The sequence below is a fragment of the Coregonus clupeaformis genome, unplaced genomic scaffold (genome assembly GCF_020615455.1).
Source record: "Coregonus clupeaformis isolate EN_2021a unplaced genomic scaffold, ASM2061545v1 scaf2494, whole genome shotgun sequence".
Classification (NCBI taxonomy): domain Eukaryota; kingdom Metazoa; phylum Chordata; class Actinopteri; order Salmoniformes; family Salmonidae; genus Coregonus; species Coregonus clupeaformis.
The window spans coordinates 3,640-74,489 of record NW_025535948.1 but is presented as its reverse complement, the minus strand read 5'-3'; the positions used below and the strand labels follow the sequence as shown (position 1 = coordinate 74,489).

Sequence of the window (70,850 nt, the reverse complement as noted above, 5' to 3'; positions counted from 1 at the left end):
ACGGATAGAGTTACGGCAAAATCTACAGTTGTTTGTGACTTTGTTTGTGACTGGTCTTGCCTGGCTGCTGTCGGGAGAGGTTGTGTTTTTCTCTAGCTGGAGGTAAGCAGGAGGTAAGCTTCTCATATGGTGTTGAGTAAAGCTTAACCATGTATTAGATCGTAGGTAGGTAGTTAGTTGTAGTTAGGTATTGTATTTATCATAGGTTAGTATTGTTGTTATTGTAGGTTTCCGTAGGTAATTGTAGGTTAGTATCGAAGCACGAGGCTAGCTAGCTAGCGGGTAGCTACTGGTAACGATTAGCAACGGTGGAGAGCTGTTTCCAATGTTAATGTGCTGCTACCCAACGTTTAATTTTTGCTGCGTTATGCGTTATGAAAGGAACTAGACACGGACATGAATTATCTGTTTAGTGTGCTAACACACTCTTGGCAGTTTGTTGTAACCAAGTATTGGTGCTAAATTGTGTGTTAATGGATGCTAGCTTGCTAGTTAGCTACGGCGTCATAGCTAGGTATCGTGGGTTGCTGTGGGTAGTTACTGCAGGTTTAGTGTGCTAACACACTCTTGGCAGTTTGTTGTAACCAAGTATTGGTGCTAAATTGTGTGTTAATGGATGCTAGCTTGCTAGTTAGCTACGAGCGTCACAGCTAGGTATCGTGGGTTGTTGTGGGTAGTTACTGCAGGTTGGCAGTGTCTTCGGCCGTGCCGGCTGTAGCACGAAGCGAGCTAACTAGCCGTTTTTCGAACAGAGTCAGAGTCAACACAGTAGCCATTGTGTGCCGGGTGTAGCACGAAGCTAGCTAGCTAGCCGTTCTTCAAACAAAGTCAACACAGTGGCCAATGCTAGCTACCCAACACGACCAGCTAACTGTACTGTAGTAGCTAAATACAATATACTTGTCCTAGCTAGCCAACGTTGAATCATTGCTGCGTCATGAAAGGAACTTGACACAGACACGAATGATCTGTTTAGTGTGTTATCACACTATTGGTGGTTTGTTGTGACCAAGTGTTTGTGCTAAACTGTGTGTTACTGGATGCTAGCATGCTAGTTAGCTAGTTAACACACTAGTGGTGGTTTGTTGTGACCAAGTGTTGGTGCTAAACTGTGTGTTAAACTGTGTGTTATTGGATGCTAGCATGCTAGTTAGCTATGGTGTCATAGTTAGCTAGCTGAATAAAGTGGGTTGAGTCTATTCCTTTAAACATTGAACCGCTGTGGTTCACAACAATTCTGATTTCTAAAGGTGGAAGTTGGGAGAGTTTTTGTTCCGGGTGGTTCAGTGAAACAATTTTAGTTTCTGAGGTAGAAGTTTTTGGTGAGGGAGGCCCTGCTCTCTCCTCTCCCAGATGCTTAGCTCATTTCATTCCGATCTCCTCTGCATTTTTGTAGCCATTTGCTACAGCCTGTCAACTATGCCTCTGCCTATCCCTGTTCTCTCCTCTCTGCACAGGCTACACAAACGCACCACACCGCCGCGGCTGCTGCCTCTCTAACCTGGTGGTCCCTGCACGCACCCCCTCACCTGGAGTTCCAGGTCGCAGGCAGCCTCTGGAACTGCCGTTCTGCTGCCAACAAAGCTGACTTCATCCCAGCCTATGCCAACCTCCAGTCCCTCGACTTCCTGGCGCTGACGGAAACATGGATCACCACTGAAAACATTGCTACTCCTACTGCTCTCTCCTCGTCTGACCATGTGTTCTCGCATACCCCGAGAGCATCTGGTCAGAGGGGTGGTGGTACAGGAATCCTCATCTCTCCCAAGTGGAAATTCTCAATTTTTCCCCTAACCCATCTGTCTATCTCCTCATTTGAATTCCATGCTGTCACAGTCACTAGCCCATTTAAGCTTAATATCCTTGTCATCTATCGCCCTCCAGGTTCCCTTGGAGAGTTCATCAATGAGCTTGACGCCTTGATAAGTTCCTTTCCTGAGGATGGCTCACCCCCTCACAGTTTTGGGGGATTTCAACCTCCCTATGTCCACATTTGACTCATTTCTCTCTGCCTCCTTCTTTCCACTCCTCTCCTCTTTTGACCTCACCCTCTCACCGTCCCCCTACTCACAAGGCAGGCAATACGCTTTGACCTCATCTTCACTAGATGCTGCTCCTCTACTAATCTCACTGCAACTCCCCTCCATGTCTCCGACCACTACTTTGTTTCCTTTTCTCTCTCGCTCTCCTCCCACACTACTCACTCTGCCCCTACACAGATGGTAATGCGCCGCCGCAACCTTCGCTCTCTCTCTCCCACTACTCTCTCCTCTTCCATCCTATCATCTCTTCCCCTCTGCTCAATCCTTCTCCCTCCAATCTCCTGATTCTGCCTCCTCAACCCTCCTCTCCTCCCTTTCTGCATCCTTTGACTCTCTGTGTCCCCTATCCTCCCGGCCGGCTCGGTCCTCCCCCTCCAGCTCCGTGGCTTGATGACTCACTGCGAGCTCACAGAACAGAGCTCCGGGCAGCGGAGCGGAAATGGAAGAAAACTAAACTCCCCTGCCGACCTGGCATCTTTTCACTCCCTCCTCTCTACATTTTCTTCATCTGTTTCTGCTGCTAAGGCCACCTTCTACCACTCTAAATTCCAAGCATCTGCCTCTAACCCTAGGAAGCTCTTTGCCACATTTTCCTCCCTCCTGAATCCTCCCCCCTCCTCTCTCTCTGTGGATGACTTCGTCAACCACTTTGAAAAGAAGGTTGACGACATCCGATCCTCGTTTGTTAAGTCTAATGACACTGCTGGTCCTGCTCACACTGCCCTACCCTATGCTTTGACTTCTTTCTCCCCTCTCTCTCCAGATAAAATCCTGCGACTTGTGACTGCAGGCCGCCCAACAACCTGCCCGCTTGACCCCATCCCCTCCTCCCTTCTCCAGACCATCTCCGGTGACCTTCTCCCCTACCTCACCTCGCTGATCAACTCATCCTTGACCGCTGGCCATGTCCCTTCCGTCTTCAAGAGAGCGAGAGTTGCTCCCCCTTCTCAAAAAAACCAACACTCGACCCCACTGATGTCAACAACTACAGACCAGTATCCCTTCTTTCTTTTCTTTCCAAAACTATTGAGCGTGCCGTCTTTAGCCAACTCTCTTGCTATCTCTCTCAGAATGACCTTCTTGATCCAAACCAATCAGGTTTCAGGACTGGTCATTCAACTGAGACTGCTCTTCTCTGTGTCACGGAGACTCTCCGCACTGCTAAAGCTAACTCTCTCTCCTCTGCTCTTGTCCTTCTAGACCTGTCTGCTGCCTTTGACACTGTGAACCATCAGATCCTCCTCTCCACCCTCTCCGAGCTGGGCATCTCCCGCGGCTCACTCCTGGATTGCGTCCTACCTGACCGGTCGCTCCTACCAAGTGGCGTGGCGAGAAGCTGTCTCCGCACCACGTGCTCCACCACTGGTGTCCCCCAAGGCTCAGTTCTAGGCCCTCTCCTTTCTCCCTATACACCAAGTCACTTGGCTCTGTCATATCCTCACATGGTCTCTCCTATCATTGCTACGCTGACGATACACAACTAATCTTCTCCTTTCCCCCTTCTGATAACCAGGTGGCGAATCGCATCTCTGCATGTCTGGCAGACATATCAGTATGGATGACGGATCACCACCTCAAGCTGAACCCTGGCAAGACGGAGCTGCTCTTCCTCCCGGGGAAGGACTGCCCGTTCCATGATCTCGCCATCACGGTTGACAACTCCGCTGTGTCCTCCTCCCAGAGTGCGAAGAGCCTAGGCGTGACCCTGGACAACACCCTGTCGTTCTCCGCCAACATCAAGGCGGTGACCCGCTCCTGCAGGTTCATGCTCTACAACATTCGGAGAGTACGACCCTGCCTTACACAGGAAGCGGCACAGGTCCTAATCCAGGCACTTGTCATCTCCCGTCTGGACTACTGCAACTCGCTGTTGGCTGGCCTCCCTGCCTGTGCCATTAAACCCCTACAACTCATCCAGAATGCCGCAGCCCGTCTGGTGTTCAACCTTCCCAAGTTCTCTCACGTCACCCCCTCCTCCGCACACTCCACTGGCTTCCAGTTGAAGCTCGCATCCGCTACAAGACCATGGTGCTTGCCTATGGAGCAGTGAGGGGAACGGCACCTCTGTACCTTCAGGCTCTGATCAGTCCCTACACCCAAACGAGGGCATTGCGCTCATCCACCTCTGGCCTGCTGGCTCCCTTCCTTTGCGGAAGCATAGTTCCCGCTCAGCCCAGTCAAAACTGTTCGCTGCCCTGGCACCCCAATGGTGGAACAAGCTCCCTCACGACGCCAGGACAGCGGAGTCACTCACCACCTTCCGGAGACATTTGAAACCCCACCTCTTTAAGGAATACCTGGGATAGGATAAAGGAATCCTTCTACCCCCCCAATTGTAAAGTGGTTATCCCACTGGCTATAGGGTGAACGCACCAATTTGTGAGTCGCTCTGGCTAAGAGCGTCTGCTAAATGACGTTAATGTGCCCTTGAGCAAGGCACTTAACCCTAATTGCTCCTGTAAGTCGCTCTGGATAAGAGCGTCTGCTAAATGACTAAAATGTAAATGTAAATGTAAAATGTAAATGTTTTGACTTTACTAATATTCTATTTCTCACACATGCTATTTTAATTCCTTCTGGTGTACTTTTTGTATTTGTTTAACCCGGATTATTTGTTGACTGTTCTATAATCTCTTATAGGTTACATCCCTTAGGAGTACTTTTAATAGTTACTTCTATTTCAACACTGGGTAGTTTCTTTTGGTAATGGCCTATTACCGTGAATCGTTACGGACCCACCAACAGGTTGACTAGTCCCCCATAATTATCTCCTACTCTACGGAGGAGTCTATCCTCACAATGTAATCTTGATAATTCCTGACAGTCCCATACATTTCACTTAAAATGGCTACGCATTGATCAATTTGCTACTTTTCAATATTTTAGCAAGTTCTCAAATCAATTTCACCAAGTAATGAATAAAGACTACTGACCTTATCCTTGCAGCCGAGATTCAATGTAGGTTTGGATTCCGTCACCGTCTCTGTCATTAATCAGGTGTCCTCTGGCCTGTCTTAACCCTTAATGTCAAAGGGCAGGACTATCTATTTACGAATGTATCATTCGCCCGTCAACGGTTTTCAGAGTTACCTGGAATGACAGAGGCAGGTATTGGAATCCGGCTCGAAGGACCAAGCTGTTAAGTGAATTATTTAACAAACTATTTCAGTGTCTCTGTGTGTCTCCCAAAAGGTTTTTTGGGATTTAAGTAAAGGACAGAGTCCCGGTCTGCATAGTCAGAGATTTATTCATTGAGAATTCTGCCATCACAATTTCAGAGTCCATCTTTTATACTCATACGTCATACAAAAATCCCTTCTCTCTATAGGCAGGCTGTAGTTTTCCACTTTAAAACTGCTCTCCTGACCATCAGTTCACATATACACACACACACACACACATACACACACACATGCATACACACATACATACACACACACACATGCACACACACACACACACATGCATTCCTTAGTTATTGCCGTCCTCACAATATCCTGCATACTCCTTAAAAAGCCTAGCAGTTTCTCTCCTCCCTACACTCACACATTCTAACACATTTCACACAGTTTCAGGGTGTAATAATTAGTTATTAATAATTAATCTATCAATAATACTACCAAAGTTGTCTTTGAACATAGTTGAGCCTAATATAACCATTACAAATTATCTGTCATTTTGAGAAATAGTGCTCACGCGATATGTCACTTTGCAATAGAAACTTTCTCTATTTGAAAAATATCATTTTCTATATAATTCTATATATTTGTGCTTATGAATTTACCATGTTAAATATGACTGTATTTCTTTATTTGTTACAAGTTAGCTCACAGAATTAAGGGTTTTCAAGCCTTGCGAAACTTTTTTTCCCTTCACAAACCATGACCTCTGACGACCGGACAAAACCAAAGCATAATTGGCAGCGGGGGGGATCCATTCATAAAATTTGGAATTGAGTAGTACTGTGTAGAAAGCCAGTACCTATGGTGGTTAAATCATTTCCCATCCATCAAATTTATCGTAGTATACAGTGCTATGAAAAAGTATTTGCCCCCTTTCTAATTTTCTCTACTTTTGCATATTTGTGATACTGAATGTTATCAGATCTTCAACCAAAACCTAATATTAGATCAAGGGAACATAAGTGAACAAATAACACAGCAATTACATATTTATTTCATTTATTCCAGGTCCTGAGGCAGCAAAGCATCCCCAAACCATCACACCACCACCACCATGCTTGACCTTTGGTATGTTGTTCTTACTGTGGAATGCAGAGTTTGGTTTTCGCCAGGCATTACTGGAACCATGTCGTCCAAAAAGTTATACTTTTGAATCATCTGTCCATAGAACGTTCTTCCAAGAGTCTTGATGATCATCCAGGTGCTTTTTGGCAAACTTGAGTCAACTTTTTGGACGAGATGGGTACCATTATGCCTGGCAAAAACCAAACACTGCATTCCACAGTAAGAACATCATACCAAAGGTCAAGCATGGTGGTGGTGGTGTGATGGTTTGGGGATGCTTTGCTGCCTCAGGACCTGGACGACTTGCCTTAATAGAAGGAACCATGAATTCTGCTCTGTATCAGAGAATTCTACAGGAGAATGTCAGACCATCCGTCTGTGAGCTGAAGCTGAAGCGCAGCTGGGTCATGCAGCAAGGCAATGATCCAAAACACACAATCAAGTCTACATGAAAATTGCTAAAAAGCAACAAATTGGAAGTCCAGACCTAATCCCAATTGAAATGCTGTGGCAGGACTTGAAACGAGCAGTTCATGCTTGAAAACCCACACGTCACTGAGTTAAAGCAGTTCTGCATGGAAGAGTGGGCCAAAATTCCTCCACAGCGACGTGAGAGACTGATCAACAACTACAGGAAGCATTTGGTTGGAGTCATTGCAGCTAAATGTGGCACAACCAGTTATTGAGTGTAAGGGGGCAATTACTTTTTCACACAGGGGAATTGGGTGTTGCATAACTTTGTTTATGAAATAAATGAAATAATTATGTAATTGTTGTGTTATTTGTTCACTTATGTTCCCTTTATCTAATATTGGGTTTTGGTTGAAGATCTGATAACATTCAGTATCACAAATATGCAAAAGTAGAGAAAATTAGAAAGGGGGCAAATACTTTTTCATAGCACTGTATTATTGGTGGGGTCATGACCCCCCTGTCACGGATTCTACCGAGGCTGCTCCTCCTCCTTGCTCGGGCAGGCTTCGGCGTTCGTCGTCCCCGGAGTACTAGCTACTGCCGATCGATGTTTTCGGTGTTTGTCTTGTGTTGTCTAGTTTTATACACCTGTTGCTTATTAGTGTTGATTGTGTAGCATATAAGTTCCCTTGTTTTACGTTTGGCCTTTGTGTGTTATTGTGTATTGTCTCGTTGATGTTCGGCATAGCTATTTCACCTCATTACGCACAGGGTGTTTTTCCCCTCCAGTGTTTTGGAGACTTTTGTTTGTGCGTTTGCATTCAGTAAAGTAGTCATCCTGATTCTCTGTGTCCTGCGTCTGACTTCACTTGCCGCATACACATCACCCTTTTGACAGAATAACACACCACCCATGGAGTCAGCAGGACCAGCGGTGGTAACGGAGTCTCTAGAGGAGCGCGTCAGCAGCCAGGACGCCATGATCCGAAGACTCGGCACCGCCATGCAGGATGTGATGGACACTTTGAGCCGATGGGAAAGAGGAGGTTTGCCCACACCTCCTCCTACAGTACCACCACCATCGGCCAGACCCATCGTTCCATCTCCGGAGTCCAGTGGGATTCGGCTCTCGCTCCCGAGGGCATATGATGGCACCGCAGCCGGGTGTCAGGGTTTCCTACTTCAAGTAGAACTCTACCTGGCAACCATTCACCCGGCGCCCTCGGGATACGAGAGCGTTTCCCGCCCTCATCTCCTGTCTATCCGGCAAGGCATTGGAGTGGGCCAATGCCGAATGGAGGGGAATAGACGCCGCCACCATCAGTTATGCGGAGTTCTCCCGCCGCTTCAGGGCGGTTTTCGATCATCCCCAGAGGGGAAAGCGGCGGGGAGCGTCTGTTCCACCTCCGACAGGGGGAAGAGGAGCGCGCAAGAGTTCGCCCTGGATTTCCGGACTCTGGCGGCTAATGCGGGGTGGAATGAGAGGGCCCTCATCGACCACTATCGGTGCAGCCTACGGGAGGACGTTCGCCGAGAGTTGGCCTGCAGGGACACCAACCTGAGCTATGATCAGTTGGTGGACATGTCGATCCGTCTGGATACCCTGCTGGCTACCCGCGGACGTCCGGAGTTGGGGCCGTCCATTCCATCCCCCAGCACCTCCGAGCCGAGCCCTATGGAGCTCGGGGGTGCTGGTGCTAGAGAGAGGAGGAGAGAGACCCGGAGAGAGGCCGTCCTCTGCACCAACTGTGGCCGTAGAGGACACACTGCGGTTCAGTGCTGGGGAGGGTCTCCTGGGGATCGAGGCAACAGGTCACGCACTGATGAGTCATTTCAGGTGAGTAGGCGCCCAACTCACCCAGAGCTCTCTGTTGTCCACTTGTGTATTCAAGTTGAATTTCCCCAGGTTTCATCTCATTCCCAGCATAAGGCGCTAGTCGATTAAGGCGCAGCTGGGAATTTTATTGATCGTAATTTCTGTGATAAGTTAGGGATTCCCCTCCTACCAGTAGATGTGCCTTTCCCTATCCATGCCCTAGACTGCCGTCCTTTGGGGTCAGGATTAATTAGGGAGGTCACGGCGCCACTAAAGGTGAAGACGCAGGGGGGTCATGAGGAAATCATACAGTTGTATCTGATCGACTCTCCTGCGTTTCCCGTGGTGCTGGTGCTGGGGCTTCCTTGGTTAATATCTCATGACCCCAACATTTCGTGGCAACAGAGGGCTCTCAGGGAGTGGTCTGATCAGTGTGTCGGGCGGTGTATAGGTGTTTCCGTAGGGGCGACCACGGTGGAAAGTCCGAACCAAATGCCCGCACTGCACATTCCTCCTGAGTATAATGATTTGGCACTCGTCTTCAGTAAGAAGAGGGCGACACAATTACCACCTCATAGACAGGGGGATTGTGCGATAGACCTCCAGGCAGGTGCTGCACTTCCGCGTAGTCATGTGTATCCTCTGTCTCAAGAGGAGACGGCGGCTATGGAGACATACATCGCCGAATCTCTGGGACAGGGATACATACGGCCCTCCACTTCTCCTGCGTCCTCAAGTTTCTTTTTTGTGAAGAAGAAGGATGGAGGTTTGCGCCCGTGTATTGATTACCGTAGTCTCAATCAGATGACTGTTAAATACAGTTATCCTCTCCCTCTGATTGCGAGTATGACGGAGTCATTACACGGAGTGCGCTTCTTCACAAAATTGGATCTCAGGAGCGCTTACAACCTGGTGCGCATTAGGGAGGGAGATGAATGGAAAACAGCATTTAGTACCACCTCGGGTCACTATGAGTATCTCGTCATGCCATACGGGTTAATGAATGCTCCTTCAGTCTTCCAATCATTTGTGGACGAGATTTTCCGGGATTTGCATGGGCAGGGTGTAGTGGTGTATATTGACGACATTCTAGTATACTCTGCTACACGAGCCGAGCATGTGGCCCTGGTGCGTCGAGTGTTGGGTAGGCTGTTGGAGCATGACTTGTATGTGAAGGCTGAGAAATGCCTGTTTTTCCAGGAGTCCATCTCCTTTCTGGGCCATCGGTTGTTCGCGTCAGGGGTGGAGATGGAGATTGACCGCGTTTCAGCCGTGCGTAATTGGCAGACTCCTACCACGGTTAAGGAGGTGCAGCGGTTTTGGGTTTTGCCAATTACTACCGGAGGTTTATCCGGGGTTTTGGACAGGTAGCAGCTCCCATCACCTCCCTGCTAAAGGGGGGCCCGGTGCGTTTGCAGTGGTCGGCTGAGGCGGACAGAGCGTTTAGACAACTGAAGAACCTGTTCACCTCGGTTCCGGTGCTGGCACATCCGGACCCCTCTTTGGCGTTCCAAGTGGAGGTGGATGCGTCAGAGGCGGGTATTGGGGCTGTACTGTCTCAACGCTCGGGCACGCCTCCTAGACTCCGGCCCTGTGCTTTTTACTCTAAGAAGCTCAGCCCGGCGGAACGTAATTACGACGTGGGGGACAGGGAGCTGCTAGCTGTGGTCCAAGTCCTAAAGGTGTGGAGGCATTGGCTTGAGGGGGCTCAACACCCTTTTCTCATTCTGACTGACCATCGTAACCTGGAGTACATCCGGGCAGCTAGGAGACTGAACCCTCGTCAGGCTAGGTGGGCCATGTTTCTGGCCCGGTTTGTCTTTAAGCTCACCTATATACCAGGGTCACAGAACGTTAAGGCAGACGCCCTGTCCCGGCGATATGACACAGAGGAGAGGTCCATTGAGCCCACTCCCATACTTCCGGAGTCTTGTCTGGTGGCACCGGTGGTGTGGGAGGTCGATGCAGAGATCGAGCGGGCGTTACGTACCGACCCTACTCCTCCAGAGTGTCCGGAGGGGCGGAAGTACGTGCCGCTCGAGATTCGTGATCGACTAATTTATTGGGCTCACACGTCACCCTCCTCTGGTCATCCTGGTATTGGCAGGACAGTGCACTGCCTTAGTGAAAAGTACTGGTGGCCAACATTGGCAAAGGACGTGAGGGTTTATGTCTCCTCCTGCTCGGTGTGCGCTCAGTGTAAGGCGCCTAGACACCTGCCCAGGGGGAAGTTACAACCCCTACCCGTTCCACAACGGCCGTGGTCTCACCTATCGGTAGACTTTGTCACGGACCTTCCCCCCTCCCAGGGGAATACCACTATTTTGGTCGTTGTGGATCGGTTTTCTAAGGCCTGTCGTCTCATTCCAATGCCGGGTCTCCCTACTGCCCTACAAACTGCTGAGGCCCTGTTTACTCACGTCTTCCGGCACTACGGGGTACCTGAGGATATAGTGTCTGATCGGGGTCCCCAGTTCACCTCTAGAGTCTGGAGGGCGTTTATGGAACGCTTGGGGGTCTCGGTTAGCCTTACCTCGGGTTTCCACCCTGAGAGTAATGGGCAGGTGGAGAGAGTAAACCAGGATGTGGGTAGGTTTTTGAGGTCCTATTGCCAGGACCGGCAGGAGGAGTGGTCGGGGTATATCCCCTGGGCAGAGATTGCCCAGAACTCCCTTCGCCACTCCTCTACGAATCTGACTCCTTTTCAGTGTGTGTTGGGGTATCAGCCGGATCTGGCACCCTGGCATCAGAGCCAGATCGAGGCTCCTGCGGTGGATGAATGGTTTCGGCGCTCGGAGGAAACATGGAACGCTGCGCATGTCCATCTGCAGCGGGCTATCCGTAGGCATAAGGCGAGCGCCGATCGCCACTGCAGTGAGGGTCCAGCGTATGCACCTGGAGATCGAGTCTGGCTCTCGACTGAAACCCTACCCCTTCGCCTGCCCTGCCGGAAGCTGGGTCGGCGGTTTGTGGGGCCATTTAAAGTCCTGAGGAGATTGAACGAGGTATGTTACAGGTTACAACTGCCAAATGATTATCGCATTAACCCCTCGTTCCATGTGTCTCTCCTCAGGCCGGTGGTAGCTGGTCCACTCCAGGACAATGAGATACGAGAGGCTCCTCCGCCCCCACTGGACATCGAGGGGGCTCCGGCGTACTCAGTCCGGTCCATCGTGGATTCGAGACGTCGGATGGGGGGGTCTGCAGTATCTCGTGGAGTGGGAGGGGTACGGTCCGGAGGAACGGTGCTGGGTGCCTAGGAGGGACATCTTAGATCCCTCCCTCTTGACGGAGTTCCACCGGAGTCATCCCACTCGCCCTGCTCCGCGTCCTCCTGGCCGTCCCCGAGGCCGGGGTCGGCGCACGGCTGGAGCCGCGCGTCAAGTGGGGGATAATGTCACGGATTCTGCCGAGGCTGCTCCTCCTCCTTGCTCGGGCAGGCTTCGGCGTTCGTTGTCCCCGGAGTACTAGCTACTGCCGATCGATGTTTTCGGTGTTTGTCTTGTGTTGTCTAGTTTTATACACCTGTTGCTTATTAGTGTTGATTGTGTAGCATATAAGTTCCCTTGTTTTACGTTTGGCTTTTGTGTGTTATTGTGTATTGTCTCGTTGATGTTCGGCATAGCTATTTCACCTCATTACGCACAGGGTGTTTTTCCCCTCCAGTGTTTTGGAGACTTTTGTTTGTGCGTTTGCATTCAGTAAAGTAGTCATCCTGATTCTCTGTGTCCTGCGTCTGACTTCACTTGCCGCGTACACATCACCCTTTTGACACCCCCAAATTAAGCACCTGGCTTCATGGTTTATTAAACTAGAGGTTGATTTATGAATAATTAGGTTAATAAGTAGTTTATATACTGTTATTCATTAATAAATATACACTGTGTACAAAACATTAGGAGCACCTTCCTAATATTGAGTGCACCACCCTTTGCACTCAGAACAGCCTCAATTTGTCAGGGCATGGACTACAATGTGTCAAAATCATTCCACAGGCATGCTGGCCCATGTTGACTCAATGCTTCCCACAGTTGTGTCAAGTTGGCTGGATGTCCTTTGGGTGGTGGACCATTCTTGATACACACGGGACACTGTTGAGCATGAAAAACCCAGCAGCGTTGCAGTTCTTGACACCCTCAAACCGGTGCACCTGGCACCTACTACCATACCCCGTTAAAAGGCATTTAAATATTTTGTCTTGCCCATTCACCCTCTGAATGGCACACATACACAATCAATGTCTCAAGGCTTCTTTAACCTGTCTCCTCCCCTTCATCTACACTGATTGAAGTGGATTTAACAGGTGATATCAATAAGGGATCATAATTTTCACCCGGATTCACATGGTCAGTCTATGTCATGGAAATGTTTTGTACACTCAGTGTATATTTTGTGAATCATTCATTCATATTAAATATTAATAATATAGGACTGTCTCACTGTGCATTTCCAACACATCTTTGTGTACATTTCCAGAATCTAAGATCTTCTTCTCTTTGCCCCCAACCCAGGTTGAACACAAGAAACTGTACGGCCCCATCTGGCGCTCGCGGTTCGGCCCGTTTGACGTGGTGAACGTGGCATCTCCAGAGCTTATATTCCAGGTGATCCGTCAGGAGGGCTGCTACCCGGTCCGGACAGAGCTGCCACACTGGAAGGAGTACCGCGACATGAGGGGACAGGCCTATGGACTCCATGTGGAGTGAGTGGCCGATGAGATTGTGTCGCAATCTACATTGAACCACATGAAGGACTATTCCTAGATGGGGTGTAGGAAAGGGAATGGATAATACTTACACCCACTGTTCCCTTGAATATTCTGGGGCACTGAGCAAATTTTTGCTCTTGTGAGCGGAAACATGAACGTTGTGCAACTTCCAGGGTGCGTTTGCAGTAAACTCTGAGGCTGTACCCTTACAGTTTTAGACAGTAGCCAATAGGCTATTGTGGCTATTTGAGCATAATGTAGGCCTACCAACAAAACCATTGGAGCAAATCCCATAACATTTTCACATGGAAATAGCTTTTGATTTTTGTGATATAGACTACAGTAGCCTGTACATTGAGAGAATAAATTATTTGATCCCCTGCTGATTTTGTACGTTTGCCCACTGACAGAGAAATGATCAGTCTATAATTTTAATGGTAGGTTTATTTGAACAGTGAGAGACACAATAACAACAACAAAATCCAGAAAAACACATGTCACAAATGTTATAAATTGATTTTGCATTTTAATGAGGGAAATAAGAATTTGACCCCTCTGCAAAACATGACTTAGTACTTGGTGGCAAAACCCTTGTTGGCAATCACAGAGGTCAGACGTTTCTTGTAGTTGGCCACCAGGTTTGCACACATCTCAGGAGGGATTTTGTCCCACTCTTTGCAGATCTTCTCCAAGTCATTAAGGTTTCGAGCCTGACGTTTGGCAACTCGAACGTTCAGCTCCCTCCACAGATTTTCTATGGGATTAAGGTCTGGAGACTGGCTAGGCCACTCCAGGACCTTAATGTGCTTCTTCTTGAGCCACTCCTTTGTTGCCTTGGCCGTGTGTTTTGGGTCATTGTCATGCTGGAATACCCATCCACGACCCATTTTCAATGCCCTGGCTGAGGGAAGGAGGTTCTCACCCAAGATTTGACGGTACATGGCCCTGTCCATCGTCCCTTTGATGCGGTGAAGTTGTCCTGTCCCCTTAGCAGAAAAACACCCCCAAAGCATAATGTTTCCACCTCCATGTTTGATGGTGGGGATGGTGTTCTTGGGGTCATAGGCAGCATTCCTCCTCCTCCAAACACAGCGAGTTGAGTTGATGCCAAAGAGCTCCATTTTGGTCTCATCTGACCACAACACTTTCACCCAGTTCTCCTCTGAATCATTCAGATGTTCATTGGCAAACTTCAGACGGGCATGTATATGTGCTTTCTTGAGCAGGGGGACCTTGCGGGCGCTGCAGTATTTCAGTCCTTCACGGCGTAGTGTGTTACCAATTGTTTTCTTGGTGACTATGGTCCCAGCTGCCTTGAGATCATTGACAAGATCCTCCCGTGTAGTTCTGGGTGATTCCTCACCGTTCTCATGATCATTGCAACTCCACAGGGTGAGATCTTGCATGGAGCCCCAGGCCGAGGGATTGACAGTTCTTTTGTGTTTCTTCCATTTGCGAATAATCGCACCAACTGTTGTCACCTTCTCACCAAGCTGCTTGGCGATGGTCTTGTAGCCCATTCCAGCCTTGTGTAGGTCTACAATCTTGTCCCTGACATCCTTGGAGAGCTCTTTGGTCTTGGCCATGGTGGAGAGTTTGGAATCTGATTGATTGATTGCTTCTGTGGACAGGTGTCTTTTATACAGGTAACAAGCTGAGATTAGGAGTACTCCCTTTAAGAATGTGCTCCTAATCTCAGCTCGTTACCTGTATAAAAGACACCTGGGAGCCAGAAATCTTTCTGATTGAGAGGGGGTCAAATACTTATTTCCCTCATTAAAATGCAAATCAATTTATAACATTTTTGGCATGCGTTTTTCTGGATTTTTTTGTTATTCTGTCTCTCACTGTTCAAATACACCTACCATTAAAATTATAGACTGATCATTTCTTTGTCAGTGGGCAAACGTACAAAATCAGCAGGGGATCAAATACTTTTTTCCCTCACTGTATGTGGTGTTCAATGCAGGCCTATATTGCATGAGCCTTTTAAAAACGTTTTTACATTATGAAGGGCTTGATATTAATTATTCTTTACTTGGTCTGTAACACCATGGGCCAAATAGGTGACTTGAAATTGCATTGTATGTCACGGTTCAGACAGACGACAAGAGGACCACAATTGCGTCACACCAGAAAGTTTATTAAAACTTAAGGGAAATGGGAAGTAGGGAGTGAGTGAAGGCTCCAGGGGTTATCCCGTCCAATGTGCTGGGTCTGTGCCCCCCAGTGGCAGCGATGCGTCCGATGACGCCGGTGGTTGGTGGTCCAGAAGTCCTGGGGGAGGAAACACAGACACAACGGGGCGGATGAAACAAGGCAGAAGTACAGTTCAAGGGAAATCCAAATACGTTGTAGCAAGGCAGAAGGCTGGTCAGAGTTACCGGGGTCGAAGAGTAGTCAGGAGTCGTAATGGCAGAAAGCAGGTCTGGTTTTCCTGGGGCAGAAGAGTATCCAAGAATCAGGCAGGTCCGGGGTCACAAAACAAGGGTGAGCCAGAAGCGCGAGCACACAGGTTCCGGGTGTGAGCTTTGCAGACGATCTGACAAAGGAGAGCTGAAAGACAGGACTTTAAATACTGGGAGAGGTTAGTGGGTAATGCAGCGCAGCTGGCAGAGTAATTAGAGCCGAGCAGAGCAGGGACAGGTGGAGCTAGTTAGGCTGAGTAGAGAGAGAGAGATGAGCAGAGTGGAAGATAGTGGAAACACATTAAGGTGGTAACCCGGTGGAGTGAGAGGGCTCATGACAGAACCCCCCAAGGGACGGCCCCAGAAGTCCCAAGAGCAACACCACGCCGGGCGGGAGGAGGGGAGCCGGAGGAGGGCTAGAACTCCTCCGAACGGTCCGAGCGAACGCCCTCATCCTCGGAGGAAGCCGGAGGGCCGTGGTCGGGAGATGGGACAGGTCCCGAGACAGGATCAGGCACAGGACAGGAAGCCGAGCGGGCAGGACGGTTAGGGATCCCTCTGGGGCGGCCCCTACGGATTGCAGGTTGATCAGGATGCCGTTGGTGGAAGGCGGTGATGAGAGTCCTATCCACAATCCGACTAGCTGGCACCCAGGTCCTTTCCTCAGGTCCATAGCCCTCCCAGTCAATGAGGTACTGGGACCCCTACCCCTCCGTCTGGACCCGAAGCAGGCGGCGGACCGGTGTAAACCAGACCACCATCGACGAGCTGTGGAGGAGGAGGACAAGGCGCAGCAGGGACCAGCGGACTCTCATGAATGGGCTTAATCTTAGACACATGGAAAGTGGGGTGCACCCTCATGGAATTAGGCAGTTGGAGCCGGACAGCAGTTGGGCTAATCACTCTTATGATAGGGAATGGGCCAATGAACCGAGGTGCCAACTTCTGCGACTCCACCCTGAGTGGCAGGTTCCTTGACGACAACCACACCCTTTGACCAACATGGTAGGTGGGAGCAGGGATTCTCCGACGGTTGGCCCCGGTAGTGTAGCTGGCAACGGATCTGAGAAGTGTGGCTCGGGCCTGTGACCAGGTGCGGCGACATCGACGGGCAAACGCAAGTGCAGATGGGCAAGTAACCTCCCCTTCCTGACTGGCAAATAGAGGAGGCTGGTATCCATAAACACCTTGGAAAGGGGACATACCGATGGCAGAGCAGGTCAGAGAATTGTGTGCGTACTCCACCCATGTCAATTGCTGCGACCAGGAGTGGGGGGTTGCGTGAAGTCATGCATCGCAGTGCCTTCTCGAGCTCCTGATTTGCCCGCTCTGACTGCCCATTGGATTGGGGATGGAATCCGGAAGTCAGACTGACTGTGGCTCCCAGCAGGTGACAGAACTCCTTCCAAAAAGCGGAGGAGAATTGTGGACCACGGTCAGAAACTACATCCTTTGGCAGTCCGTGGATCCGAAAGACGTGTTCCAGGACCACCTGGGCGGTCTCCTTGGCGGTTGGGAGCTTGGGGAGGGGAATGAAGTGTGCCATCTTGCTGAATCGGTCAACTATGGTGAGAATGACGGTCTTGCCCCTTGAAGGGGCAGCCCCGTGACAAAGTCAAGGGCGATGTGAGACCAGGGACGTCTGGGCACAGGCAGGGGCTGCAGCAATCCGGCTGGGGGGGCTGGCAGGACGACTTGTGTTGGTTGCAGATGGGGCAGGCTTGGACGAATTCCCGTACATCCTTTCTCAGAGCGGGCCACCAGAACCTCTGGGCGAGCAGGTTGTAAGTGCGGGTGGAGCCAGGGGTGACAAGCTAGGCGGGAGTCATGTCCCCACTGAACGACCTGGGACCTTAGGTTTTCGGGGGACAAAAGGCGGTCAGCTGGGCAAGTGCTGGGACCGGGCTGGTTACGGAGAGCTTCCAGCACCTGTTCCTCAACAGCCCAGGTCAGAGCTGCTACGATGCAGGGACTTGGCAGAATCGACACAGGATCCTTGGAGGGTTGTCATCCTTCTGGAATTGACGGGAGAGGGCGTCTGGCTTGGTGTTCGCGTGATCCAGGCCGGTATGACAGAGTGAAATTAAACCTGGTGAAGAACAGGGCCCAGCGGGACTGCCTGGAGTTCAACCGTTTGGCCGTGCGGATGTACTCCAAGTTCTTATGATCGGTCCAAACGAAATGGAATGGTGGACCCCTCCAGCCAGTGACGCCACTCCTCCAAGGCAAGCTTCACAGCCAGCAGCTCTCGGTTCCCTATGTCGTAATTGCACTCAGAGGGGGACAACCGACGTGAGAAAAAGGCACAGGGATGGAGCTTCCTATCCTCCGCAGCCCACTGAGAAATCACAGCACCAACTCCCACATCCGGCGTCCACCTCCACAATGAATTGCCGGTCCACGTCAGGCATCTGGAGGATGGGAGCGGAGGTGAACCTACCCTTGAGGGTACTGAAGGCCTTGTCGGCTGCTGGGGTCCAGGTGAAGGGTTGCTTGGTGCTGGTTAGAGCAGTGAGAGGGGCAGCAACGGTACTGTAGTTCCGGATAAACTTTCTATAGAAGTTAGCAAACCCCAGAAACTGTTGCAGCTTCTTTCTGTTCTCCGGAACTGGCCATGAAGTGACTGCTGATACTTTGGCAGGATCCATTTGGATACTTCCCTCTGCCACTATGTACCCCAGGAAGGCCACTGTCTTGACGTGAAACTCACATTTCTCTGCCTTGGCGTAGAGGGAATTCTCCAGAAGACGATGAAGGACTTGCTGGACATGGCGGGTGTGTTCAGACAGGTCTCTGGAGTAGATTAAGATGTCATCCAGGTAAACGAAGACAAACTTGTTTAACATGTCCCGCAGTACATCATTCACTAGAGCCTGGAACACAGCAGGAGCATTGGTGAGGCCAAAAGGCATAACCAGATACTCGTAGTGGCCTGTTGGTGTATTGAATGCGGTCTTCCATTCATCTCCCTCCCGGATCCGCACTAGGTGGTAAGCGTTTCTGAGATCCAACTTGGTAAAAACAGTGGCTCCCTGGAGCAACTCAAAAGCAGAGGTGAGCAGAGGGAGAGGGTAACGGTTCTTCACTGTGATGTCGTTGAGTCCCCCTGTAGTCGATGCAGGGGCGAAGAGATCCGTCCCTCTTCCCCACAAAGAAGAAGCCAGCACCAGCCGGAGATGAAGATGAACGGATCAATCCTGTGGACAGAGAGTCATTGATGTAGTCCTCCATGGACCTTCTTTCAGGAGCAGACAACGAATAAAGACGGCCCCTTGGAGGGGCTGTTCCAGGGAGGAGGTCGATGGCACAGTCGATGCGGTCGGTGAGGGGGCAGAGATGTGGCTCTTGCTTTGTTAAACACTTCTCTGAGACCATGGTAGCATTCTGGGACATGGGAGAGGTCAGGAGCGGAGTTAGTAGGTACTGGCCGAGGGGGTAGTGCGGCAGCAAGCAGGCAGGTTCGGTGGCAGTCCTCTCCCCCACTCCCTGATCACCCCGGTCACCCAGTCGAGCTGAGGGTTGTGCCTGCGGAGCCATGGGTAACCCAGGATGAGGGGTTGGCCTGGAGAGGGGGAGCAGGTGAAACTGGATAGTTTCTTGATGGTTTCCGGACAGACCCATCAAGACCGGGGCCGTGACATGAGTGACCGATCCGAGTAAGTGTCCGTCCAGTGCCCGGGCAGGAATAGGAGGTGTCAAACGGAGGTTCTCCAGTCCCAGTTGGCGTGCCAGCTTGATGTCCATTATGTTGGCTTCGGCGCCAGAATCCACCAGAGCAGCCAGGGTGTGAGTTGAGTCAGAGAGGCGGAGGTGAACTTGCAGCAAGGGTTTGCGGTCGGAGGACTGGATGGTCATTGAGCTCAACCGGACTCCCCCTATGCCCGGTGAGCTTCGGCTTTTAAAGGGCAGGTTACCACACGATGTCCATCACCTCCACAATAGAGGCAGAGGTTTGAGGTGAAGCGGCGCTGGCGCTCTGCAGGCGTGAGAGAGGCTCGCCCAATCTCCATAGGCTCAGACTGATCAAGCTGACTTGGGTGAGTGGCAGTAGCTGACAGGAGCCCAGTCGGATCTCTCCGAATGCCGGTAGTTGGTGGACCTTGGCGCCCCCTCTCACGACGACGGGTCTGTATCCTTCTGCCGATCCGGACAGTCAGTGCGATGGCTTCATCAAGAGTGGAAGGCAGTTCATGGGAGACCAACTCGTCCTTGATATAGTCAGCCAAGCTTATGGAAGAACGCGATCCACCAACGATGGTGTGTTCCAAGAACTACGTCTTGCCAGGGTTCGGAAGTCGATGGAATGGTCTGCGACTGTATCGTCTGCCTTGTCGAATACTGAACAGTTCACGAGACGCCTCTGGGTTGGTGAATCCAGGTCAAACACCTTCAGCATCTCCTCAGCAAACAGGTCGAAGGTTGCACATGCGGGGTTTGACGTTCAAACTCTGCTGTTCCCCAGAGTCGAGCTCGGCCCGTCAGGTGAGTGATGGCATACCCGACTCTAGCCCCCTCCGTGGCGAAGGTCCTTGGCTGCAAGGAGAACTGAAGTCGGCAGCTAGTCAGGAATGGCCGGACCTGGGTAGAATCGCCGTTGAACCGCTCGGGGTTTCCAATCTTGGGTTCCGGGGCAGCGGCTGCAACTGACCGGGGCAGGTAACTTCGGAGGCAGGGCTGGTGGGCAGACTGGCTGGGGTAAGGTTGGTGAGGAGTTGGATGATCCTGGCGAGTTGTTGTTGCTGCTGCTGGGACTGCTGCTGGTGCTGCTGGAACTGCTGATGCTGTTGGTGGCCGACCTGAAGCAGAGAGGTGATGTCGCCGCTCATGCGGCCTAGCTCTCTCTCAGTGTGTTCCAGGCGTAGCATGGCGGTGGGTTGCTCAGGTTCTTCGGTTTCCATGTCGGGGGAAGTGTGCGCTGAGTCCATGATGGTCAGATCGTACTGTCACGGTTCAGACAGACGACAAGAGGACCACAATTGCGTCACACCAGAAAGTTTATTAAAACTTAAGGGAAATGGGAAGTAGGGAGTGAGTGAAGGCTCCAGGGGTTATCCCGTCCAATGTGCTGGGTCTGTGCCCCCCCCCAGTGGCAGCGATGCGTCCGATGACGCCGGTGGTTGGTGGTCCAGAAGTCCTGGGGGGAGGAAACACAGACACACAGGCGGATGAAACAAGGCAGAAGTACAGTTCAAGGGAAATCCAAATACGTTGTAGCAAGGCAGAAGGCTGGTCAGAGTTACCGGGGTCGAAGAGTAGTCAGGAGTCGTAATGGCAGAAAGCAGGTCTGGTTTTCCTGGGGCAGAAGAGTATCCAAGAATCAGGCAGGTCCGGGGTCACAAAACAAGGGGTGAGCCAGAAGCGCGAGCACACAGGTTCCGGGTGTGAGCTTTGCAGACGATCTGACAAAGGAGAGCTGAAAGACAGGACTTTAAATACTGGGGAGAGGTTAGTGGGTAATGCAGCGCAGCTGGCAGAGTAATTAGAGCCGAGCAGAGCAGGGACAGGTGGAGCTAGTTAGGCTGAGTAGAGAGAGAGAGATGAGCAGAGTGGAAGATAGTGGAAACACATTAAGGTGGTAACCCGGTGGAGTGAGAGGGCTCATGACATTGTATTGTGTTGTATGATGCAAGAAACCACTTTACAAAATAAAATTAACTATTATTAACATACAGAGAATTAGACAATGTAGGCTACCCCTCTGCCTATTGGCTTATTTGCATATTCAAGCATGTCTCAAAATACAACACTGCCCCTTTAATTAAGATGTAAGTTTTTACCTGACTAGCTTTTCAAAGACAGCTTGAAATGTGGCCTAAACGTTTTGTGCTCTTGTATGAACTCGCTAACTTAAAAAGAATATCAACAAATGTGCACACGCGCACTCTGATCTGAACTGATCTGAAAAGCGCATTCACGCATGGGTGATTGAAAGACCGCTCATGGGCTACCCCCGCCAATAGAATTATACTCCTGTGCGCTCTGGCTCTGCCTACAACTAAATCACAGACTCAAACTTGCAAAGTTAGATTTGTTTTGGTTTATTGCATTGAAAAGGGGCAAATATTCGATCACAGAAAAAAACGTTAATCTATGTGGCGACCTCAGTGAAGTTCAATCTCTTGCGTCTCTGCACGGCATGGCATTTCTTCTGCTCGGCAGTCCTGGAGGTGCACAGCTTAGAGGGAACATTGCTTGCACCCTATACTTCAAAGATACATTATGACTGTTATTGGTAATAAATCATTGCCTTGGGTAAAAGCAATGTTGGTCTGGTTTGAGGAAACCATGGTCCTGCAGGTAAGCTTGTTTCAGTAGTACCTCCACCTCCAACATTATCCATCTAACCTACAGGTAACTGCCAAATTAAAGGAAACGCCAACGTAGCGTCTTAATGGGGCATTGGGCCACCACTAGTCGCCAGAAAAGCTTGAATGCGCCTTGGCATAGATTCTACAAGTGTCTGGAACTCTATTGGAGGGATGTGACACCATTATTCCACGAGAAATTTCATCATTTGGTGTTTTATTGATGGTGGTGGAAAACACTGTCTCAGGCGCTGCTCTATAATCTTCCATAAGTGTTCAATTGGGTTGAGATCTAGTGACTGACACACACACACACACTTTAAACCCCCTATGCTCATTTGAGATCCATGGTGGGATGTTAATTGCTTAATTAACTCATGAACCACACCTGTGTGGAATCACTTGCTTTAAAAATATTTTGTATCCCTCATTTACTTAAGTTGTTCCTTTATTTTGGCCGTTACCTGTAGATATACCGCTACCCCTTTATTCTGAATATCTACTGTAGATTCACTGTCTGTCTCCTGTCCTCTCCTCTCCTACAGTAAAGGACCAGAGTGGTACCGTATCCGTAGTGCCCTGAATCCAAAGATGCTGAAGCTAGCAGAGGTGTCTGCGTATGCGCCTGTCATCCACCAGGTGGTAGGGGACCTGCTACAGCGTATTGAGAGGCTCCGTCTCCGCAGTCAGGACCACACCACCGTACCAGACATCACCGCAGAGCTCTACAAGTTTGGCTTTGAAGGTGTGGTATCATTGGTTCATTCAATATTTTTTATGCTTTTAACTCCTTCAGAATCACACACACACCGAGTGGGGTTGGAAACCAGGGTCAGCCACAGTGCCGTGCCCCTAGAGCAGCTTAGGTAAAGTGCCTTGCTCAGGGGCACAACGGCAGGAGATGGCATAAAGGATACCTAGAATCCCACCAGCTCTGTGTAGTCCTTATGGTTCACTCTGTTCTCTCCCTCCCTGCAGGTATCTCTTCCATCCTGTTTGAGACGCGCCTGGGTTGTCTGCAGGAGGAGATCCCTAAGGACACGCTGAAGTTTATCGCTGCAGCCAACGACATGCTAACCCTGTCTGAGACAGTCCTCTTCCTACCGCTCTGGACACGCAACGTCCTGCCCTTCTGGAAACGATTTATCCAAGCCTGGGACGACCTCGTGGATGTAGGTATGTTTGTAAATAATGTTAGGGGGTCCTTCTATTGAGCGATCGGCAGACTTAAAGGTGTAGGTGGAAAGTAGACATGGTAGGTTCGACCTCCACAATGCAAGCATAGGGTTATTTCTACTTCACAATTGCTTGCACTGTCACTTGCATGTCAGCCACTAAGCACTGTTGAGTAGTCTCAGAAATCACAGATTCTGAACTTTGTTAATGTGGGAGGCAACCCGTCTGCCTAGGGAGACTAACTGTTGAGCTGTGTTCGCTATTGAGACTCATGTTGTGTGTTTGTGTGTGTCCCCTACATGAATGTGTGTGTTCAATGTATTTCTATATAAACCCTCAGCTCAGCGTCTGGTTGACCATAAATTGGCGCAGATGGAAGCCCAGGTGCTGGCTGGGAAGCAGGTGGAGGGGATGTATCTGACCCACCTGCTGTCCTGTGATAAACTGTCCCTGGGAGAGGTGTACATCAGCATCACAGAGCTGTTGCTGGGCGGAGTGGACACGGTGAGAGGAGAGGGTCATGGGAGGTCCTACATAGAGGAAGGTGGTGCTATACACAACAGCAGGGTCATGTTCTGTAGGGCACACCGTAAACAAACCTATTGAAATGGAAAACGAACATGTGAATTTCTTATTGGCAAAATTTGATTATTTCCTCCACATTTCAAAATGTTTTCTTCTGTTTTGTGCGTACTGGACATGTCCTAGGGAATGGGTGGCGTGATGGAGTCAGAGGCTTTTGTAGGGTGGAGGTATATTTTGGCTTTAAGATTGCATGATTCTCCCCAGGCCATAAATACTGAGACCATTTGCTTTAGTTTGTAGACATATACAGTACCAGTCAAAAGTTTGGACACACCTACTCATTCAGGGGTTTTTCTTTATTTTTACTATTTTCTACATAGTAGAATAATAGTGAAGACATCAACACTATGAAATAACACATATGGAATCATGTAGTAACCAAAAAAGTGTTAAACAAATCAACATTTATTTTATATTTGAGATTCTTCAAATAGCCACCCTTTGCCTTGATGACAGCTTTGCACACTCTTGGCATTCTCTCAACTAGCTTCACCTGGAATGCTTTTCCAACAGTCTTGAAGGAGTTCCCACATATGCTTAGCACTTGTTGGCTGCTTTTCCTTCACTCTGCCGTCCGACTCATCCCAAACCATCTCAATTGGGTTGAGGTTGGGGGATTGTGGAGGCCAGGTAATCTGATGCAGCACTCCATCACTCTCGTTCTTGGTAAAATAGCCCTTACACAGCCTGGAGGTGTGTTGGGTCATTGTCCTGTTGAAAAACAAATGATTGTCCCACTAAGCCCAAACCAGATGGGATGGCGTATCACAGCAGAATGCTGTGGTAGCCATGCTGGTTAAGTGTGCCTTGAATTCTAAATAAATCACAGACAGTGTCACCAGCAAAGCACCCCCCACACCATAACACCTCCTCCTCCATGCTTTACGATGGGAACTACACATGCGGAGATAATCCGTTCACCCACACCGCGTCTCACAAAGACACAGCGGTTGGAACCAAAAATCTCAAATTTGGACTGCAGACCAAAGGACACATTTCCACCGGTCTAATGTCCGTTGCTCGTGTTTCTTGGCCCAAGCAGATCTCTTCTTATTATTGGTGTCCTTTAGTAGTGGTTTCTTTGCAGCAATTCAACCATGAATTCAATTCAACCAAGTCGCTCTGGATAAGAGCGTCTGCTAAATAACTAAAATGTAATGTAAATGTAAAATGTAAATGTGATGAAGGCCTGATTCACACAGTCCCCTCTGAACAGTTGATGTTGAGATGTGTCTGTGACTTGAACTCTGTGAAGCATTTATTTGGGCTGCAATTTCTGAAGCTGGTAACTAATGAACTTATCCTCTGCAGCAGAGGTAACTCTGGGTCTTCCTTTCCTGTGGCGGTCCTCATGAGAGCCAGTTTCATTATAGCGCTTGATGGTTTTTGCGACTGCACTTGAAGAAACTTTAAAACTTCTTGAAATGTTCTGTATTGACTGACCTTCATGTCTTAAAGTAATGATGGACTGTTGTTTCTCTTTGCTTATTTGAGCTGTTCTTGCCATAATATGGACTTGGTCTTTTACCAAATAGGGCTATCTTCTGTATACCCCCTACCTTGTCACAACACAACTGATTGGCTCAAACGCATTAAGAAGGAAAGAAATTCCACAAATTAACTTTTAAGAAGGCACACCTGTTAATTGAAATGCATTCCAGGTGACTACCTCATGAAGCTGGTTGAGAGAATGCCAACAGTGTGCAAAGCTGTCATCAAGGCAAAGGGTGGGTATTTGAAGAATCTCAAATATAAAATATATTTTTATTTGTTTAACACTTTTTGGTTACTAACTTTTAATTTATTTTAGAGGGTACAAAATGCACTCACTCACACACGCACATAACCACAGACAAATACACAGTAACCATACAAACACAGCAGAACCTGCCTGGCTGAATTCCCTGGTGCAAGCTTCATGCTCTATTTATTCAACCTTTATTGTCACGCCCTGGCTCTGGGGACTCTTAATTGTTGAGCCAGGGTGTGGATGTTTTATGTTTAGTTTTTTTTTTTTGTATGTTTATTTATTTTTATTTTTAGATTGTTTAGTTGATCTATGTTGGCCAGGTGGTTCCCAATCAGAGACAGCTGTAGCTCGTTGTCTCTGATTTGTGACCATACTTAGGCAGCCTGTTGGCACCAGTTAGTTTGTGGGATCTTGATCCGTAAAGGTTTGTTGTGTTATAACCTCAGGACTTCACGTATCGTTCATTTGTTGTTTTGTTCGTGTAAGTACTAATAAAAGATGTACGCTTATCACGCTGCACCTTGGTCCGTCTCATCCATTAACGATCGTGACAGAAGATCCCACCCCAAGAGGACCAAGCAGCGTGCCCAGGAGGAGAAGAGGGCGATGTCTCAGGTGGGCGAATGGTGGTCATGGGAGGAGATATTCGCGGGCAGAGGGCCATGGGCAAAGGTAAATGCCCAGGCAGGAGAGGAGAAACGGCGCCAACCGTGCCGGACGGACACGCGAGAGGCAACCCCAAGACATTTTTTGGGGGGCACACGGCGTGGACGACGGGGCTGCTGGAGGCAGCTACAGGGCGAATCAGCGGACTAGGAGAGGAGGCCACCAGGTTACGGGGGCCATTGGTCATGAGGGAGAAGGAGAGTGTAGAGGCACGGCGAGAGGTACTGGTTAGGCAGGAGGTTTATAAGGAAACCCAGTCCCGCTCCTCGCACCAAGCAAGTGGTGTGTGTCACCAGTCCGGTCCGGCCCGTTCCTGGTCCCCGCACAAGGCCAGTGGTGTGTGTTCCCAGTACGGTCCGGCCTGTTCCTGCTCCCCGCACCAAGCCAGTGGTGCGCGTCGCCAGCCCGGTCCGGCCTGTTCCTGCTCCCCGCACCAAGCCAGTGGTGCGCGTCGCCAGCCCGGTCCGGCCCGTTCCTGCTCCCCGCACCAAGCCAGTGGTGCGCGTCGTCAGCCTGGTCCGGCCCGTTCCTGCTCCCCGCACCAAGACTGTGGTGCGCGTCGCCAGCCCGGTCCGGCCCGTTCCTGCTCCCCGCACCAAGCCTGTGGTGCGCGTCGCCAGCCCGGTCCGGCCCGTTCCTGCTCCCCGCACCAAGCCAGTGGTGCGCGTCGCCAGCCCGGTCCGGCCTGTTCCTGCTCCCCGCACCAAGCCTGTGGTGCGCGTTGCCAGCCCGGTCCGGCCTGTTCCTGCTCCCCGCACCAAGCCAGTGGTGCGCGTCGCCAGCCCGGTCCGGCCTGTTCCTGCTCCCCGCACCAAGCCAGTGGTGCGCGTCGTCAGCCCGGTCCGGCCCGTTCCTGCTCCCCGCACCAAGCCAGTGGTGCGCGTCGTCAGTCCGGCACGGCCCGTGCCTGTTCCACCGGTGTTCAGTCTAGCTCCGGCCAGCGGGGCCAGACCAGACCAGGGGCGCAACGGGGGGGTAGAGAGAGAGTGGTGGTCACGCCCGGAGCCGGATCCGCCTCCGAGGCGGAATGCCCACCCGGCCCCTACCCTGTTGTGTTGGTGTGGCGCGGTCGCAGTCCGCGCCTTTGGGGGGGGTACTGTCACGCCCTGGCTCTGGGGACTCTTAATTGTTGAGCCAGGGTGTGGATGTTCTATGTTTAGTTTTTCTATGTTTGGTTCTAGATCGTTTAGTTGATCTATGTTGGCCAGGGTGGTTCCCAATCAGAGACAGCTGTTGTCTCTGATTGGGGACCATACTGAGGCAGCCTGTTGGCACCAGTTAGTTTGTGGGATCTTGATCCGTAAAGGTTTGTTTTGTTATAACCTCAGGACTTCACTATCGTTCATTTGTTGTTTTGTTTGTGTAAGTACTAATAAAAGATGTACGCTTATCACGCTGCGCCTTGGTCCGTCTCATCCATTAACGATCGTGACATTTATGTAACGTCATTGAGCTAAACATTTGGAAATCAGTGTTCTCATTTGAGATGGTCTTATTCAATGACTAGATGCCACTTGAAATGATCTACTGTTCCAAAGTACTTTCCTCAGCTGCTTTTATGATGAATTGATGTCAGTAAATGTTGATGATCACTGATAACTTGTCTCTGATACAGCCTCCACCACTCCCTCAACTTGTAATACTTGTTTTGAAACAGCAGCACTTTAATTGTCCAAGTCAAATTTCCCCTCAGGGACAATTAAGTATACTGAACAAAAATCTAAACGCAACATGCAACAATTTCAAAGATTGTACTGAGTTACAGTTCATATAAGAACTCAGTCAATTGAAATAAATAAATCAGGCCCTAATCTATGGATTTCACATGACTGGGAATACAGATATGCATCTGTTGGTCACAGATACCTTAAAAAGAAAAAAGTAGGGTCTCCCAAGTGGCACAGCGGTCTAAGGCGTCACTACAGATCCAGGTTCGATCCCGAGCTGTGTCGCAGCCGGCCGCGATCGGGAGACCCATGAGGCGACGCACAATTTGCCCAGCGTCGTCCGGGTTAGGGAGGGTTTGGCTGGCCAGGATGTCCTTGTCCCATCACGCACTAGCGACTCCTGTGGCGGGCCGGGCGCAGTGCACGCTGACTCGGTCACCAGTTGTACGGTGTTTCCTCCGACACATTGGTGCGGCTGGCTTCCGGGTTAAGCGAGCAGTGTGTCAAGAAGCAGTGCGGCTTTGCAGGGTCGTGTTTCGGAGGACACATGGCTCTCGACCTTCGTCTCTCCCGAGTCCGTACAGGAGTTGCAGCGATGGGACAAGACTGTAACTACCAATTGGATATCACAAAGTTGGGGCGTGGATCAGAAAACCAGTCAGTATCTGGTGTGACCACCATTTGCCTCATGCAGCGCGACACATCTCTTTCACATAGAGTTGATCAGGCTGATTGTGGAATGTTGTCCGACTCCTCTTCAATGGCTGTGCAATGTTGCTGGATATGGGCGAGAACTGGAACATGCTGTCGTACACGTCGATCCAGAGCATCCTATACATGCTCAATGGGTGACATGTCTGGTGAGTATGCAAGTATTTTCAGCTTCCAGAAATTGTGTACAGATCCTTGCGACATGGGGCAGTGCATTATCATGCTGAAACATGAGGTGAGGGCAGTGGATGAATGGCACGACAATGGGCCTCAGGATCTCATCACGGTATCTCTGTGCATTCAAATTGCCATTGCTAAAATGCAATTGTGTTCGTTGTCTGTAGCTCATGCCTGCCTATACCATTACCCCACCGCCACAATGGGGCACTCAGTTCACAACGTTGACATCAACAAACCGCTCACTCACACGACGCCATACACGTGGTCTGCGGTTGTGAGGCCGTTGGACATACTGCCAAATTCTCTAAAACAATATTGGAGGTGGCTTATGGTAGAGTAATGAACATTCAATTCTCTGGCAACAGCTCAGGTGGACATTCCTGCAGTCAGCATACCAATTGCACGCTCCTTCAAAACTTTAGACATCTGTGGCATTGTGTTGTGTGACAAAACTGCACATTTTAGAGTGGCCTTTTATTGTCCCAAGCACAAGGTGCACCTGTGTAATAATGATCATGCTGTTTAATCAGCTTCTTGATATGCCACACCTGTCAGGTGGATGGATTATCTTGGCAAAGGAGAAATGCTCGCTAACAGGCATGTAAACAAATGTACGCACAACATTTGAGAGAAATAAGCTTTTGTGAGTATGGAACATTTCTAGGATATTGTATTTCAGCTCATAAACCATGGTATTAACACTACATGCGTTTATATTTTTGTTTTAGTATATTTTATATCACTTCATCTTTCTTTCTATCGTCCTTCTCCTTCCGCCTCAGACGTCCAACACCTTGTCGTGGGCGTTGTACCACTTAGCTCGCGACACTGCGTCCCAGGACATGCTGTACCGTGAGATCATGTCCGTGTGTCCAGGAAGACAGCAGCCCAGATCAGAGGACGTGAGCAGGATGCCCTACCTGAAGGCTGTCATCAAGGAGACTCTGAGGTGAATACACGCACATAGGCACGGATGCACACGTTCACACACGCAGGTTCTGAGGTGAACACACGCACATGCACACATGCACACACATACACACACACACACATACATCAAGAATGGCGACCTGCAACTGGCCTCTTGTTTTGAGCATGCCTGGTCAAAGAGAGTTTGTGCGCGTGTGTTTGCTTGCATTTTCCTTGCCCTAATTATACTGATAATGACTGATAAGTGAGATAACGTGTTGTCATTTCGTGCAGATGTTCAAGGTGGAGGCATGTGGCATGTTTTTCAGACAGTTAATATAAGGAGGAGGGGTGGGCAGCAATGTCCTTATATAACCTGAACGGTGTGTTCAAATTTGAATTGTCACATGCTTCGTAAACAACAGATGTATACTAACAGTGAAATGCTTACTTACGGGCCCTTCCCAACAATGCAGAAGTAAAAAATTGTAACACGAGGATAATACATTTACATTTTAGTCATTTAGCAGACGCTCTTATCCAGAGCGACTTACAGTTAGTGAATACATTTTTTTTTTATACTGGCCCCCTGGGAATCGAACCCACAACCCTGGCGTTGCAAACGCCATGCTCTACCAACTGAGCTACATCCCTGCCGGCCATTCCCTCCCCTCCCCTACCCTACCCTGGACGACGCTGGGCTAATTGTGCGCCGCCCCATGCGTCTCCCGGTCACAGCCGGCTATGACAGAGCCTGGATTCAAACCAGGATCTCTAGTGGCACAGCTAGCACTGCGATGCAGTGCCTTAGACCACTGCGCCACTCGGGAGACGCCATATGAGTAATACACAATGAGTAATGATAACTTGGCTATATACACGGGGTACCAGTACTGACTCGATGTGCAGGGGTACAAGGTAATTGAGGTAGATATGTACATATAGGTAGGGGGTAAAGTGACTAGGCAACAGGATAGATAATAGTAGTAGCAGCAGCGTATGTGATGAGTGTGGAAGTGTGTGTGTGTGGCAAATGTGTGCCTGTGTATACGTGTTATCTGTGGGTGTGTGTGTGTGCATGTCAAATCAAATCAAATTTTATTTGCCACATGCGCCGAATACAACATGTGTAGACCTTACAGTGAAATGCTTACTTACAAGCCCTTAACCAACAATGCATTTTTTAAATAAAGAGAGAAAAAAGTGTCAAGTAAAAAATAGAAAATAGCAAATAATTAAAGAGCAGCAGTAAAATAAAATAACAGTAGGGAGGCTATATACAGGGGGTACCGGTACAGAGTCAATGTGCGGGGGCAACGGTTAGTCGAGTTAATTGAGGTAATATGTACATGTGGGTAGAGTTAAAGTGACTATGCATAAATAATAAACAGAGTAGCAGCAGCGTAAAAGAGGGGGTTGGGGTGGGGGGGGCAATGCAAATAGTACGGGTAGCCATGATTAGCTGTTTAGGAGTCTTATGGCTTAGGGGTAGAAGCTGTTAAGAAGCCTTTTGGACATAGACTTGGCGCTCTGGTACCGCTTGCCGTGCGGTAGCAGAGAGAACAGTATATGACTAGGGTGGCTGGAGTCTTTGACAATTTTTAGGGCCCTCTGACACCGCCTGGTATAGAGGTCCTGGATGGCAGGAAGCTTGGCCCCAGTGATGTACTGAGCCGTATGACTACCCTCTGTAGTGCCTTGCGGTCGGAGGCCAAGCAGTTGCCATACCAGGCGGTGATGCAACCAGTCAGGATGCCCTCGATGGTGCAGCTGTATAACTTTTGAGGATCTGAGGACCCAAGCCAAATCTTTTCAGTCTCCTGAGGGGGAATAGGCTTTGTCGTGCCCTCTTCACGACTGTCTTGGTGTGTTTGGACCATGATAGTTTGTTGGTGATGTGGACACCAAGGAACTTGAAGCTCTCAACCTGTTCCACTACAGCCCCGTTGATGAGAATGGGGGCGTGCTCAGTCCTCTTTTTTTTCCTGTAGTCCACAATCATCTCCTTTGTCTTGATCACGTTGAGGGAGAGGTTGTTATCCTGGCACCACACGGCCAGGTCTCTGACCTCCTCCCTATAGGCTGTCTCATCGTTGTCGGTGATCAGGCCTACCACTGTTGTGTTGTCTGCAAACTTAATGATGGTGTTGGAGTCGTGCCTGGCCATGCAGTCATGGGTGAACAGGGAGTACAGGAGGGGACTGAGCACGCACCCCTGAGGGGCCCCCGTGTTGAGGATCAGCTTGGCAGATGTGTTGTTACCTACCCTTACCACCTGGGGGCGGCCCATCAGGAAGTCAGGATCCAGTTGCAGAGGGAGGTGTTTAGTCCCAGGGTCCTTAGCTTAGGGATGAGCTTTGAGGGCACTATGGTGTTGAACGCTGAGCTGTAGTCAATGAATAGCATTCTCACCTAGGTGTTCCTCTTGTCCAGGTGGGAAAGGGCAGTGTGGAGTGCAATAGAGATTGCATCATCTGTGGATCTGTTGGAGCGGTATGCAAATTGGAATGGGTCTAGGGTTTCTGGAATAATGGTGTTGATGTGAGCCATGACCAGCCTTTCAAAGCACTTCATGGCTACAGACGTGAGTGCTACGGGTCGGTAGTCATTTAGGCAGGTTATCTTAGTGTTCTTGGGCACAGGGACTATGGTGGTCTGCTTGAAACATGTTGGTATTACAGACTCACATTGGCTACGGAGAGCGTGATCACATAGTCATCCGGAACAGCTGATGCTCTCATGCATGCTTCAGTGTTGCTTGCCTCGAAGCGAGCATAGAAGTGATTTAGCTCATCTGGTAGGCTTGTGTCACTGGGCAGCTCGCGGCTATGGGTCGGTAGTCCCGTAGCCGCGAGTGTGAGTGTGTGGGTAGAGTCCAGTGTGTGTGCATAGAATCAAAAAGAGTGTGCAAAAAGGTTCAATGACGATAGTCCGGGTAGCTATATGGTTAACTATTTAGCAGTCATGGCTTGGGGGTAGAAGCTGTTCAGGAGCCTTTTGGTCCCAGACTTAGTGCTCCGGTACCGTTTGCTGTGCGGTAGCAGAGCGAACAGTCGATGACTTGGGTGGCTGGAGTCTTTGACAATTTTTAGGGCCTTCCTCTGATACCGCCTGGTATAGAGGTCCTGGATGACAGGGACACCGGCCCCCTCCACCTCTTCCTATATGGTCATAGCCATTCCTCCTGTGTGTTCTTGATTTTCTAATGATTAAAATGCTCAATAACAACATCTAGGTCAGAATCTCAACCTGCCTTTGCCAACTCTATTGTATTTAGGTGTATTAAAACTTTACTAAATACCAATGCTAAGTACCTTAGTATACTGAACATTCCTAGCCACACAAAGGTTTATATAAGGCAGTCCTACAGAGGCTCCCATGTTGCTGAAGCTGTTCTCTCTGCAGGATGTACCCTGTAGTTCCAGGGAATGGCCGTCTGACAGTAGACAATGAAGTTGTTGTGGACAACTACTGGTTCCCAAAGAAGGTAGGGCAGGCGATGAAGAGAGAAAGGTATCAACACCCCTCTCTCTCATCAACTTTGTCAATACTTACGAAATCTCTATTTTTTACCGAAGGATGTGATGTGATTTCCATGAAATTCTGTCAGTTTCCTAAGGAATGTCAGTCTCGCTTTACTTCCTGTATGTCTCCTTCTTCCTATTCCCCTCTGTCAGACCCAGTTCCATCTGTGTCACTATGCTACCAGTCATGACGAGGGGGAGTTTGTGGATGCAGAGTGTTTCAGGCCTGAGCGTTGGCTGAGAGGGGGGTCCAGAGTCGTACCAACACCACCCCTACAGCTCTATACCCTTCGGGGTGGGCGTGAGAGCCTGTGTGGGCAAGAGAGTGGCAGAGCTAGAGATGCACTTTGCCCTCTCCAGGGTGAGTAAGAGTATTCCATTGTGATTTTCAAGGAAGTGTTGAGTAATAAAAGGCTGTCAGTGCCAAAGAGATGTTGTTGTTGGATTTCGTCCATCTTCTGTAGTGATTTGCTCATGTTAAATCCCCTGAAGCAATCTGAGAGAGTGCGGGAACTTAAGTGTGCAACACTTACAACAGGGGTGATGAACCGCATTTTTATGAGCGGGGCCATATTCTCCTTTCACTGTCTCAGTTGGCAAAATTTGGCATGGGACGTTATAAAGACTTAATTTTATGGCTGTAAACTGATTCTCTGGCTAGAGAGACATCAGACAACCAGGTAGCTCATTAACACTAAACCCTTGATCTTGAACTCTTGCCCTCCCTCTACAGCTGATGCAGCATTATGGAGATCCAGCCAGAGGATGGGGCCCCCAACCACAGAGCCCAAGACTAGAACACTGCTCATCCCGTCCAAACCCATCAACCTGCGCTTCCTACCCCGAGCCTGAGGAGGGTGCCAGAGAGGTATAGACAGGGATTGACAGGAGGGTCTGGTGTTGTGCTGTGCTGTGGTAACCTCCAGTCCCCTAGATCCCCTTAAACATAGGAAGAAGTTTGGGCATGAGGGTGCTTGAGGGTGGGGAATGCTGAAAAATAAAGTTTGCTCGTGCTCCAGACTGCTATATCGTTCCACTAATACAGTACTAGTAAAGGCCCAGTGCACTACTAATCTGCCCTGTAATAAATGCACATTGGTGTTGAGGAGAAATGTATCACAGTGTGTGTGTGTGTGTGTGTGTGTGTGTGTGGGTGTTGTGTGTGTGTGTGTGTGTGTGTGTGTGTGTGTGTGTGTGTGTGTGCGTGCATTATAATATTATCATTAGTTTCTAATACACTTTGTATATTTGTCTAGGGTATTGTCCATCAACCTTTTTTACTTCATTAAAAGTCTCTATGAAATGTGCCACATTGTTTTCCTATGTCTTACATTAGCATTTAACAAGTGCTGGCAACTCTGCGGTCCATACAAAGATGGAAATATGGGTTTTATTTACATTAAATATTTGTTTGCATTTGTGTTATTTATTAGGTTTAACCAAAGGGGAAAAGTAAGTTGAGTGTTAAATTAAATATAGTAGGTTGCAACTTTAAATATAGGTTTGTTAATAATCAAATATAACAGTTGGCATTTAATCATATATTTGGCTTCAACAAATGCAGTTGTTTTTTTTTTCAATTGAGAAAACCTAATTCATTTACTTGTAACTTGTTGAAGCAAATTTTTACAGGACAGACCACATAGGCACCAATGCTATTGGCAGTTTTATGGATGATTAGGCCCACATTTTACATCTCACATGTGGGCTATATTATAGGCCCATAGCCAGCCTAGACATATTTATCAAGTAGCCTATGGACCACAGCTACGTAGGGCAACTCTGAACACTGGATGTATTTAGTTAAATATTCATATTTATTTGATGTTGAGAATTTCATTTCATTTCATTATAAGCAGAACATCTCACATGGATCGGCACCACTGTCCTCCATATTTTGTCCTAGAGCGCTCCTGCCCTCTTATCCTCATCCTTCCAGCCCTGCACTTTTCCCTAGAATGGTATGCCCCGGCATGAGCCTATTGAGCCTGCTGATGCTATATGTCTCCTCCGTATGCCCTGGACGCTCACATTATTTTCGTCGGCACTCTGCAAAGCTTCGAATGTGGACTGGATGAAGATGTAGGATACTTCTCGAAGATTATGCTATACATAGATAGTATATGTTCTATAATGTAGACTAGTCACTGTATATTTTTGAATTAGGCTACAGTTGTCGTGTGTGTCTGGCTGCATTGGATTAACTGGACTAGCTAGAATCATCCGTCGCGCCCTAGTGCGCTTTGACTGTCTATCCTATTGATAGGGAGTGAGTATCAAAATGAGGGATGCTGAAGGATTCGGAGGAGTCGTTTTTGGGCAAGATGCGGACAGAATGGCTGGGGCAGTGCTTCGTAGGATGCTGAGGCTTTGCGATGGTGAGTTGCCGCCGACGATTCGCCGCTTTGTTCATCATAGGGACCATTCGAATGGACATTCCATGCCGCGGGCATCCCAGGCGGAACGGTTTTCCACTGGCCTAGCTACTCAACCGCTGAGATGACCGTTGGTTCACTATGGTTCCGGCGCTAATGTCAAATGAAAGATGTTGTGTTATTTAATCCTACGGAATGGTTGTTTACATCTAATTAATTAGGTCAGACCTATAGAAGTCCGACGGCACTATAGCATCAATGCCATCATTTCATTTCTGCCTTGTGAAGCTATATCCATGATGTCCACAAAGCGCAAGTGTGCAAAGATGCCATTCCAGTCAATAGTGCTGCTATCACAGGGTCTTTGTCAGTTACATTACAATACAAATGTGGTGTAGACGCTTTGGGTAGGCAACATAGCATAATCTATTATAAAGTGCAAACCAGGGAAATGCCACCGCCATACATCCACTCTAAATAGATGGGTAGCCTAAGCCTATGGAGGTGTATGTGAGTGACTTACTGGGTTTGAGCCCAGGTCGTCTGCGCACCTCAATGCTGTGGAATAGCCCACCGAGCTAAAGCCTAGGCTGTTAGCTCAGGGAACTAAATCTTTAGGTCTCACTGGTGTGTTGTGGAAAGAAAGCATCCAGTTCTCATTGAGTCACAGGGTAAACACATTCAAGATAATACTACCTGCTCTCTCGCCTAACAGACAGGATATCACTGTATGGCTGTCTGTGTGTTATTATTCTAGTGAGGCAGTCAATCTGTCAACCCCACAGCCTTCAGACCATGAGGGTTTCCTTAGCCTGTTGGTGGTGCACACAGGTTTGAATGATCCTAGAGGAAAAACAAACATACAACATCTTGAGCCTTGTTGACAACAATCTGGCATCTGTGTCTCTCTCTTTCCATATCTCTCTCTCTCTCTCTTTCTTCCGGTCTCTCTCTGTTCCTATCTCGCTCCATATTTCTCATGTTTAGTGTAGATTCTGTTTCCTAGTGTAAACATCTTCCTTCCAGAGAAATCGCAGGCTATGATAACACATTGACATGTTTTCTTTCTCACGCACACTGAAAGGTGTGTGTGTGTGTGTGTGTGTGAGTACATGTGTTTGTCAGTGGTGGAGATAAAGCAGCACATGTTGCCCATTGATTTCCATGTCAGCAGTGGAACAGCCATGCCCTGAAAACAACCATGCCCTGACACTGATCCAATTGGAACGCTGAACCACCCACCTTCCACTTCATTATCCTGACCTCTGACCTGTCCTGTTCCAACCCCTTCTCAGACCAGGCCAGGCAGCGCCAGTCAATGTCAATAGACCTACATACAGTGAGGGGAAAAAAGTATTTGATCCCCTGCTGATTTTGTACATTTGCCCACTGACAAAGAAATGATCAGTCTATAATTTTAATGGTAGGTTTATTTGAACAGTGAGAGACAGAATAACAACAAAATAATCCAGAAAAACGGATGTCAAAAATGTTATAAATTAATTTGCATTTTAATAAGGGAAATAAGTATTTGACCCCTCTGCAAAACATGACTTAGTACTTGGTGGCAAAACCCTTGTTGGCAATCACAGAGGTCGGACGTTTATTGTAGTTGGCCACCAGGTTTGCACACATCTCAGGAGGGATTTTGTCCCACTCCTCTTTGCAGATCTTCTCCAAGTCATTAAGGTTTCGAGGCTAACGTTTGGCAACTCGAACCTTCAGCTCCCCTCCACAGATTTTCTATGGGATTAAGGTCTGGAGACTGGCTAGGCCACTCCAGGACCTTAATGTGCTTCTTCTTGAGCCACTCCTTTGATGCCTTGGCCGTGTGTTTTGGGTCATTGTCATGCTGGAATACCCATCCACGACCCATTTTCAATGCCCTGGCTGAGGGAAGGAGGTTCTCACCCAAGATTTGACGGTACATGGCCCCGTCCATCGTCCCTTTGATGCGGTGAAGTTGTCCTGTCTCCTTAGCAGAAAAACAACCCCAAAGCATAATGTTTCCACCTCCGTGTTTGATGGCGGGGATGGTGTTCTTGGGGTCATAGGCAGCATTCCTCCTCCTCCAAACACGGCGAGTTGAGTTGATGCCAAAGAGCTCCATTTTGGTCTCATCTGACCACAACACTTTCACCCAGTTCTCCTCTGAATCATTCAGATGTTCATTGGCAAACTTCAGATGGGCATGTATATGTGCTTCATTGAACAGGGGGACCTTGCGGGCGCTGCATGATTTCAGTCCTTCACGGCGTAGAGTGTTACCAATTGTTTTCTTGGTGACTATGGTCCCAGCTGCCTTGAGATCATTGACAAGATCCTCCCGTGTAGTTCTGGGCTGATTCCTCACCGTTATCATGATCATTGCAACTCCACGAGGTGAGATCTTGCATGGAGCCCCAGGCCGAGGGAGATTGACAGTTCTTTTGTGTTTCTTCCATTTGCGAATAATCACACCAACTGTTTTCACCTTCTCACCAAGCTGCTTGGCGATGGTCTTGTAGCTCATTCCAGCCTTGTGTAGGCCTACAATCTTGTCCCTGACATCCTTGGAGAGCTCTTTGGTCTTGGCCATGGTGCAGAGTTTGGAATCTGATTGATTGATTGCTTCTGTGGACAGGTGTCTTTTATACAGGTAACAAACTGAGATTAGGAGCACTCCCTTTAAGAGTGTGCTCCTAATCTCAGCTCGTTACCTGTATAAAAGACACCTGGGAGCCAGAAATCTTTCTGATTGAGAGGGGGTCAAATACTTATTTCCCTCATTAAAATGCAAATCAATTTATAACATTTTTGACATGAGTTTTTCTGGATTTTTTTGTTGTTATTCTGTCTCTCACTGTTCAAATAAACCAACCATTAAAATTATAGACTGATCATTTCTTTGTCAGTGGGCAAACGTACAAAATCAGCAGGGGATCAAATACTTTTTTCCCTCGCTGTAGGAACAAGACACTGGCTGAGTGACCATCTAATTTGCTCTGTCTATCTGTCCTCATCATGACCCATTATTGGCAACATAACTGTCATGTGTTGTCATATCGACCAATGGAAGCATTGTTCTTTTAACAGCAAAAACAAGTCTAATTGAATTGATTTATTCCATGTATTCCAATCACTGTGTTGACTGAATTGCATGATAGCTCCATTGATGAGGGAGTTCATGAAGACTATTGATTGATTCATGACAGAGGTCGTTGCTGTGCTGTTATTTGACAGGGCCAGTTTAGAGGTCGGGTCATGGACGGGGTCAAATGAGCGTGCAGCCTGGATTAAGGAACTGAAAAGCAAAAGTCCTTCCTCGACATGCACACACACAGGAATGTCGTATTGCTTATCAGACAGGTGTTTTGTTGTACATTCTGAAATCCTATGTCTATTTATGTGTGACCTTCTTTTTTTTTTACACAGATTTATGGAGATTAAGGAATTCATTTTAATTATGGAGATGATCGTAACTATGATGCTTTGATCCCTTTGATTATGATGATTGTTAAACAGTTATGTGTCTAATCCCATGTCCTGTTGAGCTGCTTAGATATTTTTAGATTATGTTGCGTTAAATGAAATAACTTAATTCAGAGAGGGAGAGAGAGAGAGATGTTTTTATTGCCTGCTGTGTGTGGTTGAATGATGGCTAAGTGTAATGGCTGCCAGTAGTTTAAGTGCATGACTTCCGCTCATTCGCTTTCCATCATTGCCTCTGAATTCGAGGAACAAATCATTCATTCAATCAATCATTAATTCATTCATTCATCCATTTCAATCATTGCGACTAAAAGAAAAGAGACAAGGAAAGGAAACACCCATTTGAGAGTATAGAGAGATGAGGAAGAGGTGAGGTGAATCATTATGCAGCAAGATACAGTTCCTGAATGATAAGGAGTGGGATGTTTTTGGATACTATCCAATTCCTTCCTCAGGGTATACAGGGAGAGAGTGTGTAGGGTTTCAGTGAGGGGGAGGATTGGGAACACTGAGGGACCTATACTGCAGTAGCATCTTAAAGACGGTGTGGAGACGGAGCCTTTGTTGTACAACTATCCCAGTTATGTAACAATGACAACGCTAAGTAAAGACTAATAACAGCGTTTACACTCAAAGGAGCGGGGACATGGAGGAAGAAGGGAAGAGAGAATGTGGAGAAGTGATAGAGAAGGAGAGCGATGGGGAATGTGATGTATGAAGGAATGATAGCAGAAGACGCAACATAAAAGTTGTGGGATACAGAGAGAGATGGAGAGAGAGAGAATAAGGGAAAGGGAGGTGAAGTGAGGAGAGGTGAAGCGTGTTTGCATGAGGGGTGGGAATGAGATGGATTGTAATAGCATTAATCCAGTCCTCTGCTGTCCTTCCCCCTGGCTACAGATACAGATAGCAGGGCCCAATCTCATTATCCGTCTATGTGCAGAACACACACACACACACACACACACACACCAAGATTAACACCAGATCAGACCGACACAGACTGGGACTAACTCAATCATAAGTATGAGAGCATAAATATTAATAAGCTGAATTTAGTTTTACAACTGCCTAAGGTCTAGCCATTGTTTCTGGACCTCAATCATTTGTCCTAGTGAATAATTACAGGTGAATTGATGCAATTAGATTAGAAGAGTCAGTAGAGAGAGACTCTTTGTATGTGTATAATAAACCACTGCAAGTCACCTCTAGGTCCACACACAGAAAGAATTCAACTCCCTTAGATTCCCACTAGACTGCCTGGGTCTCTTTGAGAGATGCGTAAAGTGGTCTGTTCAGTTCATTAACGACTCCAAAGGAACTCCATCCCAGAGAGAGTGTATGAGCTGCAGCCTCAGCAGTCTGCTGATGAAAACAATTGGTAGCATTCATGGCCATGTCCGCTGACACACAAAGCTCTCATAGATAAACCCATCTCTCTCTCTCTGCCCCCGGATCCACCCCACCATCACCACCACCCCTTTATGGGCAGAATGAAGAGATTTCTAGTCCATCCATGCAGGCAGCATTTACTGAAGTAGGATCATTTTATTTGCCCATAATGTGCCACCTTTGGGCCACCCACTGTCTAACCAGGTGATCCCCAGGCCAGACAACACATCCTCGTCTGCCCAGGTCCACACCACTCTGCCTGGGCCTAGCATCACAACCAGAACCAGAAGGGGTAGAGGACAAATAATATGCCAACAACGTGCCTGAAGCAGCCACGTCTAACACCATGTCTCCTCTATCTGTTTGGTAGGATTTGACATTTAGTTAAATCACTATCTATTGTCTCCTCAAGGGTTTCTCATGGTCCCTATGGTGCCCCAATGGTGTTGACATACCCTCTCTATGGTGTTGACATACACACCAATGATCTGCCTGCCACCACAGCTGTCCTAGTTACCACGGTGACACAGCCTGTCACGTTTCCACAGCGACCACTGTCAGTCAGACATCAGTGATAGATATTGATCGACATTAGGCAGCTTTAGAGGTTCAGGGTTGAAATGAACAGCTATATTGATTGATAACTGTCACTGTTATCGCGCCAAACCCTTGTGTGCATGCCACAAGCTATAGCTCTTCATTGGCAAGTGGCTCTGATAGGACTGTGTGATCTAAGTCTGTGACCATGTGAGCGTTGTCTGTTACACATGCCTCATGGAACTCTCACAGTAGTTCATTGGCCTTCCTGGAGTTACGTGGGTGTCATACTTTCATCCTAGCCTGGCTGGTCCCAGATCTGTTTGTGCTCTTGCAAACCTGTTTGGCATAACAATTCCATAAGGAGTTGGCAAGAGAGCAGAAACAGACTGGCACCCAGGCTACGTTCATCCCAAAACATTCTACATAACCTTGGTCTACTGCATCTTAGTAGGCCCTATTTGATTATTTTGGTTATGCCCTTGAAATTCAATTGGGGAGAGAACAAGAGATAAGACTGGCGAAACCCAAAGATATCTGCAGAGAGAGAGAGAGAGAGAGAGAGAGAGAGAGAGAGAGACAGAGAGAGAGAGATACAGAGAGAGAGAGAGAGAGAGAGAGAGAGAGAGAGAGAGAGAGAGAGAGAGAGAGAGAGAGAGAGAGAGAGAGAGAGAGAGAGAGAGAGAGAGAGAGAGAGAGAGAGAGAGAGAGAGAGAGAGAGAGAGAGAGAGAGAGAGAGAAAGAGCGAGAATATATGCAATCTTGCTTGATCAGACTACTGATGTCTGTATTATGAAGTTGATGAAGAAGGAGATAAGAAGCTAACAAGCAAAGCGACTGGCAACACAGCCACCATTTTGTATCTGTGTGATTGGACATAAAAATATAATTACACCCAATAGAATAAATTGAACTAGAAAAGGTATATTTCCTAAAGAAAGTGTGTGTGTTTGCTTCATTGTATTTTTAGAAAAGCACACTAATTGATTTTATTTCTATTGGATTGCATTATATCCATAGACAGTCCTCCTAGCTCCAAAACAGTGAGCGAACATCTGGGGAACCCAATGAAGACATTTAGGAGCAGCGACAGACCTGAAGCCCACACCAGCAGTAACACAGTGAGAAAACATCTGATGAAGTCTATAAAGACATTTAGGAGCAGCGACAGACTAAAGCCCGCAGCAACAGCAACACAGTGAGAAAACATCTGATGAAGTCTATAAAGACATTTAGCAGCAGCGACAGACTAAAGCCCGCAGCAACACAGTAACATAGTGAGCAATGCATTATGAAGTGGTTATGTAAGCAAACACTGGGGAATGGGGAGCCCATTGGCAGATCTGGCCTTCTAGATGTATTTTTCTTTCTTTTACTTGTTCTCCATTTTCACTCTTATTCAACCTTTCTTTTCTTTCTTCTGTGTAGTCTCAGGTCTCATTCATGTAATTCACTTCCTGCTCTCACCCCATGTTCTTCTTCAACATATCGCTTTGAGATTGGGAAATGCGACAAAGGTATGCTGTCAGATACGTCTTTCATAGTTCCAAGAGTGTATGCGTAGTCGTACATATGAGAGTTATGCTATATGGTTGGCATTGGAAGCCAAGCCCGTGCTGGGTATCACACGTGTTATAGCTATTGCTTATGCCCACTCACTACCGTGGGATGATCATACAAGGTGACATCCCTGCACATGTTCTCTGGTGTTCTTGTCACGACACTGTGCCATTGTGACACAGAGAAGGAGAGAGAGAGAGAGAGAGAGAGAGAGAGAGAGAGAGAGAGTTGGGAGACAGAGAGAGAGAGAGAGAGAGAGAGAGAGAGAGAGTTGGGAGACAGAGAGAGAGAGAGAGAGGAGTTGGGAGACAGACAGAGAGAGAGAGAGAGAGATATGAGTTGGGAGACAGAGAGAGAGAGAGAGGAGTTGGGAGACAGAGAGAGAGAGAGAGAGGAGTTGGGAGACAGAGAGAGAGAGAGAGAGAGAGAGAGAGGAGTTGGGAGACAGAGAGACTGTCATCTGTAGTGACACATTTGTTTGTACTGAGAAGAAGACTGAGATGACTAAATAGGTTAGTGCAATCTGCTAATGGAGTAATGTAGGCAGCCACACACACACACACACACATATCCCTCTCCCCCCAACACACACAAACCCCCCTCTCTCCCTCACACACACACTCATACACCAAGGTACATACTGTCCTTAAACATATATCAAAGGTCTCTGTGGAGCCGTAGGAGGATGACTATAATATTATGTCTGCATCCCAAATGGCACTCTATTCCCTGTTTAGTGCACTGGGCTCAGGTCAAAAGTAGTGCACTATATAGGGAATAGAGTGCCCTTTGGGATGCAGCCAATGTCCTGCTGGTTGTGTGTGTGGAGACTGGAGCGGGTCCAGTTCCTATACGCTGGGTTGTGGGTAGTCACCAGTCAGCATGGTTACATCTTTGGTTTCATCATCTCCAGACTGCACTGCCAGGCTGTAGCACGACAACAGCTTGCAGGAAGGCTTGAGTGGGCTGTGCGGGGGGGTCCTGGCTGTGTGTGTCAGCGTATCTCCAGTCATTCACTGGGCTACTTATTTGGTACACGCTTTGGCTTGGCGTCAGTCACGACGACTGTGACGCAGACGCAGAAATAGTCACTCACATACACTATTCAGTACTGATCATAGTTGTATCTAATGAGACTGAAGTAAGACATTGATGTAATAATTCTTACCCACATTCTTAGTCAGCTATCCTCTTGAAGGCTTTGATGACATTTATACAGAAGCACTGACACTTCAGTCATAAACATGGTCAGTCACTACACTCTGGTGCCACATAACTAGGATATGTCAGCATAGAGCAGCTCTCTCAGAGAGTACAGTATAGATTGGTCCTGTTAGTGAATGAGGCTCATGACTTATGAGCATTGTAGACACACACACGCACACGCGCGCGCACACACACACACACACACACACACACACACATACAGTCAAACATATTCATCTCCATGTTGCTGAGGCGCTCAGCTAGATTATCTGGGGCTGACTAAAGCCATGGCTTCATGTCCCTCCTAGCCCCTCTCCCCTCTTTCCATTTGATTCCCCACACCACTAGAATCAATCAGAAATGGCAGGGCTATTGTACTGAGAGATACTACCTCTTTCACTGTCATCCCTCTGTACACAAACACACCCAGCTGCACCGCTCCCTCTGGTCAAACCCTCTCTCTCTCTCTATTTATATATTTCTCTCTCTCTCTCTCTCTCTATTTATATATTTATCTCTCTCTCTATTTCTCTCTATTCAATGGGCTTTATTGACATGGAAAGCCAGTATAAGGGTTAGCTCTCAGGCTAGAATGAAAGGCGGCTGGTGCGTGGGAGAGAAGACTACCTGTAGAGTTCAAAAGGTACTCGCACTCAAAACCATGAAAAGGAATAACCCAAGGAGGCCGAGATGCAAAAATAATATCATTATTTTAATCCATGCTTGAAAGAATACTAAAAGTGAAAGGTGCCATATAAACAAATAATGAGAAAGGAACAGAGCATCAGTGCTATACAAACAAATGAAGAAGATATGTACTTAAGGAGACACACCTGCGTGTGCAACAGGTGCAAGCAGATAGTTGATTAGGAGACTGGCGAATCAGGAGTCAATGCGTTGCACTTTCACTTTTTGTATTCTTTCGATCATGAATTATATTCTTTGCATCTCAACCTCCTTGGGATATTCCTTTTCATGGTTTTGAGTGCGACTTTTGGACTCTACTTTATTGGCATGGGAAACGTTTTGCATTGCCAAAGCAAGTGAAATACATAATAAACAAAAGTATAAACAATCAGAAATTAACAGTAAACATTACACTCACAAAAGTTTCAAAAGAATAGAGACATTTAAATGTTAGATTACTGGTTATATTTCTCTCTCTCTCTTTTCACTCTCTCAATTCAGTTCAGTATACTTTATTGACATGGAAAGTAAACACTTCCATTGTCAAAGTAAACATAGTGACGATGCTCAGAGAAAGGAATGTACTAGACTGTTTGTAATTAAGCAACAATAATGATAGTGATACTCATATTAACAGCAATTTCAACACATAATAATAAAGAATACGCTAACATGAATAATCACATTATACTTCTTACTGGCTGTCCCTGGGGTTGTGGCAGGAGGCCACACATTTGCCTGCTGAAGCACAGCATTTTGGTTTTTCACCAAGTATGTATTTAAGTTTGTCTTCCTCATTTAGGTTTTCAAATTCTTCATACTGTTTTATAATTGTTCTCTCTCTCTCTCATCTTACTGTTTTATAATTGTTCTCTCTCTCTCTCTCTCTCTCTCTCTCTCTCTCTCTCTCTCTCTCTCATCCTTTAGCCCTGTAGCCTCCAACTACACAGGCCACTCCAGGCTAAGGAGATCAAAAAGTAATTAAATCGCTCAATGAAAGGCTTTCAACTGTAAGCTTTCCGAATGCATCATTGTCGATACCTACCGTATGATCTGAATGTTACTGCCACGTGTATGTGTGGTTATGTATATCTGTGTAAATGAGCGTGTTCAGCAGTTTATGTGTTTTGTCTAATTAGATTGCAATCCTGTTATGATGGCGTGCCTACAAAGAACACTAAGAATCTCTGGTAAGATGATCAGAAAACAGTCAGGTTGACATTTATTGTCATGAGCTTTGTCCTAGAGGCTGACCTGAACAATGTCCCCTTAGTTAGGCCAGCTGCAAAGTCAAAATTGGCTACAGTATATAGTAAAAATGTATGAAAAACTAAAATGAGCTTTTTTGGTCTTAATTTAAGATTAGGGTTAGCAATGTGGTTAGGGATAAGGTTAGGGTTAGGTTTAAAATCAGATTTCATAACTTTGTGGCTGTGCCAGCTAGTGACCACTCTGCAGAGCTGCCTCCAGAACAAGATTCATTATGAAAAACGCTTCAGAAAATAGTGGAATAAGAGTAACAAATGAATCAAAATGTATTTATATAGTGCCTTTTGAACATTCATTCAAGAGTAGAAGTGGGAGGCAAGAGGCAGGTACAGTATAATGGTGTAAACATGCCTTTTTTTCACATTTACAAAGCCCACAGTCCCTTCAGTAAAGTCTCTAATTTGTCCCAACCATTGTCAACACCAGCAGACACCATATAAAGGGGGGTCACAGCAGCTATATTAATGCTGTCTGTTAACATATGGCTGAGTAGATTTGAGCATCTGTCAGATGAGAAGATGTCAGCAAGTACAGCTGTCTGCCCCACTGGCTGAGAGGAAGTCATAGACAGTACACACACACACACAGAGAGAGATGGTCACACACACAGGCCCGTTGGGGATTATTACAGCTGGATGTCTGCTAGACTAGAACATGATGCTGCAGGGCAGCGGACAGACTCCACCCATCTCACATGATAGGCTACTACTCTACACAGCACCATGGTATCATCCACACCACACTGCCCCCTATCATATGCTATTCTTAGAGTTTGTCCTGAACCTGTGACCTGACCAGGAAAAACGCCAGTTACTAGATTGATTCTGTTCTATAAAGATATGATATGATGTGGAAAGCCATTCAATGAGTGTGTTTGCAGTTTGCACCCTGTCCAGATAATCACCATATGGAGCTTAAATGGCTAGGACTAAATGTAGGATCTAATGCTATTCCACTAGTACACACTTTCACACCAGACTCTAGTGTTGGCATTTTATCTCACACCACTTTTTTCTCCCTCTCTGTCCTTGGATCTGCCTGCTCACACACCGTAAAGACCAAATCACACGATAAGCTTTTTTTTTTACGTGCGTGCTCAAGCTGGAATGAGAATGCATGGGAGTGAATGAGAGAGAACAGACGAGGCACGTGCATCAACGGCGTCAGAGCGCGTCAAATTAGAAAGCAAGTGTATTTTTCTCGCGTCCACGCAGAGCAGTGTTGGTACAATTAGCTGATAAATTGTCAGAACATATTCTGTTTGTGCATTGTTTATCAATATCAGTGAATTAGACTGCATATTTGAAAACAATTGCAGCCTGTCTGTGTTGATTTCGATCATAGCTTGGCATATAACCTAGGCAGGTTACGACTGGAAAACTAGAGGAACTCGGATTTCAAGAGAGAATACTGTTGTGTAGAAAAACGACACTTAGCTAGTTCTTTATAAACGTCTCGGGTTTATAAGCTACAACTCTACTCACGTTCGTGATCTAGCATAACAACTGTTTTGCCCAGGTATGGTGGCTTCCGTAGGACATATAAATTGAGTCACAACAATAACACACAGGGGCTAGCCTACATAGCGAACATAATTAAATGCAACTATTTATTATGGATTGTCATAATGACAATTACTTTATCATACGCTACGCAGTGTATGTGAATTAACGCTCGCTACTCTCGCACACCAATTTCACGCCGTTGACGGACATCTCCCCGTGTGATTTGGGCTCACACAGTCACACGCACTCTAGTCTTTTGTCACAACTAGATGAATGTGAGGCAAAAGAAACCAGCAAGGCCACTGTGCGTGTGTGTCTGTATCTATCTTAAGTCATTGTTTACATCTGACATGAGGGGGGACTTGCCAAAGGGAGAGCGCTAGTCTGTGAACTGGTAGAGGAAGGAGAGAGAGAGTGAGAGATACTAACCGACAGAGAGGAACAGCCAGACGGGCACTGATTGGCTCTCTGACTGTTGCTATGGTGGTTTAGGCAGCTCTCCCATTGGTCAGACATGCAACTTGGACCAGGACATGCTCGGAATCCAAACATCCTACCATTGTCATGACAACAGACAGGAAGTGGGAAGTTGTTATTGTATAAGAATGCCAAGCTGTTTTTCAACTGAACTGTGTTTTTCAACAGATGATCTCTTTGTGAACATTGAAACTCTCTATTCTAACCCTGGATCTGCTTCTAGAACAGCTTACTGGCGCTCCATTCCGCTCTCGGGTGTTCAGCAGAGATGGAGTAATCCGCACGGAAAGATGATTATTATTATAACATGTTTGGATGAGAGGAGAGCAGCTAGGGGCTGGATGTGACTTATGGGTTTGGAAGGATTTAGTCAGCGTCAGAAGAAGACAGAGATAGCCTATTCTCCCTTGTCCACTTCCATCTTAAATAGCAACGCTACTAGACATGTTTCTTAATGTAATAACGTAATAGCTAATCATGTAGTCTACACACCTACTCCATACATAGAGTCCTGTCCAATCCTGTTATAGCGCAGTACATGTTGGCGTAGTGCAAAGCAAAGGCCTCCAACCCAATTCTATTTTTAATCCATACCTCAGGGAGGATTTCATAAATCCCAGTTGATACTGTAGAATCAGCCAGGGATCCATTGATGTTTCACTACGTTCTCCCCAGAGCTCGCCCCTTGCTCCTCTTATTCCATCCTTAGAGGACGGTAGAGGCTGTATCCCACAGAGACCTATTGCAGCTTCAGTTAATTTATATCAATGTGTTTACTTTCCCTCAGTCAACCTCTCCCTTCAGGTGTATGGTACATCACTTCAGACACATAGCTTCATGCTGGGCCATTGATCAGGCCTGACACTGGCACTGAGCCACATAGAGAAACACACACACACACACACACATACACACACACACACCCTGGCTTTCTGGTTGATGCATATTCAGAGGCCTTGGTAAATGCTGACATGCTAATACTGTCTACCCAAGCAGCACCTTCACTTCTATGATGTTAAATGGTGTGAAACCTGTTTGCTGTAACTCCATAGCTGTCAGAGCCACACCTTCTGGAAGAGAAATAATGAAACCTGCCATGGGAAAGGGAGAGAGGAGGACACGGAAGGAGAGAGAAAGGGGAGGAGAGGGAGAGAGGAAAGGAAGGAAGGAAGGAGAGAGAGCGAGAGAGAGAGACGCAAGAAGGGGTGGGGTGACATTCAGGTGAGGTGTGGGTGAGCGATAGCAAGGCGTCGGGGAGGTGAAGTGATGCATGCTGGGAACAATATGGAGCTCATAAATATCTCACCAGCAACAGCTCCAGTGAGAGTCAAACTAGCTCCCTAACACACACACTGGGCTCCTTATGTAACCCAACATCTGACCCAGAAACCTCCCTCGCACGGAAGACTGGAGAGACAGAGAGACGGGGAGAGAGAGAACAAAGGAGGAAGGGTGGGAATGAGGGGAACGATGTCGGTGGGTGAGAGCTTTGGTGAAGCATATGTCAGTGTCTTTGTGTGGGAGAGAGTCAGTCACTGTTCAAATAGAAGAACACATCTGTAGAACAATCAGACTGTGTCTCTGATGTTTGTTCCAACGTGTTGAGAGATGATATTCATACTTAAATGCCTGATCCAAACATGAGGGAGTCTGTCTGTTCTCTGTAACTCTTGATCACTGCTCTACTTACACACCTGTGTGTGTGTGGAGGTTTTTGCAGCAACTATAGTAAATGCATACATGTCTAACATTTTCCTTATCTCTCTCTCTCTCTCTCTCTCTCTCTCTCTCTCTCTCTCTCTTTACAGGTGGATTCTTGTGGATGGGAAGTGCTCCCTAATCTTCCCTGCCCTACTCCTCCCTCTCCTGAAAACTCCAATCCCTCCATCTCTCATTCTCACTTTCTCCATCACTCCATCACTCTCTGGTCGCCATGACGTCCACGCTACAAACGCTGGTGCTCAAGCTGGCCCCGCCCCTCAGGACCTAAACCCTGAGCGATTGGACGGCTGTGACGAGACGGGCCGGGCGCTACAAAGTGGTTCCCTCCGTCGTGTGCTCCATGTGTTGCCTCTTCGGCATCATCTACTGCTTCTTCGGTGAGTCACAGGTGCAAAAGGGATTCTTTGTAGAAGTAGAATGGTCATAGCTCCTCCTCTTTTGACACACTAAGTGGTATTTTATTATTCTCAGTAGTAATGTTCATCAGTCACATCTGCAGAACCTCTCTGACACTATGATAAATAGTGATTACAAGTGAAGCACAGTGATGAGATTATGTAAGCAACACTGAGCTGATATTCTGGAGAATTTAGCCGCTCCGAGGGTATGCATAGGGTAATCATCTCACCTCTCTCTCTCTCTCTCTCTCGTCTCTCTCTCTCTCTGTCTCTCTCTCTCTCTCTCTCGCTCTCTCTCTCTCTCTCTCGCTCTCCTTCTCTCTCTCTCTCCCTCATCTCTCCTTTCTCTCTCGCTCTCAGATTCAAATTTGTCTCTCTCCTTCTCAATCCAATTTAATTTAATCAACTATTGACTTGGTACATTTATGTACATTGCCAAGGTAAACATATAACAGAGATGGTCAAACAAGACAATCTCAAGACCGCATAATTAAATAGAACACAATATAGTGGATCTCTATGCTCAAGACAAACTCCCTGTCTTTCTGCTCCTCAGGGTACCGTTGTTTCAAGGCGGTGATGTTCCTGACGGGCCTGATGTTTGGCTCCATCGTCATCTTCATGTTGTGTTATAAGGGAGCGCGTCCTGGACACCCAGCTCAGTGTGGAGGCCTCGGTGGGCATCGGCCTAGGCATCGGCACCCCTCTGCGGCCTGGTCACCATGCTGGTTCGCTCCGTGGGTCTCTTCATGGTGGGTCTCCTCCTGGGCCTCTTGGTGGCCGTGGCTACCCTGGTGGGCATGGAAGAGCTGTCGAACAGCCCCCGAGGTCGGTCTGGGTCCCCCTGGGGGTGCTGCTCGGCCTGGGCATGCTGTTTGCCGTTCTCACCCTCCAATGGCAGCGTTCTTCACCACCATGTCCACGGCCGTGTTCGGGCGGCGGTAATCACGGTGGCGCTGGACTACTTTGTGGAGCTGTTTGCCCTGGTGCTGTATATGTATGAGAGGGTGGCGGCGCCCAGAGGGAGGCCCGTCTGCTGGATCACCTGGGTGGTGCTGGGGGTGTGGCCTGCCCTGACGCTCCTGGGGGTGTTGATACAGTGGAAGGTGACGGCAGAGGGATACTCCCACACCAAGGGTGAGTCTGAGATCTGGGGCTGGAGGGGTTACACTGACGTCAATGCTGATGGTTGTGGACCACAGGAGGTTGGTGGCACCTTATTGGGAAGGACGGGCTCATGGTAATGACTGGAGCGGAATAGGTGGAGAGAGAGAGAGAGAGAGAGAGAGAGAGAGAGAGAGAGAGAGAGAGAGAGAGAGAGAGAGGAGAGGGGGGGGGGGGGGGGGGGGGAGAGAGAGAGGGGGGGGGGGGGGGGAGAGAGAGAGAGAGAGAGAGAGAGAGAGAGAGAGAGAGAGAGAGAGAGGAGAGAGAGAGAGAGAGAGAGAGAAAAAAAAAAAAAAGTAAACAAGAAAGGGAGGGGTGATAGAAGGTGAACAAAGATGAGAAATAAAGAGAGAGAGGGGGAGAGACAAAGAGCAGGTAGCTTCAGGGGAAGAGAGAGAGAGAGAGAGAAGCAGATTATTGCTGGGTGAACTCCCTGGCTACCAGATGGTGCCTGGCTCTGCTTGTCTAGTCTAAATAAAAAGATGAACACAATCAGAACACAATTCATGTGGAGCAGGGCAACTGTCAAAGGGCTTGTTGGGTCGTTCTTGTGTGCGTGTTTTAAAACATCTGTTGCTAGCTGCACAATGTCCTTGCGTGTGTGTACGTGCATGCGTGTTTTTTGAGTGTGTGTATGTGTGTGTATATCTGAACCCCTTCTTCCATCTCCCTCTCTCAGTGATAATCAGTCGTCAGCAGCGGCAGGTCCAGCTGATGCGTATCCGTCAAAAGGAGGAGCGGAGGGATCGCAGCAGGAAGAAGAAGAAGAATAAGCAACAGAGAGACTCCACCCACAGCTCTCACCCTCCCAAACCCCTGCACCCCGAACCCGCCTATCGCAGGAAACCCAACCCTATACGACGCTTTGACGGGGATGTCCTATCACCTGTGAGTGTCCTCCCTGTCTCTCTCTCTCTCTCTCGTTGTCTTTCGCTCTCTCTGTCCATTCTCCTCATCTCTTCTTCCTCAGTGTCTCTAGTCTTTTAGCATTCATCACATTTTCTGTCTCTCTTTTCCTCTCTCTCGCTCCCTCTCTCTCTCACTTTATCTCTCTCATCACTGATCTAACATGCAATATTAATCTCTCTCTCTCTCTCTCTCTTCCAGAGTTACATCCAGAGTTTCCGGGACAGGCAGGTGGAGGCCAGGCCGTATCCTGGAGGGGGCAGACTGATGGGGGGAGGAGGGGCTCACACCGATGTGGACTATGACTGCGGCTCCACCACGCCCCTCACTGCAGCTGCAGGCCCCTTACTACAAGTCTGAACACTCCCCCAACCACTGGTCCGACCACACCCCCAATGACCTGTACAGCAGTATGGATCTGGCAGCCACATCACACCCCAAAAGGTGTGACCACACCCACAACCCACCTGTGCTGCAGTATGGATCCAACCACACCCCCTAAACGGTGTGACCACACCCCCAAAGGCCTGTATTGCAGTATAGGTCTGACTGACCACTCCCCACCACGATGCTGGAGCCAATCAGAGTATGTGAATAGTAGAGGCCTGAACTTCTCTGTTTCACACACACACACACACACACACACACACACACACACACACACACACACCAGCCACATGCATGAAAATACTGTACTGTACACACATCCACAAACACTGCAGTGGAACTGGATCTGGAGAAAAGAGAGAGAAATACAGGGCCTCTAACTGGATGGATGACCGTTACCTGAGGCTTCTCTCCCTCCATCCAGCCTCCAGCCAGTCTTCATCAGGACACAGTTTAAAGAAGCATGGCTCAGGTTTCAAATGCGGCATCGTGTTACCATGGAGACCGGAATACAATCCTCTCTTCAGGATTTTTTAAGATTCAACTTAAAGTGTGTCTTCTACTCAGTCTTAATTCTTCAAATCGTTCTCTGTCGTCAACAGACAGTTCCTTTGTACTGCATTTATACGTTTCCATCCTATGGAGTTGGGACTTTCTGATGAGAACTGAATAGTAACAGACCCCTGCTCTGTGCCATGCCAGCCCAACAACAGATCACCTCCTGGGAAGAAGAATATGTGTCTTTTTAAGAGGAAGCATTATGCATTCTTGGTGCTGGACGATATCCTTCTTTGGAAAGCAGTTTGAACTTCCTCTTCTTTAAATCTGAAGTTGGAAGATCCGGTGGATTTATGGGTGCCTTGTGATTGCCCTTACTTGGACTGTACCATTCAGCAGTGGGATAGGGATTTTTGGCAGATCTCTGCATTGGTCACTGACTGAGAGACGTGAGAGACTATATGATAACATGATATATTATTATAGTGACAGACAACAACGTTTTTGCAATAGGAATGAGGGTAGACGTATGTCTAGCAGAGGAACAAGAGTGAACCAATCAGGGAGCAAGCAAGGAAACAGTGGATGGTGATTGGTCTAACCTGCCCTGGGCTCTACCAAAAGGAACACTACAGGAAGTCAGCCCAGGGTCATTAAGAGGTCAATACAGAGTTAAAAACAGAAAGGGAGTCAGAATAAACGATAGACCATTTCAAGAGAGTATTGACCACTCCCCATCCACTCTACAGAGAGGGACCGTTCCGGTCACAGAAAATAGCCTAACAAAGAACCCCTACATAATGTGCATTGGGTTTTGAATATGGATCATAACATTCTGTGACATGACATCTATGGTTTATTATTGTCTTTGACTCAGACTGTGAAAGGGACTGTGAGTGTGAAACACAACATGTGATAATATAACACAGGCGTGATGTTATTATTATTATGATGATTGCCCCATTGGGCTGTGGGTCAGGACAGGGTATGAGAATCAAAGTTCCTTTCCTAGAATCCTCCAGGGGAAACCTACCTGGCTGCATGACTCAGTGATTCCTTCCTGTTTCTGTCCCCCTCTCTTACCTCTCTCCCGTGGCGTTGTCCTCCTCACCTCACCAGACAATTGTTCCTATCCCCTCTAGCCTGGTCGTCCCCACATCTAACAACCATGTGTAAAGTTCGTAACACTTCTCATGAATAGCTTCTTAATAATGTATTATAAGCACATATATAATGCCTTATAAGCTATGTATAATGCACTATAATGCATAGAGATTAAATTGATATTTATGAGCACTTATTATGCGCTTATTATACATTATGAAGAGCGCATTCAGAGGAAGTGTTAGCAAATTAGCCTGAGTGCCAGTCTTGTTTAAGCCATCATGTCAACTCCTTGCCACTCAATGTCATGCCAAACATGCTTAGCATGACAATGAGTGGCATCTGGGACCAGGCTATTACTGAGTTGGCCATACAGCACAAACAGTAGAGATGTGTAGCTCCCCACTGTCCCCCTCCGGTGTGCATTCTTCTCACCTTCTGTTTTGTACATAAACAACACTGCTACTGTACTTTTACTGTTTCCGTGTATTTCTTGCTTTATTTGATTGTTTTAGTTTTTTCTTATGGATTTATTTTAGGATACTTGATTTGATTTATATGAAATAATGTGTCCTTTCTGAAGTACTGTATGTATATTTATTTATCAGGTAATTTATTTACATTATATTATTGACATCTTTTGACTTCAAGAGTGCAGCCTCATAAATGTAGGCCGGTGATATTCCATGCTTATTAAAATACAATTATGAATACTATTATTATTATTATTATTATTATTATTAAAGCATGTGTTTTTATTGGCCTGTATATGATAAACAATGTGATTTTACAATGTCTTTGACTTTTAATTCAACACACACACACACACACACACACACACACACAAATAGAGAACATGATAGATGTACAGAGACTGGCAGACTGACTCTGGTGAGCATGTGTCACTATTTGTTTTATTTGTTAACCAACCTATAGCTCACAATTCTGAACATCATAAGCGATTGTCAGCCTCACTGTCATTCCATGTTCCCCCCTTTCCATCTTTCATTTGTCTACCCTTCTCACCTGTTTCACCCCCATCTCCTTTTCCCTAGACACATCTCTCTCTCTCTCGCTCTTTCTCTCCTTTCTCGCCTCTCTGTCGATTGAGAACCTTCCTCATACTAACGTCACTCTTGTGATAGAACATACAGTATCATATATAGTAATAAATAAAGTCAAATGGTGTACAAAGATGTAGGAAGAAATGACAAACAGGTCAGCTCGTACTTTAAGTCACCCAGCCTATTTTGCTATTTCATTTGAGTGAATTACCTTTGTGTCTTTAAAAACAACGTCTTTGAATTAAGAACAACTAAGGGCCACCCGGGTGAGTTGTTAAAGTCCTTTTTGTTTTTATTTAGTATTTTTGTCTTCCCTAAGTCTTTATGTTTTGTTCTTCTGTTGTCTGCTGTTACATCAGATCCTGCTGGTGCTGTGTTGACTCAGAGACCACCTATAGAGGGAGACAAAGAAGACATTTACTGTAACGCGAGAAGAAGAAGCAAGAGGGAGATTGGTGTGTATTAGAAGTGAAATAACAAGCCTATTAAACTATTGGGAAAGATACAGCTGCAAAGTAAAGCTACAGTTGGTGTTGGTAGAACAATATGGCTTGTCAGAACTTGACTCCGGTGGAAGGGAAATCGTATTATGTTGTTGTCAGCGAGGGGAGAGGAATTTGAGATATTCTCTCAAATACAAGTCTGTGCAAATACAAGTCTGTGGGTGTGTTTGTGATCTCTGGTTCACTCTACAAACAAGTGTATCTCTACGTTAGGGTGTGTGCGTGTGTGTGTGTGTGCGGGTGCTTGCGTGCGTGTGTGTACGTGAGTGCGTGCATGCGTGCGTGTGTATGTTACCTCTCCGTCGCGGGTCTCGATGGTCTTGATAAGGACACTTTTCTTTGAGTGTGACTCAGCAACGCGATGATGATGCTCTGGGCTTGTTTCTGTCCAGACAGACAACCGTGGAATTAATATTAATCTTCTTTACAACAACTCTGTTCACCTTTTAACTTTTGTGTCACCCCTTAAAATCAACTAATGAATGGTTATATTTATGCATCAGGCTTGAGGGGTCAAGTGAGGATCATTTGAAGTTCAACCCTGTCACTTTTGATTTATGGTGAAGTAAACAGCTGCAAAAGATTTAGCTACTTGTATCAATTGTGCCCTCTTGTGGCGTGATGCTGTAAATCATCTTATTTTGCAGCAGTGTTTGATAAAATAGAGTGTGCGTGAATGTGCGTTTGTGTGTGTGTGTGTGTGTTGTTCTTACCACGGAAAGTCATGGTGGAATAGTTCTGTATGGGAAGGGAAATCCTACAGAGGGAGAGGAAGGGGGATGTCAGTTTTTAGCAGTGATACCAAATACCATTGTCATACAAGATAATGCATAATCTCTCTGTCCTCAGTCCTCTCCTCCTTTCTTCTCACCCCATTTCTTCAGCACTCCTTCAACCCCCTGCTATTGTCTTCTCCTTCAACCCCCTGCTATTGTGTAATCCTTCAACCCCCTGCTATTGTCTTCTCCTTCTTCCCCTGCTATTGTCTTCTCCATCAACCCCCTGCTATTGTCTTCTCATTCTTCCCCCTTTCTCCTGCCCTCCTCTATCCCTTCCTCTGCTTCCCCTCTTCTTTATCCCTTCCTCTCTGCTTCCCCTGCTTCTTTATCCCTTCCTCTCTGCTTCCCCTGCTTCTTTCTCACCGGCCCTCCTCTCTCTCTCTCATCTCCTCATCTCCCTCCTCATACCTGCTCTCCCTCTCCCTCCAGCAGTTTCCTGTAGGTTGCTATCTCTACATCCAGGGCCATCTTGACGTTGAGCAGGTCCTGGTACTCTCTCAGGTGCCTGGCCATCTCATCCTTCATGTTGGCGATCTCAGCCTCCAGACGGGAGATGGTGTCCTGGAACCCACCCGCCTCCCGGCCCGTGGCGCTCCTCCATCTCTCTCATCTGCCTCATCAGAGACTCGTTCTGCAGGGAGGGACAGGGGGGTTAGTGGGAGGAGGGGAGAGGGGGAGGGGGGAGAGAAGGTGGAAGGGGGAGAGGGAGAAAAGGAGGGGAGAGACATTTTAGAAAGAGATTGGACATGGAGAAGTGTGCCGTCATGTTTCTTGGAAGTGAACTTGCAGATCAGGGAAGGACAACATGAAGAAAATGAGAAGGCGAGGAATAAAGGGTGGTGGTATGAATTATGAAAGGACAGAAGGATATGAGGAGGAATAAATGGTGTCATGAGAAGAGGAGAATAGTGTTCAGTCTGAGAGACTTACGGTGCCTTTAAGTGAGTCAATCTCACAGGTGTAGGACTGGAGCTGGTGCCTGAACTCCATGGTCTCCATCTTGGCCTGCTTCAGAGCCTCGTTGTTCTTGTTCACCGCCTGGTTCAGGTCTGTCACCTATAGGTCAGCAGGGGTCAGAGGTCAACAATGAAGTACATCACTTTGTCTATCTATCTATCTCTCTTTCCTCCCCCCTCCCCCCTTTTCTCTCTGTCTCATTCCTCTCTCCCTCTCCCTCTCCCCCCCACCTTAGACTTGTACCACTCCTCAGCCTCCGAGATGTTCTTGGCCGCGATGCCCTCATACTGGGCCCTGATGTCCCTGAGGGCAGCTGTCAGGTCCGGCTTGGACATGTCCATCTGGATCTGCACCTGGGTCTCCTGCATCTGGGACTGCATCTCACGGATCTCCTGCAGGTGAGGTGTGGAGGAGGGAGTGAGGTGAGGTAGAGAGGAAGGGGAGGTTTTAAAGTGGAAGAAAGCGGAGGAGAAGGAGGAGGAGCAGAGGTCAATAGTTTAAGGTTTCTGCAGCTTTCTTTTCTCCATTGTCTGTTTAGAAGCACACACACACACACACACACACACACACACACACACAACCTAGTGTTTGTTCACCTTGTATAAGACAGAGTGAGCGTCTGCTAAATAGTTAGTTAAATAGTTAACCAATAGCTACCCAGACTATCTGCATTGACCTTTTTGACTCATCACATACGCTGCTGCTACTGTTTAATATCTGTCACTTTATTCCTAGTTACAGTGAGGGAAAAAAAGTATTTGATCGGACGGGGCCATGTACCGTCAAATCTTGGGTGAGATCCTCCCTTCCCTCAGCCAGGGCATTGAAAATGGGTCGTGGATGGGTATTCCAGCATGACAATGACCCAAAACACACGGCCAAGGCAACAAAGGAGTGGCTCAAGAAGAAGCACATTAAGGTCCTGGAGTGGCCTAGCCAGTCTCCAGACCTTAATTCCATAGAAAATCTGTGGAGGGGAGCTGAAGGTTTGAGTTGCCAAACGTCAGCCTCGAAAACCTTAATGACTTGGAGAAGATCTGCATAGAGGAGTGGGACAAAATCCTTCCTGAGATGTGTGCAAACCTGGTGGCCAACTACAAGAAACGTCTGACCTCTGTGATTGCCAACAAGGGTTTTGCCACCAAGTACTAAGTCATGTTTTGCAGAGGGGTCAAATACTTATTTCCCTCATTAAAATGAAATCAATTTATAACATTTTTGACATGCGTTTTTCTGGATTTTGTTGTTGTTATTCTGTCTCTCACTGTTCAAATAAACCTACCATTAAAATTATAGACTGATCATGTCTTTGTCAGTGGACAAACGTACAAAATCAGCAGGGGATCAAATACTTTTTTCCCTCACTGTATATGTACATATCTAACTCAATTACCTCGTACCCCTGCACATCGACTCGGTACTGGTACACCGTGTATATAGCCATGTTATCGTTACTCATTGTGTATTTATTATATATTTTATTATTACGTGTTTTACTTTTCTATTATTTCTCTTATTTTCTTTCTCTCTGCATTGTTGGGAAGGGTGTTGTTTACGAAGCATGTGACAAATAACACTTGATTTGATTTGTGTGTATCCATTCCTGTCTCAGAGAGTAATTATAGCAGTGAGTCTGTTGTGGGATATTACACAGACCTCATATGCAGACCACAAGCCCAGTGCCAACTGCTCACTGCGCTGGCAGAGATTGTGTGTGTGTGTGTGTGTCTGTGTGTCTGTGTGTCTGTGTGTCTGTGTGTGTCTTTGTTCATTCCTACCACAGAGAGACAGACAGATGGAATGACCAATGACTAGATACATTGACAGACAGCCAGACAAACAGACAGACAGACAGACAGACAGAGGACAGACAGACAGACAGACAGACAGACAGACAGACAGACAGACCAACTGTAATAACACAAAAACACATTGAAATACACAGACTGAGTAACGTACCTCCTCGTGAATCTTCTTGAGGAAGGCGATCTCCTCCTGTAGGGTCTCAATGCGTCTCTCCAAGTCTAGACGGGCCAGAGTGGCAGCATCAACATCCTAGAACAGACAGACGTTAGATTAGATGAAAACTGGTTGAATCAACATTGTTTCCACGTCATTTCAACCCCAAAATAAATGTGGTGACGTTGAATCAACGTGGAAAAACTAAGGGCATTTGTCTTTTTTTCACCCAACTTTTAACCTAAATCCGATTAAATTGTGAATTTATTTGTTGGTTTCACGTTGAATTCACATTAGTTGACAACTCAATCAAAACTTGACGTTGAACTGACTGACGTCTGTGCCCATCCAGTCTACGTTTAGAGTAATAGCAGGGAAAATACTAGTAGTGAGAAAATGGTATCATATTCATAATCTGTGTTGATTTATAGTGTTCAACTCACAGCTCTGAAAGCAGCCAGGTTGTTCTCTGCATCCTCCCTCTGAAGGATCTCTTCCTGCAGTCTGGATACACAGTTAATCAAAGAGATGGCGTGAGACCGATCACAATTGTGTCTTTTATGTGTCTGCACCTGTCTAATAATCACCCAGAAATAGTTTGATATGCACTTTAAGACTGCTGTGTGGATATAATGTGCAAATGTGGTCATAATCCAATCCCAGGTCCCATTTTGAATACCAGTTGTAGACGTTGGGAGGCCATACTGACAGATATAGAGATCTGGATTATATCTATCTGTATACAGATGTTTTAATTCCTGGCCTTTTATAGAGCCAGACCGTGGTGCCCGTAAGCTGACGGTAAGTACATGCCTCTGTAAGGGCTTGAGGCTTAGACCATACCCTAATGTGAGAAGGAGGCTGGCTTTAGTCTTTCAGAAGGAGGCTGGGTCTAGTCCTTCAGGGGGTTAGGTGGGGGGATGGATCTAGTCTACTTAATTAAAGGTCCACTGGAGTTGGAACAAGACTATCCCACTCTGCACTTGTGTGCATCTTTCTTTCTTCACCAGTCTTTATTAATCACTAGTGCTTCTCTCCCATTTCATGGGTTGAATGAGAATGTCATGGAAGATCCTGTGTTGTCACTCAACCCACACATACACTGTGTATTTAAAATGTAATCTAGGCCTACATTTCAACAGCAGAGGAGGCATGCTGATCTCACAACTATGCAAACAGCACTTTTCCTTAATAAATAAGTAAGTCTATCACACATTTGAAAAACCTGAAGCAAAGTTATAGACACTTATGACCAAGTTTAAAAATACTTGCTGTAGCCACAACAAACAAACCAGCTAAACCACAACAGCTAATAGAGCGGTGCTGACTGAAATCCTAGGGGACTGTATGCATGAACCAGCCGTGATATCAGTGCTGCTTCTAGTGGTTGAAATGTCATGCTTACATTATACTACGATCTACTCGTCTGGAGTTCTCCTCTATCTAATCTTACCCATAATCCTCTCCTTCATCCACTTATCCACAATCAGATACTACACGCCTGCAGTCTTACATCAACTGAGCAATCAATGAATCAATGTATCAATCAAGTCCTGTTTACATCAGCAGTTGTCACAAAGTGCTTTTACAGTAACTTCTAGTTGCCATATTTCTCCCCCTACTCGTCCTCCTTTTCCTCCTCTTTTCCTCGTTCTCCTTCTACCTCCTCCTTCTCATCCTCTCCCCCCTCATCCTGCTCCTCTCCCTTCTCTTCCTCCCTCCTCCCCCTCTCTCCTACCTTAGTTTGATTTTGTCCAAGTCTTCGCCCAGGTTGTCCCTCTCCACCTCGATGCGGCTCCTCTGATTGGTTAAGGCCTCCACCTGGCGACGCAGGTCCCTCATCTCCTCTTCGTACAGGTCGGCGATGCGTGTGGGTTCGCGCCCCCGCAGCCTCTCGATCTCCACCACCAATGTAGCGTTCTGCTGCTCCAGGAAGCGAACTTTCTCGATGTAGCTGGCGAAGCGGTCGTTCAGGTGCTGCAGCTCGACCTTCTCGTTGGTGCGTGTGTGGAGGAACTCCTGGTTCAGCGCGTCGGCCAGGCTGAAGTCCAGTGTCTCCCCCATCCCTGCGTATGACCGTGAACCGTGTGCGGTCGATGACATCACAGGTCCGCCGAAGTGAGACGAGGTGCGGTAGCCGGAGTAAGCGGGCGAGGCGGAGGTCTTGGTGACTTCGTAGACCCGGGAGGAGATGTGGCCGGAGCCGCCATGTCCGAGTCCGAGGCCCCCGCCCGAGCCCCGGCTGCTGTAGAGGGAATGGGACATGGCAGGGCTGTACCCTGCGCCAAAGGTGCGGCGGTAGGATGAGGTGCCAGACTGGGCCGACTGAGCAGAAGAGCGGTAGGAGGTCATGGTGGAGAGCAGAAAGGTCTGGAGCAGGAGAAAAGTCTGGGCTGGAGCAGGAGAAGGGTCTGAGATGGCTGCTGGAGTGGACTGGAGCAGGGAGGCTGACTGAGGGACACACAGGGCTCACTCTGGCTATTTGTAGTACCTACCCCCTCATATCCCCTCCCTCAAATCCTCTATATACCCTCCCCCTCTTTCCATCTCTACCACTCTCTTCCCTTCTCTGTCTGGGTCTCTCTCTCTCCGTTTCTCACCTCCCCCCGCTCCCCCCTCTCCAGAATGGGCTGTCACAGGTCCTGGTGTGGGGTCTGGGATTTTGGTACAGATTGTGTTCCAGAGTGAGAGGAGAGGGTTCTGGGAGGCTGTGTCCACCCTGACCTCCACAGCAGCATGACTGAACTCACAATGGCCAGCTAGGCCTCAGCTCAGCAATTGGACAGCTTCATGTCCACACGCCAGCTCAACCCTAACCTTAGCCTCAACTACAACCCTAACCCTAAATTCATGTCCACACCCCGGTTCAACCCTAATCCTCAACCACAACCCTAACCCCTAGCTTCATGTCTACATCCCTGTTCAACCCTAATCCTCAACCACAACCCTAACCCTAGCTTCATGTCCACATCCCTGTTCAACCCTAATCGTCAACCACAACCCTAACCCTAGCTTCATGTCTACATCCCGGTTCAACCCTAATCCTAGCCTCAACCACAACCCTAACCCTAGCTTCATGTCTACATCCCGGTTCAACCCTAATCCTAGCCTCAACCACAACCCTAACCCTAGCTTCATGTCTACATCCCGGTTCAACCCTAATCCTCAACCACAACCCTAACCCTATATTCATGTCTTCATCCCGGTTCAACCCTAATCCTCAACCACAACCCTAACCCTAGCTTCATGTCCACACCCCGGTTCAACCCTAATCCTCAACCACAACCCTAACCCTAGCTTCATGTCTACATCCCGGTTCAACCCTAATCCTCAACCACAACCCTAACCCTAGCTTGATGTCTACATCCCGGTTAAACCCTAATCCTCAACCACAACCCTAACCCTAGCTTCATGTCTACATCCCGGTTCAACCCTAGCCTCAACCACAACCCTAACCCTAGCTTCATGTCTTACATCCCGGTTCAACCCTAATCCTAGCCTCAACCACAACCCTAACCCTAGCTTCATGTCTACATCCCGGTTCAACCCTAATCCTCAACCACAACCCTAACCCCTAGCTTCATGTCTACATCCCGGTTCAACCCTAATCCTCAACCACAACCCTAACCCTAGCTTCATGTCTACATCCCGGTTCAACCCTAATCCTCAACCACAACCCTAACCCTATATTCATGTCTTCATCCCGGTTCAACCCTAATCCTCAACCACAACCCTAACCCCTAGCTTCATGTCCACACCCCGGTTCAACCCTAATCCTCAACCACAACCCTAACCCTAGCTTCATGTCTACATCCCGGTTCAACCCTAATCCTCAACCACAACCCTAACCCCTAGCTTCATGTCTACATCCCGGTTCAACCCTAGCCTCAACCACAACCCTAACCCTAGCTTCATGTCTACATCCCGGTTCAACCCTAATCCTAGCCTCAACCACAACCCTAACTAGCTTCATGTCTACATCCCGGTTCAACCCTAATCCTCAACCACAATCCTAACCCTAGCTTCATGTCTACATCCCGGTTCAACCCTAATCCTCAACCACAACCCTAACCCTAGCTTCATGTCTACATCCCGGTTCAACCCTAATCCTCAACCACAACCCTAACCCTATATTCATGTCTTCATCCCGGTTCAACCCTTAATCCTCAACCACAACCCTAACCCTAGCTTCATGTCCACACCCCGGTTCAACCCTAATCCTCAACCACAACCCTAACCCCTAGCTTCATGTCTACATCCCGGTTCAACCCTAATCCTCAACCACAACCCTAACCCTAGCTTCATGTCACATCCCGGTTAAACCTAATCCTCAACCACAACCCTAACTCCTAGCTTCATGTCTACATCCCGGTTCAACCCTAGCCTCAACCACAACCCTAACCCTAGCGTCATGTCTACATCCCGGTTCAACCCTAATCCTAGCCTCCAACCACAACCCTAACCCTAGCTTCATGTCTACATCCCGGCTCAACCCTAATCCTCAACCACAACCCTAACCCTATATTCATGTCTTCGTCCCGGTTCAACCCTAATCCTCAACCACAACCCTAACCCTAGCTTCATGTCCACACCCCGGTTCAACCCTAATCCTCAACCACAACCCTAACCCTAGCTTCATGTCTACATCCCGGTTCAACCCTAATCCTCAACCACAACGCTAACCCTAGCTTCATGTCCACATCCCGGTTCAACCCTAATCCTCAACCACAACCCTAACCCTATATTCATGTCTTCATCCCGGTTCAACCCTAATCCTCAACCACAACCCTAACCCTAGCTTCATGTCCACACCCCCGGTTCAACCCTAATCCTCAACCACAACCCTAACCCTAGCTTCATGTCTACATCCCGGTTCAACCCTAGCCTCAACCACAACCCCTAACCCCTAGCTTCATGTCTACATCCCGGTTCAACCCTAATCCTAGCCTCAACCACAACCCTAACCCTAGCTTCATGTCTACATCCCGGTTCAACCCTAATCCTCAACCACAATCCTAACCCTAGCTTCATGTCTACATCCCGGTTCAACCCTAATCCTCAACCACAACCCTAACCCTAGCTTCATGTCTACATCCCGGTTCAACCCTAATCCTCAACCACAACCCTAACCCTATATTCATGTCTTCATCCCGGTTCAACCCTAATCCTCAACCACAACCCTAACCCTAGCTTCATGTCCACACCCCGGTTCAACCCTAATCCTCAACCACAACCCTAACCCTAGCTTCATGTCTACATCCCGGTTCAACCCTAATCCTCAACCACAACCCTAACCCTAGCTTCATGTCTACATCCCGGTTAAACCCTAATCCTCAACCACAACCCTAACCCTAGCTTCATGTCTACATCCCGGTTCAACCCTAGCCTCAACCACAACCCTAACCCTAGCGTCATGTCTACATCCCGGTTCAACCCTAATCCTAGCCTCAACCACAACCCTAACCCTAGCTTCATGTCTACATCCCGGCTCAACCCTAATCCTCAACCACAACCCTAACCCTATATTCATGTCTTCGTCCCGGTTCAACCCTAATCCTCAACCACAACCCTAACCCTAGCTTCATGTCCACACCCCGGTTCAACCCTAATCCTCAACCACAACCCTAACCCTAGCTTCATGTCTACATCCCGGTTCAACCCTAATCCTCAACCACAACGCTAACCCTAGCTTCATGTCCACATCCGGTTCAACCCTAATCCTCAACCACAACCCTAACCCTATATTCATGTCTTCATCCCGGTTCAACCCTAATCCTCAACCACAACCCTAACCCTAGCTTCATGTCCACACCCGGTTCAACCCTAATCCTCAACCACAACCCTAACCCCTAGCTTCATGTCTACATCCCGGTTCAACCCTAATCCTCAACTACAACCCTAACCCTAGCTTCATGTCCATCCCGGTTCAACCCTAATCCTCAACCACAACCCTAACCCTAGCTTCATGTCTACATCCCGGTTCAACCCTAGCCTCAACCACAACCCTAACCCTAGCGTCTTGTCTACATCCCGGTTCAACCCTAATCTTAGCCTCAACCACAACCCTAACCCTAGCTTCATGTCTACATCCCGGTTCAACCCTAATCCTCAACCACAACCCTAACCCTATATTCATGTCTTCATCCCGGTTCAATCCTAATCCTCAACCACAACCCTAACCCTAGCTTCATGTCCACACCCCGGTTCAACCCTAATCCTCAACCACAACCCTAACCCTAGCTTCATGTCTACATCCCGGTTCAACCCTAATCCTCAACCACAACCCTAACCCTAGCTTCATGTCTACATCCCGGTTCAACCCTAATCCTCAACCACAACCCTAACCCTATATTCATGTCTTCATCCCGGTTCAACCCTAATCCTCAACCACAACCCTAACCCTAGCTTCATGTCCACACCCCGGTTCAACCCTAATCCTCAACCACAACCCTAACCCTAGCTTCATGTCTACATCCCGGTTCAACCCTAATCCTCAACCACAACCCTAACCCTAGCTTCATGTCTACATCCCGGTTAAACCCTAATCCTCTCAACCACAACCCTAACCCTAGCTTCATGTCTACATCCCGGTTCAACCCTAGCCTCAACCACAACCCTAACCTAGCGTCATGTCTACATCCCGGTTCAACCCTAATCCTAGCCTCAACCACAACCCTAACCCTAGCTTCATGTCTACATCCCGGTTCAACCCTAATCCTCAACCACAACCCTAACCCTAGCTTCATGTCTACATCCCGGTTCAACCTAATCCTCAACCACAACCCTAACCCTAGCTTCATGTCTACATCCCGGTTCAACCCTAACCCTATCTTCATGTCTACATCCCGGTTCAACCCTAATCCTAGCCTCAACCACAACCCTAACCCTAGCTTCAAGTCTACATCCCGGTTCAACCCTAATCCTCAACCACAACCCTAACCCTAGTTTCATGTCTACATCCCGGTTCAACCCTAATCCTCAACCACAACCCTAGCTTCATCTCTACATCCCGGTTCAACCCTAACCCTAGCTTCATGTCTACATCCCGGTTCAACCCTAACCCTAGCTTCATGTCTACATCCCGGTTCAACCCTAACCCTAGCTTCATGTCTACATCCCGGTTCAACCCTAACCCTAGCTTCATGTCTACATCCCGGTTCAACCCTAACCCTAGCTTCATGTCTACATCCCGGTTCAACCCTAACTCCTAGCTTCATGTCTACATCCCGGTTCAACCCTAACCCTAGCTTCATGTCTACATCCCGGTTCAACCTAACCCTAGCTTCATGTCTACATCCCGGTTCAACCCTAACCCTAGCTTCATGTCTACATCCCGGTTCAACCCTAACCCTAGCTTCATGTCTACATCCCGGTTCAACCCTTACCCTTGGGTTAGGAAGGGGTCTATACTACATCACTCAAAGCAAAGCTAGGATTATTTCAATGACACTCTTTCGGTCTTTCATTTCTAAATGGGTTTGTAGATGGAAGAATAGAATTTGTGAGATTGTTGCTCCGTCTGTTGTAGTTTGATGGAGCTGATTGGTTGATTCAGACATGCTCCAATGACTCATGTTCTTCAGAACATTATGGTAAAGGTTTACTGGATAGCTAAATACGAAAGCATAGTCGTTCATTGACAGCATTTAGTACACAATACATCATTTGAGGTGCTTCTGCTGGGAAGACCTGGCTTCACTGACTTCATGACAGAACAATTGAAAGATGCAACGATGGGTTTTAAACGCTGCATCATCCACACATGGTAAGGCAGAGTGTTCTTCTCGGTGGGGGAGGTTAGGCCAACCTGCCTTAAAAAGGAAAAGCATCCCAAAGAGGAGAGAGGTATGTGCCTGGCCTGCCCTCTCTCCTCCAAGAAAAGAGCAAGAGAGCGATCATCGTTCCTGAGCAAAGCCTAAACAAAGGGCGCCATTAATGATGATGTCACCATAAACATCTGTCACAGCTCTCACTGGCTGAAGGAAGGGGGCTTTAACTTTCTAAGGACATCGTATGGACTATGGATGCCATGATGAGATGAGAGGAAGGAAAACACTTCTCAGGAGACCCCATCATCTCAGATTACCCCAGACTCTACCGACCTTTATTGAGAATTGGATGTAATGGTGAAATCAGAAGACATGCTATCCTATTTATGCAAGACGCTTTGGGTTTGGCCCTTGAGGCTCGCTTTGTTCCTAGGGGCAAAATGTGATAAGCCACTATCTACCTAGAGAGTGGAGTGGTACTATACCACTATAGAATTATCACTGAATTATCACAGTGAATTATCACAGTGAATTATCACAGTTAATTATTGTCATGTTTGTTTGTTTGTCAATTAATCCCATAAGGGATGGGTTGCCAATTGGCAATTTGACCACGACAATTAAATATAATTTATTAATGAGTTATTTGTTCATTCATTCACCAGTAGTATCACATAAGCACAACAACCAACCCCAGAGGCCATCACTGTTGGGCCCAACGAGTGAGTGAGGTATGCAGTGAGGGCTCCACCCCTACCCAGGCCTGGTGGTGTCAGAGCTATATATAGATCTACCAGACTGAACACTGTGATCACAGTAGAACAGACCCAATCAGAGCAGAGCAGTCCCAGGGCTTCCTCAACACTCGACAGAGAGAGAGGGTCAACCTGACAGGACATGGAAACAAAGAGCGAAGTGCTACCTCCCTTTCTCCTTCCTGTCTTTCTACTCTCCTCCTCCTCGTCTTCCTCTCTCTCTCTCTCTCTCTCTCTCTCTCTCTCTCTCTCTCTCTCTCTCTCTCTCTCTCTCTCTCTCTCTCTCTCTCTCTCTGTCTCTCTCTCTCTCTCTCTCTCTCTCTCTCTCTCTCTCTCTCTCTCTCTCTCTCTCTCTCCATCCTTCTCATTCTCTCTCTGACAAGGGATGTAATCAAAGACTAGTGCTCCGTCCTTCCTTCCTTCCTTCCTTTCTACTCTCCTCCTCCTCTTCCATTCCTCCCTCTCTCTATCTTCCTCCGCGTCCCAGCGCTATATAAGGCAGGGGTGCTGCTGTGACTGATGGTGGTGGTGTTTAAAGACCAACATGACTAATATGAATGAGAAGCAGAGCAGGGCAAGACAATGTTTATGATCTCTGTGTGCTTTGTCAAGATGACCTCTGAACAGAACGATCGGCTAGTTTTCATTCCAAATGATCAGATGTTTCCACTGTATTGGTTATTGAACCTGTTTTGAACCTGTTTGATGTTAGAGAATATACACTTCAAACCATCAAAGCCTGGACTGAGCCAGAGAAAGTGCATGGACTGCTGGATCAAGACGATCTGATCTTCCTTCCAGTTATTATCCTGATTTTGGTTACAAGGCCAGGCCAAAGGGCCAGGACATAAGCACAGTTGGCCGGCACCAAGTCAGCTTATCTCCCTTTTAAAGGCCTTTGGACTGATACTATGTGAAACATGATACTTTTATTGAGATGGTTGAATAGATTTTTGCACTTCCAAACGTTACAGACAGTAGCGTGATTTTTATGTTACCACTGTTAGATGTTACTTTACCATACCATTTGTATTTATTAAGGATCCCCATTAGCTGTTGCCATGGCAGCAGCTACTCTTCCTGGGGTCCAGCAACATTAAGGCCACTATATACAATAAAAAACATTACATGACATTACATTTCATAACACTTTTCAAAACACATTAAGCGTGTGCCCTCAGGCCACTACTCTACTATCACATATCTACAATACAAAATCCATGTGTGTAGAGTGCACGTGTTATCATGTGTATATGTATGCGTGTGTCTGTGCCTGTGTGTGTGTCTCGACAGTCCCCGCTGTTCCATAAGGTGTATTTTGTATCCGTTTTCTAAATCTGATTCTACTGCTTGCATCAGTTATGATGTGGAATAGAGTTCCATGTAGCCATGGCTCTATGTAGTACTGTGCGCCTCCCACAGTCCATCCACTTGACAGGTGTGGCATATCAATAAGATGATTAAACATGGGGGGGGGGGTTAAAAGCCCTTTTGTGGGGAATAACTCATTCAGTAGGTGCCCTCCCAGGCCCACCCATGGCCCAGTCATGAGAAATAAATCTATGAATGTATTTCAATTGACTGATTTCCTTATATGAACTATAACTCAGTGAAATCATTTACGTTGTTGCATGTTGCGTTTATATTTTTGTTCAGTATACTTCTCTTCCCTGTTTAAGTGTTCTATGTCTCCATTTTGTCCCTTTAACCTGTGTGCACCTTTGTTATATCTGCCTCTCCCTCTTCAGGTGACACCATTGTGCATCTGAGCTTTACGTTGCCGGGAGAAAGGATCCCTGTTCTCTCACACTCTAAAATAAACACACAGCAGAATGGAAACAAAAGCACTCAAACCCTTCCAGGCAGCAGGCATTCCAGTCAGGCTGCATCAGGAGGGAGCAAGTGCCGGGTAGGTCTACCATACACTGAGTGAACAAAACATTAGGAACACCTTCCTGATATTGAGTTGCACCCCCTTTTGCCCTCAGAACAGCTTCAATTCATTGGGGCATGGACTCTACAAGCTGTCAAAAGTGTTCCACAGGGATGCTGGCCCATGTTGACTCCAATGCTTCCCACAGTTGTGATAAGTTGGCTGGATGACCTTTGGGTAGTGGACCGTTCTTGATACACACGGGAAACTGTTGAGCGTGAAAACCCCAGCAGCATTGAGTTCTTGACACCTCAAACCGGTGCACCTGGCACCTACTACCATATCCCGTTCAAAGGCACATCTTTTGTCTTGCCCATTCACCCTCTGAATGACACACATACACAATCCATGTCTAAATTATCTCAAGGCTTGAAAATCCTTATTTAACCGGTTTGTGTCAAGAACTGCAACACTGCTGGGTTTTTCCTCGCTCAACAGTTTCCCGTGTGTATCAAGAATGGTCCACCACCCAAAGGACATCCAGCCAACTTGACACAACTGTGGGAAGAAAAATATAGTTTACTTAAAACCTTTTATTGTAGTGGGCTAAATCAGGGTCACAGAGTGTTTCTTGGTAGTCTCAAACAAATCTACTTAAAACAAAAGTATACACCTCACACACATGGTTATGGGCTTTAAAAAAAGAAGACACCTGTACCATGTCAGATATAGAGTTGAAATGTATTACATTTTGAGTTTGCATCCCAATATTATACTTTATATACATCACAGAAGACTGAGCTATAACAAATCTGTCTGACATAGAAACACCAGATTTTCACCATAAAAAATATTAATTATGAAAAATATTAATAACATTCCACCCATGAGGCCACTAGGTCATTTGACTGCAGGAAAGGGGCACCTAAAGTTACTTTGAAAAGTTGTTCACGACATCCAAACTACATTGTGATAAATTATCAGATGTCAATTTGAAATGTCATAGACTGCAAATTGCAAGAACAGATCACTTTGGGGTCATACAGATGTAGGATCTTAATTTGAGCTAGTTTGCTACAGCAGGAAAATAATCATGCAGCAACAGGAAATTTGAATTATTATGTCAAATTAAGATCCTACATCTATATTAACAGAATGTATAATTTAACCTATTAAACACAAATACTATGTTTCAAGTGAGAATTAGACAGATCTGATGCTGAAAAAGAAGGAAATTATTGCCTACTTCACCCATATTATATTTTCTTGTTGCAAAAAAAAGTAGTGTGTAGTTCCAGTACTTAGCTACACTGCTATACTACACAAAAAGTAATTAACTAAAAAAAAAAACACAACCTAGATTTGAATTTAGTTCAACTACCTCCAAGCTCCTGCAAAATGCAGTTAAATTACTAGTTGAACTAC

The 70,850-nt window shown here is 47.4% G+C and overlaps 3 pseudogenes; 2 read left to right on the top strand and 1 right to left on the bottom strand.

Moving 5' to 3' along the window:
• Window positions 1–12,995: 12,995 nt before the first annotated feature.
• LOC121573810 lies at window positions 12,996–34,252 on the top strand (annotated as a pseudogene).
• Window positions 34,253–35,090: 838 nt separating this feature from the next.
• On the top strand, window positions 35,091–52,208 carry LOC123488767 (annotated as a pseudogene).
• A 2,450-nt stretch (window positions 52,209–54,658) lies between these two features.
• On the bottom strand, window positions 54,659–61,499 carry LOC123488766 (annotated as a pseudogene).
• Between the last annotated feature and the right edge of the window lie 9,351 nt (window positions 61,500–70,850).